This window comes from Lolium perenne, chromosome 7 (assembly GCF_019359855.2).
Source record: "Lolium perenne isolate Kyuss_39 chromosome 7, Kyuss_2.0, whole genome shotgun sequence".
NCBI lineage: Eukaryota > Viridiplantae > Streptophyta > Magnoliopsida > Poales > Poaceae > Lolium > Lolium perenne.
This window is the reverse complement of record NC_067250.2, coordinates 41438309-41510397: the sequence shown is the minus strand read 5'-3', so window position 1 is coordinate 41510397 and position 72089 is coordinate 41438309. Positions and strand designations below refer to the sequence as shown.

Sequence of the window (72089 nt, the reverse complement as noted above, 5' to 3'; positions counted from 1 at the left end):
GAGAAGCAACAATAAAATTCCATTCTAACCTATCAAAGGCCTTAGCAAGATCTATTTTAAGCATGAAGGCTTTATCTTTCCAAGCACTTAGGGCAAAAGAATGAGTAATCTCTTGGGCTATAATGATATTATTGCTTATCCTTCTCCCTTCAATAAAGGCTTGTTGAGTAGGATGAATGTAGTCTGGCAAATGAGGTTTTAACCTATTCGCAATGCACTTAGCAATAATTTTATAGATAACATTACAAAGACTAATAGGTCTGTAATCAGCAGGAACTAAAGGAACTAATTTTTTGGGAATCAGAGCAATATGTGTGTCATTTATGTGCGCTGGCATGATACCAGATTGGAAGAAGTTAATAATGAGTTGCATTACATCCTTACCAATCCAATTCCAGGTCGCAATGTAAAACTCCACGTTGAATCCATCCGGCCCAGGAGAGGCATTTCTTCTCATTTCTTTGAGGGTTTCTAACACTTCTTTTTCATCAGGTATGGAATAAGTGTAGTCAGAAGTGTCTTGTGGCAATTGAGTGCTTAGAAATGGCCTGCCATGGTTAGTATTCGAAGAGGCGAATATAGATCTAAAATAGTTAACAAAGGTATTACATATTTTATCAGGCATGTGCTGTAAAACATTATTTTCATCCATGATTGAAGCAATATTGTTTCTTCTTCTTCTTTTAATAATGGATCTTCTTGCATGTACACTTCCGAACATGCGTTAATCTAAGATACTGTAGTAAAAAAAAATACACTACGTTACTTTTAGAACATCCATAGGTGGATTTACGCGGGCTCCTGCTCGCAACCCTACCCAGGTCCATGCTCCATCTACTTTCTGGAGACCAGCCACGTTCACATGTTTCGCCGCTCGATCGATCGGGAGCGAGACGTGCCAAAATGCAGTAACGGCCACCGTTCTTGACTCTCTCTGCCAAACTGAAGGAGTCAACCGCCATGTAGTAGTACCCGGCCTCTCTCCGTCGGCGACTCGGCGTAGCCACCACTTGCTTCAGGGGCCAAACCTTGAAAGCTCGGAGCTGCCGGTCAACCACGCTCGTCTGTCCCCACACCAACCAAAGCTGTCGCCACGAGTGTTGTTGGTGGTGCTGTGTTTATTGCACGGATGAGGATGCAATCGCATTTAGGTTTTACCTTAGACTGGTCATAGTGGTAAGTATCATGTAGTAGTATCATGCATATGATACTTGTGTATGATACTATCTCTATAGTGGTTAGTATCATGAAGTAGTATCATAGTCATGCTATATTTATTGCTTTTTAGAATCTTAATACAAATTTGTGCACAAGATTTGTTTGGCATTAACTTTTCTCGTGACATGCGCTATGATACAGTATCTACCTATGTTACTCTAATCTCCTCTCTCCTCCTTAATTAGCTGCCACATCAGCATTTTTGTGGGACCAATATGCATGATACTATATGATACTAGCACTATGGCTAGCCTTAACACATACGAGCAGGGAAAAGTGAGGCGGTCCTAAAAACCCATCTAGATTTTCGTGTTACTCGTTTAGCGATAATGTTGGTCTGCTTCGTCTTGGCCTTTATCTCAGAGGGGTGGGGACCATGGTCCCTCATCGGCCGGAGGGCTCATTGTTTGTTTAAATTCATTTGTAGTGTCTTCATTGAGATGGTGAAACGACGGCTACATCTTATAGTCAGAGCAAGGTGCTCTCCGGCCTATCCTATCTTCGGTGGTGCGTTTACCGCCGGTGGAGGGCGCTAAGTTGTGCGTCCCACGAATCTCCTATGATACAGTTGGTTTTCGTGTTTGTTGGTGTGATTTCAGGTCTGTCTCTTCTGATCTACTGGTAAAGATGATGGTTCCTGCTCTGGTGTGTTTGTCCTTTGGAGTCTTAGCATGACAATTTTCCATTTATGTACTACGACAAGCTTTGTCCAGGTCCGGCGATGGAGGGGCAAGGACGGCGGCACACATTCGACTCGTGCTAGTGTATGTGCTCGTCCCTAGGTAGTCTAAAATCATATTTGTAACTTTTTTTATTTTTGAGATTCTTTGTACTGTAGATCGGTGGATTTTTTCAGAAAAATGTTTTGCCAAGTCCAGCTTAGGTTCGCAACACTTCATTTTTTTTTTCAAAGATGACCTAAAAACCTGGCAATGGAACAAGAAAATGTCATCAAAGCCAGCTCTAAAAACACGAAACAACGCTCCACAAGCTGGGTACCGGGGGAATCACCGAGTCACCCTATGGGGAAACAGGAGCACTCATCCGGACCATTAGATCCTCAACGAGCCTAACATGTCATCGCTTAGAAGTCGTCACCTCCATCGAATAGCTGAGCCAACTCTAGGATAGAGATCCGCATAGATCTTACTAGGTCTGCCATCGATGCCACCATGACGCTAGCCATTGCCTCCACCCTGTGCGAGTCCATCTTGGCACACTTGTCACCAAGACCATGCTGCACCATGCTACTAGGACTCTCCATCATCGCCGTGATAGATGAAACACCACTTCCACAATTAGACCCCTATATCTAGAGCTTGTTCCAAAACGACGCCTTCAAGAAAGAGGATGGCACCTAAAGTGTCGCTATCGTCTGATCCGGTTGACAAAGGTCTAGGGTTTCGTACGAAACATCTTGTGAGCGCGGGGGCCACAGGGGCGAGGAGATTTACAGCGAAGATGCCTTCAACAAGGTAACAATGCCCACGAACGTCGTCATTGCTAACCCCGACCGAATGGAGCTTCGCCTCGTAGATCCTCCATGAGCAGCACAAGAACGCAATAAAAGGCAAACCACCGGAGATTGGGACACATTAGCCATAGATTCACCACTGCCCTAGCCGGGACGCAGTCAAGGCGTAACCCAAATGCCAAGCCACGACAGGGGAGATGCCTCCGCACCTCGCCGCAACTCTACCTACAGGAATGTCGAACACATGAGTTTAGCCGGCGCCTCTGACAGATTGTGCTGCTCCCACTTTCCAGACGTGCGGCCCCTTCAAAAGCCCACCTCCTTGCGTAGGGGACCATCGGGGCAAAGCCCACCACATGTTTCGTCTTCATCACTAGCGCATGGCTTCCAACGTCACCGGCGGCGGCTATGATGACAGCGAGGCTCTTGCTAGATTAGAGCATCTCCAGTCGCGTCCCCCAAACCGTCTCCCAAAGGTATTTAGGGCGCGCCGGATAAAAAATGTTCCCAACCGCGCACCCCAAAGGCCTTTTTTGTCCGGCGCGGCCCAATACAATGTCCGGCGCCCCGAGCCCGTCCCCTCTACACAGGGGACGATCCCGGCACGCCGGACACAACGAAATGAGAGGCGAGGAGGCGCGGGCCCGACGCGTTAGCGGCTCGTACGCTCAACCGCCGCCTACGTAGCGATGGTGCAGTTGCCGGGAAGGGGAACCATCGCATTGGCAACCGCGTCAATCGACGCGCCAACCGCCAGAATGGAGCGCGAACTCCTCGGAAGAGCAACCGCCGCTCTCTTCGACTTCTGCGCCACCGTTCATCCGCGCTCAATAAGACCCGTACGTAGGCTCTTTCGGATCTTCAACCGGCCACCATTCATCCAAGCTTCTCACGATGAGCTACATCTCTGGCCTTCCATCTGACACCTCCAGCGAGGGCAAGCCTCCAGGATGACGCCATTGGTGGGACAGAGTCCGGACGCCCAACAACGGCGATGATTCCCCGCCGCCACTGGATAGCGCGGAGGAATGGCAGGCCGTGGAGGAGGAGGCGGAGGAGGAAGGGTCCGAGGAGGCGGCGGCCCGTGCGAAGGCGGAGGTGGACGCGAAAGCGAAGGCCAAGGCCAAGGCGCAGCCGGCGAGCACCGGTGACGACGAGGAGGACACAAGTTCCTCCGACGCGTCGACCGACACCGCCTCTTCGGAAGAGGTGACGAGCAGGAAGCGCCACCGTGATGAGGATGACGAGGCGGGGCCATCAAAGAAGAAGAAGTAGTAGTTTAAAAAAAATATATGTAATTTGATTATGTTTTTTCAAAGTTTTTATATATAATTTGTTTATGTTGCACCGATTTGAATATTAGTAAAAAGTTTTATTCTATCTATTAAAATTAATTTTTAAGTTTTGGGGGCGTGTTTGGGGGATGCGGCTAGGGAGCGACGTCCCTCAAACGTGATATGAGTGAAACACGTCCCCAAAATTCGACGTCGTTTAGAGGACGATTTGGAGGAAGCGACTGAATATACTCTTACATGGGGAGTCTCCGGAGTCGCCCTACGCTAGGCGACCCGTGAGCCCACATCATTTGTTTTGTTTGATAGAACATTCAGAAGTCGATCAGAACAATTCCCCTGTGCCATTAGGGAATCTCTAGCGGGCCGACAAAATAGAGACCCAAATTGACCGCATGCTTTCGTTTGCATCAGCCGCAGTGGTCGAATTCAACCGCGCATCCGTTTGCGTCCGGGGTGCCTCTAGCGGACCAACACAATTTTTATTTTTCGATTTTCTATTGAGAAAAACATAATTTACATAGAGAATAAAGAAAACTAAAAAAATCTGTAGTCCATGTCGCCGAGGAACCCCGCCTTCCTCCTCAGATCTGCCTTGACCCTACGCCAGTTGATCCATCGATCGGAGTCGATGGTGTAGGCGGGGTCGGCGCGGATGTCGGCCGGCAGGTATGACCGCATGCGCCAGATCTCCATGGCCCGCTCTGGGTCGCGCGCGGGCACGGGCTTGACAGGCACCCGACGGTGGCTGAGGCGCCAGCAGCCGCCCAGCAGGTGCATGTCCCGCCAGTTGCCGCATGACATCCAATTGTCGTGCATCATTCGCGCCGTGTCGAAACCGAGCAGCACCCTGTTCGACCGCGCCTCCTTGTTCACGCCGCTGTCGGACGCTTCGAAGTCTTCTTCTTCGTGTTCCCCATGGTAATGCGGCGGCACGCGGTGGTGGTTGTGGGAGTGGAGGTGGAAGTGGTGTGGGTGATGACAGAGACGATGCCGGTGGCCTTTTAAAGGCTGGGCGCGGCGGGACACGATGCCATTGATGACGGCGCAGAAGGCCAGCCACCACCCGCCAAGCCTGGTGCGCGTGTAGAAGACGAGGCGATTCCATTGTTGGCGAAGTTTGCGGCACAAACGCGGAAGCGAAGACGGCCAAAGGGATGGGTTCGAAACATGCCTCGAGCTAGGTCAGTGTGCTAGGTGGGCTGTGGGAGAAGCGAGCGTTCACACGACGTGAACGTAACGCATCCGAGATGCAAATTTAAGTCGGCGTTTGCGTCTCGACGAACAACCCTGTTTCTATGCGTCAGCATGAGTGCATGCATATTTCGACGCCCGGCGACAAATGTTAGGCTGTCCTTTGCGTCGGACAGTTGGAGATGCCGTCAGTCTATCACATACAGCCAAGATCGACTCGCCTGACCGGTAACACGCACCAACTCTACGACAGAGGAAGTTCACAAAAATCATGGCAGAGAACCAGAGACTGAATTCCTCCGTCGCCGGCAGGGATCCAGAGACTCAATTATAACTAAGAAAAAGAAAGTGTCATCTTCGATATGATGCTTGGCACGTTCGGAAGGGGGGTCGCACCGTCGGCCCTTCTTCGTCCTTTGTCTTTTTAAAATCGGGAGAATATCACACGAAGCAGCGAACGCATGTTTTGTTGGCACTCGTGTGGTGCCGTCACGTCGTGTTTGACCGCGCGGCACCGCCCGGGCTAGTCGTCCGGTCAAAACAAGCATGCGCCGGTCGGAGCCGCACCTACTACAGCACGCACGGCCCACCCGTCCCTCTCCTCCTGTCCTCTTGCAATCTTGCATCCTTGCCGCGTCAATCACTTTTCAACCAGCTCAATGACGTGCTCAATCCCATAATTTGGGTGCCACTAGCTAACACTACGGTCATCTCCAGCCGGCCAATTCATTTCCAACCTCAAAGACTTCCTCCCCGTTGATAAAAGGATGTTAAAAATGTATCTAAATTCAAATATATCTATATACTAAAAAGTGTTTAAATATATCTAATTTAGATAAATTTGTAACATCTTTTTATGGACACGAGTAATATATTTGTTTTGTTTCATTTCGAGTGGACCGTAGATATAAAATTGGCCCATGTTCTCCCCTGATTTTGGTACGGGGGTGAACCTAGCAGCATGACGTATTTTCGCATTCCCCTCGCCGCCATGGACGATGCTGCGATGTTAATGTTGACGCGTTGCCTTCACAAACGCCTAGACGCCACGCCTTCCCGCGCCTATAAGAAGGATGGCGCCACGAGGGTAGAAGAGCAACCCAAACCTAGTAGCCATGCCTCGCCGCAATATCACCACCTCGGCAAAGATCCCACACATGGCGCGTAAGCGCTTCTAGATGGAGTCCGAGGCGAAGAAGATCGACGCGAGGCAGCGTCAGGGTGAAGGTGGAGGCCGCAACCAAGGCAGCACGGTGCTTGCTGGCTACGTGGACGCCGAGGCGGCGATGGCGGAGGATCCCGTAGATGTGACAGATATGGACGAGGACGACGATCTAGAGGACTATAATGAGGAGGTTGATGTCCATGCAACTAGGAATCAGTAGGTGGCTATGCTTGAGTCCTTGAGACCACCCACCGCGACCGGTTTCCCCTGCCAACTCATGGTTGCCGAGCGGCGAACCCTAGTGGACATCCTCGACGATAGGGTGGCCACCAAATACAACTACATAGGCGTCTCATTAACGGAGGCGCACCGGTAGGCGGATGCGAACGCAGAGAGCAGGGAGATGGAAGTGGAGGCGCATGCGGCGAGGGACAGCTGGGACATGGACATGGAAGTGGCAAGGCAACGCTAGAGGAAGGCGAGCGTGCACTGTTGGATGGAGGATAGGTCGGGCATCCCCTCCATGGCTAGTCTCCATCGTCACCCATGTTAGGCAGCGCGGCAGTAGTAGGTGCTGAAAGGCGTGTAGGAGCGCCAAACCACGGGGAAGGGGCCAAACATTCACGAGGCCAACCCCTCCGGCCATGACGAGGCGAAGGACGATGAGGTGTAGATGCAACCGGCCTTGTTTAGTTTTATTTTGAACTCTATGTAATGAACTATCTATTTTTTGTGTGAATAACGTCTTGCGCTCTAGGCGAGGACATGTGTGGCAACCGAGCGATCCGTGATGCGTGCGCGCATGCCTCATTTTCAACCTAAATTTAGGCTAGAAATGCATCAGTTCGCGATTTTCGTTTCGTTTGCAGTCTCCCTGCTGCTGCTGGGTTGCAAAAACGGGGGACAACTTGCCTAAGATCTTGTTTTAGATAAAATCGATGAGATCAATCTTTTTGAAGATAAAAAACATGTTCAAATATGCTCAGAAAAATTGACAACATACATTTTTCTTATATATGCAACACCAAAAACGGCAACTTCAAATTTGAGTACATTTAGAGACAGAAAAAAGATATATTTATGTGTATTGAGTTTTGAGTTGAATTGTTTGGAGTTGAAGATATAGACATATAGTCCATAGGTATGTTGTACTCCCTCTGTCCATAAGAAGATATCGCATGTTTGACTAAATTGAGATTTGAATTACAGGCTGTCTCGGTCCGTTTGAATTACACTCTTAGAGATATCCTAAGCACCTACTAATTTGTTTTGGGTTTAAACCTCGATCGCCATCAACAATTTCTTTTGATGCGGCGGACAACATTAGTCTCCCTGCTAGTTTGGACATGTGGCCGCCGCGAGTAGAACATGACTAGCACTATCTATCAGAGTCTATATTAATCGCTAATTAAGCTACAAGCATACAAAATGCGTCCCCAAAAACATTGGTTACATCGTCCAACGTATGCCTGTGGCAGTACGTGACAACGGATCATCCCCTGTAGTTTAGTCTTCTGTGGGAGCCCAATGATTTGGCAAGAACGATCGACCGACGCCTGCTTCACTCTGGATCTGCAGGGGCGTTTGAAAACGATATCGTCGATATCATGCGATTTTGCCTGTTGCGATATTCGTACAATAAAAAACAAAGGGGTTAAAAAAAGGGACGTTCAGACGAGTACATAATCCAACTGATCATCTATCTATTCTTATTTTGCTCCACGCTTTTGTCTGGTGGGAGGGATTTCCTCTGATACCTTGAACATCAGTTGAAGCAACCGTCGCTTCAGGTTCAGGCTAAAACCATCTCAAACCGTATCTCCGTCTGTTTTTTCAAATATAAAGCCCTGCTTTATTGTAACCAGAGAGAGAAAAATGCAAGTAACAAAACTCAATTCACATAAATGAAGGGACAGAAAAGAATGTGCATAAAAGAAATATAAATAGACCCCTGGAGTTGCGATTATTGGTAGCAAGCAAAGCAAAGGTGGTCATACCAGTACATAATAGTAGGGCAGCGCTCAGCGTCGGTCGGCCGACGTGGCCTGCTGAAATCGGTTGTTGTCCCGGCCGTTGGATCGCGATCTACCGGCCAAAAATAGCAGCAGCAAACGTTTTTGCATTTTGCCCCCTGGTATTTGGAAAATCAACCCGCGGTCCTAAACCTATCAGTTTAAACCGAACACGTGTTTCCCTTTGCCCCCAAACTTTCAGATATTTACAACAAAACCCGCTGTTTAGTATAGCAACAAAAACCCGCCGCTTTGTGTACAAAAAATAAAAAGTATTACAACAAAATTTTCACAGTAAATCTTCACATGTATGTACAACAAATTATCAATATATTTACAATAATAATGAACAACAAAAACAATATTTTTTATTTGGGTGTTTACAATAATAGTCAGTTTCCATGCAATAATATCTTTACAACAAATCGGAAACATACTTACAACAATAATTAATAACAAAAACCAACATTATTTTATTTGGATGTTTACAATAAAAGTCTGCTTTCATTCCAGAAATATCTTTAGAACAAACCAGTAAAATATTTACAACAATAATTAGCAACACATGCCACAAATAATTTGGGTGTTTACAACAAAAGTCGCAAACATCATCCACAAAAACAACAGACAATTTAATTTGCTACAGATAGAATTATAACAAAAATCACCTACTATTTTATCCAAAGTCACAAATGGTTACAACAAAATAAAAAATCACTTTGTTATTAGCATAAAAAAAAAAGTTGTCTCTTTACAACAATTGTTAACAACAAATCCTACAAAAATTACGGATTGTTTACAACAAATAGTTCATCATCTCACTTATGTGTTTTGCAGCGAAACCAATGTTGGGCCGAAAAAAGAAGGCCCATTAAGCCGGCGCGGGAGCGAGGCCGGACGACCGATCGCTGGCGCGCGATCGGTCGCCGGATCCAAAGCATTTTCCATAATAGTATATTCTCTTATCTTATTGATTTCCTTTATGTCTTTTATAGATCCCACTCTCTTTTTTGAAGTAAGAAGAAAAAACAAACATTAAACAACATGATCATTTATTTCTAGTGCAAAAAAGCACATCTTGACATCTTTTCAAGATTTATATTTCAGAGGGTACGCTCTCATTTCCCCCATCCTCTCCTCTCACCTAGCTACAATTCCTGTTCTTCTCCTCGCTCTCACCGGGCCGCTCCTCCTCCCTCTCCGCCGGGCTAGCCGGCCGGAGTTGGATAGGAGATGGCGCCGAAGTAGATTGTAGTAGTAGTAGGTTTAGTTTATGGTCCCTAGTGGCGTCTGGCGAGTATGCCAGGAGAGAGGTGGCGGATCCCATCGGCTGGATCTGGCGCCGCGTCGTCTTCTTCCTCGACCTCATGGAGCTTCAGCGGTCGGAGCCAGAGGTGTGACGGCGGGAGGAGACGAGGATCTTCGTAAATAAAGCCGTCCCCCGCAGATCTGGTCTCTGCCGATGCAGCGGTGGCCTCTTCCTCTCTGCTCATCATGGTGGTGAGAGAGAAGAGGGTTGCCCAACAATTATGAGCTGGGGAATATCACAATTAAATTATTGCAATTTGGATGTTAAGCCACACACTTTGTTGTAAAAAGAATCTTTATCATCAAATAAGCACAAATCACACATGATATATTTTTGTTACCAAATTTTACATGGATCTTTCTAGGGTCTCTATTATTTTTTTCAGACTAGTAGGTAGCACGTGCTTTACACGTTGAAAGACACAATATAAGCATACATTTTTTTAATACAAATGTCATTTACTACATGTATATTTAAGCTAAATTTCATTTCCTTTAAGCTTTAAAGAAAACACTCCAACAATTGACATACTCATAGCGGTATAAAGTTACCTTGTTACATTTTTATCTTCACAATAGTCAACAGAAGAAGTAACTATTTCTCGATCGATTTATACATAGTTTTCTCTTGGTTATTGTCAATGGTATTCCATAAAATTCATGTGTGACATATACTACTTTTATTTGGTAGTAACATGACTTGATTTAGAAAAAAAAATGGAATGAAAAAATTAAAGCTCCATGAATACATTCATCTGTATGTAATAGAGTGGTTATTCCTCGGTCAACTTACTCTCAACCAACAGTTATAGCCGCATGAGATCTTATCATCTATTTGAAATTTCATAGATCCCAATATTTAGATCACATGGTTATTAACGGTTGACTTAAAACCAGTTTTTTTTTTGTTTTCAAGAGAATAGCGAAACCTAAAAAAATGCAAGATCAACAATGTATATGTTCATGAAATGTAGGATTTTAATAGCCAATTCACGCACTATTAATTTCCGCAAAAACACGTTCTATATCAAGCTAAATGGGAGTATATACAAATTAATTTTTGTAGGAATGGCTCAAAATAAGTTTGTGCTTCTTGAAATAAAAGTGTCAATAGTACTTTTTATATGTACATACCCGCATAGGTGTGGGTATTTCCGCCACCATCCGTTTTACCTTGAGATTTGGATATAAGGAGGAGAGAGATAGCGCTACTTTTTCATCTACCATAGTGAGGAATTTCGTGGAATTAATCGACGGTGATGGAAAACCCACACCCATGCCGTGTGTGCAAAATCAATTCTCACTTATATGTACAAACTCTTTATCAAGTAAAATGTTTACGATGAATTTTAAATAGGACATGCAAAATTATAATGAAAAATTCATAATAATATTAATAAATACAAAAAATACGCTCATCAACTAAGAAATGAAAATTGTTCCTTTGATGGAATAATTAGCCTCTTAAAGTTTGAAGTGCATTGGCTATTGCATGTCTCTTATTTATTTATTTTATGTGTAAGCTTCACTTGACAAGAAACACTCACCGTATAAGATCTGAGGTGATCAAGAGAACATGAAGCATCTATGTTGATTTTTTTTTAGGGATTTCTATTTTCGTGCCCCTGCTTCGTTAGTTGTACTCAGTTTTCCCCAGCTCGTTAGTTTTTCCTCAGTTTTCCCCTCCCTCTAGTTTGAAACCCCTCGAAGACGCGGGTTGCCGTCAGGTCAGAGGCCTTACCGTTACCGTGAGGTCAGTTCCTCGCTGACCGTCTCGTGCTGACGGGTGGATCTATCTACCGCTGACGCGTGGGCCGTTTTATTTCCTGATTGTATACGCGGTGCTGCCAATGACAAATGGGGCCGCTCTATGGGGCTGCCGCAGCCAATGACCAGTGGGTCGTCTATTTATTTATAGAAAATTATATATTGCCGCTCTGTGGGGCCTCCGCAGCCAATGACCGCTGTGGTCGTCTATTTTATTTAGAGAATATAATATAGAGCCGCTCTGTAGGGGTCGCCTCAGCCCATTTTCGCAGCTTAATCTAAAGTGACTCTTATGCTAAACATTGTGTATCCCGACGTTGACCTAGCAGTGGCGGCGAGCATAGCCGTTCTGACCATGCCGATATCGGCATCGGCATCGGCATCGTTTGGAGGATGTGGTGCTCGAATAATAGTGGAAATGCGATATTATTTTTTACATGCATAATATATAGAAAATAGCTAGATCTCTAAATCGATGCATATGAAGCTACATATATATTCTTGGTCATAATCCCCTTAATTATCTAAAGGGGATGGATGCATGGCTTCACGTCGTCGTCGCTTTCATCGTCAGTATCTTCGTCGTCTGAGTAGTAGTACCTCCTGCACATTGTTCCGTCGAACACCTTCACTGTGAGCACATCATCGCCTTCATATTTGAAGTGTACGAACCAGCCGAAATCCACACCGTGCGCGATGGCGAATTTCTCCCAGCCCTTGTCGAGGTACATCCGGCCTTGTCCGTCAAATAGGACCTCCACGGTCCAGAGACGAGGACCGCAGTCAGCTGCTCGCAGATACACCTTAGCTGGCTCCTTGCCGTCAAGATAGTCCGCAAATTTTTTTGGGAGTTCCTGCAAAGAGATCGAGCGCCGATCGTTTGAAATTAGGGAACCCTTGAAATTAAAGGGTTTTAGAACATGCCCATAATTAATCACATGCATCATATATGTGGGAACGCGTACGTACCTTCTTGACCAAAGGGTCTTCATAGACGACGATGAAGAACTCCTCTATGATCAATGGCAGTGTTGACGGTGGTGGTGGCAATGATGATGATCCACTTCCCCTTCCCCTTCCCCTTCCCCTTCCGGTCCGCGTCCGAGACGTGGAAGCCATGGCAATGGATAAAGTGTATGTGAACGAAAAGAAGAGAGAGGCAGAACCTATTGACACAAGGGATGGCCGTGTGGGTGTTTATAAGGGAGAGATGACCGTTGTAGGGTTTACACAATAAAATAAGGAGGAGATGACCGTTGTGGGGGTTTATACACAATAAATTAAGGAGGAGTCGACCGTTGTGGGGGTATAGTTTATCATTTTACCGTGAAAAGTAATGCCTAAAAGGAAAGTAATGGCTACAAGAAATCGGTGATGGTTTATCGTTTTTTGCGTGAAAAGTAATGGGTACAAGAAATGGGTGATGGTGTATCATTTTTTGCGTGAAAAGTAATGGCTACACGAAATGGGTGATGGTGTATCATTTTTGTGCGTGAAAAGTAATGGCTACAACAAATCGGTGATGGTTTATCATTTTTGTGCGTGAAAAGTAATGGCTACAACAAAATCGGTGATGGTTTATCATTTTTTTGCGTGAAAAGTAATGGGTACACGAAATGGGTGATGGTGTATCATTTTTGTGCGTGAAAAGTAATGGCTACAAGAAATCGGTGATGGTTTATCGTTTTTTGCGTGAAAAGTAATGGGTACAAGAAATGGGTGATGGTGTATCATTTTTTGCGTGAAAAGTAATGGCTACACGAAATGGGTGATGGTGTATCATTTTTGTGCGTGAAAAGTAATGGCTACAACAAATCGGTGATGGTTTATCATTTTTGTGCGTGAAAAGTAATGGCTACAACAAAATCGGTGATGGTTTATCATTTTTTGCGTGAAAAGTAATGGGTACACGAAATGGGTGATGGTGTATCATTTTTGTGCGTGAAAAGTAATGGCTACAACAAATCGGTGATGGTTTATCATTTTTTGCGTGAAAAGTAATGCCTAAAAAGAGTTTATAATTTAGCTCGTGAAAAATAATGCAGAAAACCAAACTTTGCGTGAAGCTAACCGACGACGAGAGAGAGAGAGAGGGTGGTGGCCCCGACCAGAGAGAGAGATAGGGGTTATCCTGCCCGTTAGATCATACGATCAACGGTCGTCGGGCACGATCCGCGTGACATGGGCTAGACCAATCAGGGCAATGTTGGGCGTCTGTGAGAGTTTGTGAAGGGAGAGGGCAAAACTGAGTAGTATCAAGAAACCAAGGGCAAGTGAGTAGTAAACAGACTAAGGGATTCAAATATGAGATTTAAAAAATGGAAAATGCGTGTTTTGTACAATGAAACCCATCTTGGCCTACCTCAAACTATTTGCAATACAAATCTACATGAGTGTGAAAATTATGGTCTCATTCGGACAAAGTATGTTTTGGGGAAAGCTGTTTTGGGTAGGGCTTATTATGGAAAACCATGCACCTTCATAGCTACTAGGTGATTTGAGAAGTGGCAATTTGTGGTGAAACTTGATTTATCTACGATTTATCTATGATTTGAGAAGTGGAAATTTGTGGTAAAGACTCCATGAGTAAGTGCCACTCCTTTTCGGAATTTTTGCACATTAAATAACTCATTTAACTAGTTAATCCCATTTGTTGACTCTCTGTTGACCAGCCACTTGAGGGTAAAACTGAGTATATTGCACTAGCCGGTATTAGCACTCAAGGTGAAAACTGAGCATACAAAAAATGCTAGTATATGACTCGAGGGTATACATGAGTATATCTAAATTTCCAGGGTTAGACTCGAGGACGCGTGTTGCGGTGCGAAGTGGAAGACGTGCCATTGTTGACGCGTGTCGCGGTGCGGACGTGGAAGACGTGCCATTGTTGACGCGGGTCGCATTTAGGACGCGTAAGCCCCTCTCTCCCTCCCTCTCGCACACGATCGTCTCATTATCGCTCACGCACGAAACCACCCCTTCACGTCCCATCAACTTCTCCAAAAACCCCACCCGCCGTACGAGCCCTCCCCTGCCGGCGATGGAGAAGAAGAATGCGACGGCGGCCATCGCCCCCGAGCCCGTCGCCTCCGAGCCCGTCGCCTCCGAGCCCATCACCTCCGAGCCCGTCGCCGCTGAGCCCGTCGCCGCCGAGCCCGTCGCCTCCGAGGGCGGCGCATCCGAGGGCGGCGCATCCAGCGCGGCGCCTCCGTGAACCGGGCCGGTCTCACGGCTGACGGACCACTTCACAAGATCGGCGAATGCTTATTGGCGAAAGAGGAGTACGTGGACAGCTACTCTGCTATGAGGCAAGTCTGTAGAAATTGGCGCTCAGGTTTACTCGATCCCGACGTGCACCTGCACGAATGGATCATGCTACACCACGCCCTTCCACGCGCCGCTGAGTTCACCTTCCTCCATCTCGGCACATCCCGCTACGTCACCATAGATCTATCTGCAGTTCGTGCAAGGTTCAAATTCCTCGGCTTTTCCCGTGGCGTCACCATAGATCTTATTTTCAATCTTAGTGCTGAATGTTATCTTTTCAATATATTTTAGATTCTACTTCGTCGGCTTTTCCCGTGGCGTCATCGTGCTTGCCCGGAAGAACCCGCCGCACAAGATACGGCTGCTGAACCCACTCACAAAGAAATCGAACACGATGTTTGAGGCGCAGATGCCATCTGCTTTTTCTGAAATCGCCGTCGTTATCAAATCCCCGACTATGGTCTTCGTTGCCACACATTACCCGCCGGAAATTGGTTGGGTCGATGAGAGCACTCCAACTAAGGATATAAATGAAGATGGGGATTGGGGAGAAGGAAGATTTTCGATCAAGAACCATGTTTTCCGTTGCATTACCCCGTTCAATGGTGAACCGTATGCGTAGCTTCGGACAATTTTGAGATCGGAAGAATAGTGTGCACCAATATACGATTGCAGCAGCCGCGCGAAACCGTCAAGATGGAGACACTAATTTCATTTCCGTAACTTGGACGTCGAAGTTCTACCTTGTGAAGTCGGATGGTGATCTGCTGCTTGTGTTGTTGGTCGGCGCGGCTTTGGCGGGCAAACCATTGGTGTACCGTGTGGACACTCAGAGCCGCTCTCTCCATCCGGTCACTAACATTGGCAGTAATGCCTTCTTCGTGAATTTTATCCGGTGTATCTCCGTCGACACCGAGTGTACCCGACACTTCAACCTCGCAGCATCTACTACACGGATTTGGGTTATATCGCAGCGTACTCTCATGATACAAATGCCTGGGATGAGTGGCCACTACGTGTGGATAGAATAGGACTCTACGGTTTGAGAAATGAACACAGGCCATACCGTTTGGAGGATGTATTGGCCTCACACTGCAGACGGAAGGAGTTCAATGAATATTTCCTTGGGGAATTGCACGAATGGAGCGACGGAGAAATATATGAGGAGGAATGAAGAACAAATTCATTCATCCTAATCTTCTTGTTGTCCATACATTGCGTGCGTGATCTTGTATATTTTTGCAGCTTAGTTTGTCGTGAACATTAACAATGTTATTGGCTGCTTTTGGCTGCTGTATGCAGTTTACCTATGTATTATACTTAGTTTTCTGATTATGCTGCTGTGAATTTATCATATAATAGCTTCTAGATTTGCTACTAGATTTGCTGCCATATTGGGCAAAAAACGAGGGCCAAAAGGCATAAATAACCCCAGAGATTTGCTACTAGATTTGCTGCCATATTGAAGAAAGACAGAAATAGAAGCTTCTCTAGATTTGATACTAATTTGGTGAAAAAGACAGAGAGAGAAAGAGGGGAAAAGGTGCTTTTAAAAATGCCAATTTGGGCCGAGAGAGACAAAACCCAGCTCCTGCTCACGTGCAACCAAACGCTTCTCGTCCTGTCCCACGCGGTCCCTTTCTACCAGCCCCACGCGACGCGGCCCCACACGACGCGGCCCCACAGACGACGCGGCGCAACACGTCGCCACGTAACGTCCAAATAAACGGATTCCTTCCGTCTGAGCTCCTTCTGCGGGTCTTCAGACAAAGGCTAGGGTAAAACTGAGGAAAAACTAAGGGGCTGGGGAAAACTGAGCACAACTAAGGAACCGAGGGCACGAAAATAGAAATCCCTTTTTTTTATTACGGGATGTGTTGCTACCTATCACACGACAGTCTAGCTCCTAGGTGTTTCACATGACCAGATCGGGGCATAGTACATGTTGAAAGGACACGGATGTCGCCTAGAGGGGGGGGGGGGTGAATAGGCGATTTAAAACTTTTACGAGATGGGCTTAACAAATGCGGAATAAAACTAGCGTTTACTTTGTCAAGCCCAAAGCCTATATACTATTGTTCACCTATGTGCACCAACAACTTATTCTAAGCAATGGTTCACCTATGTGCACCAACAACTTATGCTAAGCAATACAAGCAAGTATGTGATAGCAAGATATATATAACTTCAAGCACGATGGCTATCACAAGGTAAAGTGCATAAGTAAAGAGCTCGGGTATAGAGATAACCGAGGCACGCGGGAGACGATGATTTATCCCGGAGTTCACACTCTTGCGAGTGCTAATCTCCGGTGGAGAGGTGCGGTTGCTTAGTGCTCCCGAACGCCACAAGAGGCTCACCTTGAGGTGTGGTTGCTCGATGCACACCAACGCCACAAAGGCCTCACCCCAAGATGCGGTACTCACACCACACACCGAACGCCACGAAGGCGCCTCACCTAAATCTCCGGTGACCCTCGCCACAAAGGCCTAGGTCACGGTTCCACTAAGGGATTTCCTTCGAGGCGGAAACCGGGCCTTACACAAAGATTGGGGCACACATCCACAACTTAATTGGAGGCTCCCAACAAACCGCCACAAAGGCCTAGAATCCGTCTAGGGTTCCAAGAACCCAAGAGTAACAACCTTCTTGCTTTCACCACCACGAATCACCGTGGAGAACTCAAACCGATGCACCAAATGCAATGGCAAGAACACCACAAAGATGCTCAAGTCCTTCTCTCTCAAATTCCAACAACGCTACAAAAGCTATTGGGGGAATAAGAGAGGAAGAACAAAGAGGAGAACACAAAATTCTCCAAGATCTAGATCCCAAAGATTCACTCACAAAGAGGTGATTTGGTTTGGTCAAAGTGTGGATCTAGATCCCCTCAATCTTTCTCTCAAATAGATGCAAGAATCATGGGAAGGGGAGAAAGATCTCAAGCTTCAAAATGTCAACAACAATGGAGGAGAGAGGCTTAAGAGAGAGGAGGAAGAAGAAGGAGCAAGAGTTAATAAAACAAGAGAGAGAGGGGGCATAAAAGGAGGCTCCAAATTTCTGCCCGTTGGAGGCAGCAGCGCGCGCGGGAGGGGGAGGCCGGAGGTACCGGCCAGGTTGGGCCGGTACTACCGGCCATGGTCGAGCAGCGCGGCGAGTAGGGGCAGGCCACGTGGCCAGGGCGAGGCCTGGGGCGCGCGGGCCGGGAGGGGAGGCCGGAGCCTCCGGCCGGGGTACCGGCCAAGGTACCGCCGGGGCTCCAACCTCCCTGGCACATGTACTGAGCCACAAATGGCTCCCCGGTACCACGGGCGGTACCTAGCCCGGAGGCTCCGGCCATGGTGAGGCCGGTGGTACCGCCCGTGCCTCCGGCGGCAGCCCCTCCTCCCCTTTTTCCTTTCTTTTACTTTTCTTTCTTTTAAACCCAAATATGGAAATGCAAATATCTTGAGATTGGTGAATCCAAACGAGATGAAACCAATTTTGTTGGAAAGAGGACAACAAGAGCTACCCAACAGAAAGTGGAAATATGGAAATCAGTGGGGGGTGATTTTCTATGATTTTTAGAGGTGCAATACCTCAACATGAGAAACCGAGAAAATCACCAAACTCGAAAACACGACAAGCGATCTATGCAAAATCCGTTTTCGATGAACTAGAGCTTGTCATGAGAGTAGGCACAAGCTCTAAAACATCACATGGATAATATCCAAATAACAACCAAGAAAGATGATGCAAGGATGCAAAGGTTTGAGCTCTCTCCGAACGATACGATCGAGTTACTCACTCGAGAGCCCTCTTGATAGTACGGCAACTAAACTATAAACCGGTCTCCAACTACACCATGAGACCGGTGAGAAAGAAACCCTATCAAGAGCAAACCTTAACCTTGCGCATTCCACTTGAGCTCGATGATGACGATCTTGACCGCAACAAGATGGAACGCCTTTCTTGATTGTGCTTGCTTGATGAAGTCTTGTGGATTGCTCCCCCATAATCCACCATGGGAGAGCTTCTTCTTCGGCACATCTTCACAAATCCATGAACACCATATGGATGGCAAGCTTCAAGCATATGGTCTCTTCGAGTTGGCTCATCTTGAACTTGCACTTCATTTCTTCATTCTTCATCATGTTGATGTCTTGAGATAACAAGAGGGCTCACTTCATCTTCATCTTCATCTTCAAGACATACTTGACACTTGATATCCTTCATCAATTTCTTCTTATTGCAACCTTGAAGCCAACATATGGTTCAAGCATTGCCTATGGACAACTCCTACAAATATAACTCAATGCAAACATTAGTCCATAGGGATTGTCATTAATTACCAAAACCACACATGGGGGCTCCATGCACTTTCAATCTCCCCCATTTTGGTAATTGATGACAATCTCTTTGAGAGGGTTTACATAAGGAATTTAAGTAACAAACAAGTTGAATATATAGATCAAACTCCCCCATAATATATGCATGTGTGAATGATCTTGACTTTCATTGCATATATTGGCATTCAAAGCCTAGTGGAGTTTCCTCTAAATATTCAACTATGCAAAGCAACAAGATGCAATGCAATAAAGGCACATGCTTAAGCACAAAGCAAAGACATAACCAAATTCCCTTAAACCCTCCAAACTTCTCCCCCATTGGCACCAATTGCCGAAATGGGTGAAAAATTTAGAAGGCCAATATAGTGAGAGTTCCTCCATAGCGTGTGCATTTCTCATAATTTGAGTGGAATCAAATGCACGTATCCAATGACGAATATTCGGAAGGAATCACACTATAGATAGGATCAAAGATTGCAAAAAGATAACAAAGTCAAGAAGCTTCAACAAATGAAGCAAGCAACCAAATGAACCACAAAGAAGATACCAAAAGAAAGATAGATATTATGATAAGATCAAGAAGATTGCTCTAAATAATATGAGGAAGCTCCCCAAGGTTTGTGCACAAAACTAGACAATTTGCATTGGAGTATAAAGTGCACAAACATGGAATCATCACTCCCATAATATCATTCAAAAACAAAAGATACCAAGTGAATCAAACTCTAATGATCACCACAAGATAATGCTCTAAATCAAATGAGGAAGCTCCCCAAGGTACATGCATAAAATAAAATGTTGCATTTGAATACAATATGCATAACATGGAATCCTCACTTCCTCATTTAAAACACAACCATTTGTAATAGATCATAGATAGAAAAATAAGCTAAACACTTGCAACAAACAAATAGTTGAACAACAAGTAATAGGCACCATAATAAAAAAGGTTCAACCAAGAGAATATGTGAAAGGCATGATAAAGCATATTATAAGACTATTACAAGGATGAGCAAAAAGCATCATCATAGTCTTCAATGAATTATATTGCTTAGCATGACCAGTCAACACGCAATAAATAAATAAGATAGCAAAAGGAGATGTATCATCTCTTATGTGTATAAGTTTCTCTAAGTGGGCAATATCACAAAGATATTTATCCATAAAGAAACATGCACACACAAAATAGATACGCAAGAAAAATAGAATGATATCCAAGACGAAGTCATGCAATATACCAATAAGAATTTTTGCTTAATAGCATGGCCAAAGGCTCAATTTTATCTTATTGTACATTCATGAACTTCAACCACAAACAACTAAAATACATCACAAATATCAACAAGGGATAGAAGATAGTTGGGATACATTTGAGAAAGGCAACAAGTATCACAAACGAGGATACCAAAAGAAGTAACTAAATTTGCACTTTCATCTATATTGCACATGTGAGAGCCTTTAGGAATTGATATGCAATAAAATTGCTAGATAGGCATAGTTGGGATGGATGAATCATGAGCATGATTTAAAAAACTTCCCAACAAATGCACTCATCTCAAATTACTCACATTCACAATAAAGAGGTTTCATTAAGACTTTTGCAAGAAGCACAACATTTGCAAATCAAGAGATTCATGCCAAGATGCAACCATAAGGTTGGATACAAGAAAAGTATGCATGAGAAGATACTTGTTACCGAGATAACATTGGTGTGGATGTAGTAGATATGTGTTCGTTGACCATCCTAGCTTGCCTCAAGTTACCATTGAGTCACCACTTCTTTCCAAGAGTGAGACAAGCATCCAATGCATATCCATTGTACCTAACACAAAGGTAAGTACAAAATGGTCCCCAAACTAATTGGGTCCGAAGTAGTTAGACACACTACAACATATAGGACAAACTCCACAATACTATGTGCATATAGATATGAAATTGAATTTCATGCACATCTTAGCCAAATTAGGATTTGATGGAGTTTACCCTATATATTGGCTCAAAGGAAGTAACACATGCCATAAGATATACATATATTGAATATGCATGCACAATACTTTCAAGAACCAAAGGAAGATACAATTTGGACAAAACATCAAATAAATCAAGAGACAATGGTTGCCCAAATTATATCAAAGAATCAAATCAACACAAGATTGACTCCAAAGAATTATCTCATTATAAGAAGCTAATTAAACCTAAACACAAAGGAATGAGATAACCAACTCCCAAGAGAGCAAGGTTCCAACAAATAAACCAAAACCTCGAAACTTTTTATGATGGCACAAAGTACCAAAAAAGAAAATTTATGTCTCCCAAAACCAAATTCTTTTATAATGATCAAGAGAAGTTTAAGCATTATAACAAATATAGGAGAGCTCCCCCAAGATTAGTGCATTATCTAGGATTTAGAATATGGATACAAAATGCACAAAACTAGGATCATCACGCTACATATATCTACTAAAAATGCTAAGAAAGTTTGAATAGACAACTTAGACCCATAAGATGCAAGGAAGACACATGAGAGTCAAAGCACAACAAATTCATGGCAATAAATAAGGCAATATAAATACAAGAGCCAATGTAGATATGATCAATAAATATGTACCTCATAATTGATTACCAATTGTCCTAGGACAAGAGGTATTAGGAAATATTTCACGGTGGTAGTTTGTAAGTATACATAAGATCATATTTACAACGAACAAAGCATATGGTAAAAGATAAGAGTTAACCATCATGCAAAGATAGTTTCTTGATAGCTTCATTTAGTCATACCAACATGCAAGGCAATTAATAGTATTCATACCAACATGCAAAGCAATTAATAGTATTCATACCAACATGCAAAGCAATTAATAGTATGACTTGAAGCACATGGTTTTCCAAAAATGTATTGAGGGACACGCTGGGAAAAAACATGCCAAGAAAAACTTTCACAAATAAGATCCACAAAGATATTAGCAATGAAGCCATTTAAGCAAATTGGAGCTTGTTTGAGCAAACATGCCACATAGGAGAGAGATAATTTACGGTATCAATTCTATGTGACACAACCTCAAATGTTCACATTTTCTAGGCTTGTAATATGCACAAAGCTTATTACTCCCCCATAATGTGATAAGGAATTTATTTTCACAAGAGGTAAATAAGATCCAAGTAGAGATATTAATGGACATTAGAATTTGAATTTCTCATGAAGATGACATACCACATAGCGACTAGATAATCTCGCAATATCAATTCTAAGTGATATTCCTCATGTACACACATTGTTTAGGATAATGAAATTCCCAAAGGAATATCACTCCCCCAAAATGGGATTGTCCATTAATCGCTCATAAGAGCCATATAAGATACACCAAGATGCAAAGAGGCTCCAACACAAACACAAATACATGGTGTGCAACCCAACATGCATAGACTTGATTTCTCAAGAAAAAGCAAGTAGGAAGCACAACATATACAAACACATGTTAGGAACAAAACTAACACATGCAAAGGGGCGAGTAACTTTCAATATAAATGAGTTGAGCACATGTTACCGCAAGGAGGAACATTGAATATATGATAGAAGCAAGATAACCAAGACTTGGCTTGAGATAATATAAATGATGAAGATCCCTTAATTCTTCATGATGTAGCCAAGTCTCCAATGCCCTCCAAAAAGCACCTATTGATCAAGTTTTGGATTGTTGGTCCCCAACTAAGTTGGGTCCTAAGAGGTTAGTCACAATAGGCTTGGCAACCCAAATGGTTCTTTTCTTGACACCACTTTGAGCACCAACATATTTGGCAAACACATTGCCACCCTCATCCTTACAAAGAGAATAAACATCATCAATGGAGATAGAGTTGGATGAGGTACCAATAGTGCAAAAAGAGGAGATGTGGCCCTTCTCACGGCATATGTAGCAAGTTCTTTTCTTCTCCTTCTTCTCACTAGATTTCTCCACAATGGGAGCATTGGCTTGATTCTTCTTGGGAAGTGGAATTTCTTCAACTTGAGGTTGAATATGAGTTTGAGCTTGAGGCCGCTTCCCTTTTTGCTTCTTCTTCAAAGGGCAAGATCTAACATGGTGCCCTTCAATTTTGCACTTGAAGCAAACAATCTTGGCCGGGTCTTTGACTTGTACTTGGCCCTTCTTGTTTTTGTTGTTCTTGGACTTGTTCTTGTTGTTGGATTTGAATCCAAGTCCACTCTTGTCATTGGGGGATTGTTGCACACTTAACATCGTGTCAAGTTTGCATTTCCCTTCATGACTCTTTACCAAGTCAGTCTTCAAAGAAGTGACTTGGGCCTTGAGCTCTTTGATTTCCTCTACATGGTTAGTAACAACACAAGTACTAGAGGAAGTAGAGCCTTCATTGTTAGAGCAACAAGGCAAGGAAGATAATTCATCACAAGATTTAGCAATACTATGAGTGGATGAATTACTAGGACTAGCACATGGCAATATAGCATTTTGGGTAGTAGTGCTAGTATCCACATGAGGCTCACAAGGTGTTGCCTTCGATATGATAGCCTCATGAGCTAACTTTAGCCTATCATGGGAGGCTAGAAGATCCTCATGGGAGCTAGAAAGCTTTCCATGATTTTCTTCCAATTTCCCATAATTGCTAGTTAGCAATTCAAGTTGAGCCCTTAGCTCAACATTCTCCTTCAAGATAGATGCTTCACAAGAAGTAGAGTTAGTAGCACAAGCATCATCACAAGACATATTAAGAAGAGAAGGTAACATAGCATGCTCTTTTAAATAGGAAGCTTGAAGTTGCTCATGGGACTTGGTGAGGATAGGGTGTTCGCTCTCCAAGACCTTGTGGGCCTTGTCTAGATCATCTAGATCCTTAACAAGTTTATTATGACCAACACCAACTTTGGGATTTTCCTTTTTAAGCATTTTTACTTGAGCTTTAGCATGGTCTCTTTCCTTAGTGAGTTTATAAACTATTTCATTTTGAGACACTTCAAGGGTTTCAAGTTGCTCTTCAAGAGAGGCTACGGTCTCTTGTTCTTCTTCAAGATAATTCTTTAGGGATGCTACATCATTGGCATACTCTCGTTCAAGAGCACCCTTTTTATCAATGGTGTTCTCATGCATCCAAATAAGTTTTTGGCTCTCAATAGCGGTAGTCAAGATTTCAAAGAAGTGAGTGCTAGCAATTTTATCTTTGCAAATAACCTTGAATACGCTCTTACCCTTATCGCGTAGAGAGACAACCCAATCCTCTTCTTCATATTCATCCTCATCCTTATCACCACGAGACATATTAGGTTCCATGGTAGGAGGTACCGTGGAACCCTTGGCCATAAGGCATATATGAGGACCGTGAGATAAAGATGAGGAGTTACTTGAGGCTCCTTTCAAGATCTTGTCTTGACCAATAGAATCTTTGGTTTGCTCTACAATGTTAGTCACACAACAACTAGAGGAAATAGAAGCATTTTTATCATGGCCACAAGACAAAGCAAGCATATCATCATTAGATTTATTCAAGCAACTTACACATGATATGCAAGGACTATCAACACAAGCATGTAAATCATTTCTAGTGCTAGATGTGTTTAAGTCCAAAGATGAACCATTGCAATGAGATATAGATGAAGGATCATCAATAGTAAGCTCAATACCAACATTGCAATTTCCATCACCACTCACCATATCATTACCTTGTGTCTTGAAACACTTTGGTGAAGTGGATGAAGATGAGAACTCATCACGGCCGGAAGTGGAAGCAATAAAATCATCCTCAATGATATTGGACACATCATATTTATCTCGAAGCTTTGTCCATAATTCATGAGCGCTCCCAAAAGGCATGATTGAAGAAGTAACTACATTGCTCACAACAATGGAAAACACATGAGAAGCAAGAGCATCGAGACAAGAGTTTTTCTTCTCCTCATAAGATAAATTTTGGGGATCCTTAGGAGAAGAAAAACCCATGTCAAGAAATCGCTCCATGTTCGGTGAAATACCCCGCAAAATATTAAGCACATAAATTTTCCATAGATCATAATTTGTGCCATCAAATATAAACAAGTTATTGTGATCTAATCCCCTAACCGACATCTTTACTCTCAAGGCGGTGAAGCCTAAGAATGAGAGACCTAGCTCTGATACCAATTGAAAGGACACGGATGTCGCCTAGAGGGGGGGTGAATAGGCGATTTAAAACTTTTACGAGATGGGCTTAACAAATGCGGAATAAAACTAGCGTTTACTTTGTCAAGCCCAAAGCCTATATACTATTGTTCACCTATGTGCACCAACAACTTATTCTAAGCAATGGTTCACCTATGTGCACCAACAACTTATGCTAAGCAATACAAGCAAGTATGTGATAGCAAGATATATATAACTTCAAGCACGATGGCTATCACAAGGTAAAGTGCATAAGTAAAGAGCTCGGGTATAGAGATAACCGAGGCACGCGGGAGACGATGATTTATCCCGGAGTTCACACTCTTGCGAGTGCTAATCTCCGGTGGAGAGGTGCGGTTGCTTAGTGCTCCCGAACGCCACAAGAGGCTCACCTTGAGGTGTGGTTGCTCGATGCACACCAACGCCACAAAGGCCTCACCCCAAGATGCGGTACTCACACCACACACCGGACGCCACGAAGGCGCCTCACCTAAATCTCCGGTGACCCTCGCCACAAAGGCCTAGGTCACGGTTCCACTAAGGGATTTCCTTCGAGGCGGAAACCGGGCCTTACACAAAGATTGGGGCACACATCCACAACTTAATTGGAGGCTCCCAACAAACCGCCACAAAGGCCTAGAATCCGTCTAGGGTTCCAAGAACCCAAGAGTAACAACCTTCTTGCTTTCACCACCACGAATCACCGTGGAGAACTCAAACCGATGCACCAAATGCAATGGCAAGAACACCACAAAGATGCTCAAGTCCTTCTCTCTCAAATTCCAACAATGCTACAAAAGCTATTGGGGGAATAAGAGAGGAAGAACAAAGAGGAGAACACAAAATTCTCCAAGATCTAGATCCCAAAGATTCACTCACAAAGAGGTGATTTGGTTTGGTCAAAGTGTGGATCTAGATCCCCTCAATAGATGCAAGAATCATGGGAAGGGGAGAAAGATCTCAAGCTTCAAAATGTAAACAACAATGGAGGAGAGAGGCTTAAGAGAGAGGAGGAAGAAGAAGGAGCAAGAGTTAATAAAACAAGAGAGAGAGGGGGCATAAAAGGAGGCTCCAAATTTCTGCCCGTTGGAGGCAGCAGCGCGCGCGGGAGGGGGAGGCCGGAGGTACCGGCCAGGTTGGGCCGGTACTACCGGCCATGGTCGAGCAGCGCGGCGAGTAGGGGCAGGCCACGTGGCCAGGGCGAGGCCTGGGGCGCGCGGGCCGGGAGGGGAGGCCGGAGCCTCCGGCCGGGGTACCGGCCAAGGTACCGCCGGGGCTCCAACCTCCCTGGCACATGTACTGAGCCACAAATGGCTCCCCGGTACCACGGGCGGTACCTAGCCCGGAGGCTCCGGCCATGGTGAGGCCGGTGGTACCGCCCGTGCCTCCGGCGGCAGCCCCTCCTCCCCTTTTTCCTTTCTTTTACTTTTCTTTCTTTTAAACCCAAATATGGAAATGCAAATATCTTGAGATTGGTGAATCCAAACGAGATGAAACCAATTTTGTTGGAAAGAGGACAACAAGAGCTACCCAACAGAAAGTGGAAATATGGAAATCAGTGGGGGGTGATTTTCTATGATTTTTAGAGGTGCAATACCTCAACATGAGAAACCGAGAAAATCACCAAACTCGAAAACACGACAAGCGATCTATGCAAAATCCGTTTTCGATGAACTAGAGCTTGTCATGAGAGTAGGCACAAGCTCTAAAACATCACATGGATAATATCCAAATAACAACCAAGAAAGATGATGCAAGGATGCAAAGGTTTGAGCTCTCTCCGAACGATACGATCGAGTTACTCACTCGAGAGCCCTCTTGATAGTACGGCAACTAAACTATAAACCGGTCTCCAACTACACCATGAGACCGGTGAGAAAGAAACCCTATCAAGAGCAAACCTTAACCTTGCGCATTCCACTTGAGCTCGATGATGACGATCTTGACCGCAACAAGATGGAACGCCTTTCTTGATTGTGCTTGCTTGATGAAGTCTTGTGGATTGCTCCCCCATAATCCACCATGGGAGAGCTTCTTCTTCGGCACATCTTCACAAATCCATGAACACCATATGGATGGCAAGCTTCAAGCATATGGTCTCTTCGAGTTGGCTCATCTTGAACTTGCACTTCATTTCTTCATTCTTCATCATGTTGATGTCTTGAGATAACAAGAGGGCTCACTTCATCTTCATCTTCATCTTCAAGACATACTTGACACTTGATATCCTTCATCAATTTCTTCTTATTGCAACCTTGAAGCCAACATATGGTTCAAGCATTGCCTATGGATAACTCCTACAAATATAACTCAATGCAAACATTAGTCCATAGGGATTGTCATTAATTACCAAAACCACACATGGGGGCTCCATGCACTTTCACATGTTTCTAGAAAAATCGTTTTGATCCTAGATGGTTCACAGGACAGGACTGGAGCATACCGGCAGGAGAGACGAATCCAGCCCATGCTAGCCGTTGGATTTTGAGCGTCGGTGTTTGATGAACGGTAGATTTCAGTTCATCGGGACAAATCAACGGCAGATAGACCGCCTGGTTGTCTTGGCAGGAAAATGGGATGGAAGTGGTACTCCAAATTCAAAACTGCTACATTATAGTAGTAGAGAAACTTCATACTAAATTGTTTTCATATAAATCCAAGATCATACTAAAATTTTCTCTAGATTCCACCACTATTAAATACCACTAGACACAGGGGCAGACCCAACAGAAAAGATAAGTGGGGGCCTCTAGTCAGTGGAGGCCTTGCGGTGAGTTGACTGGGGGCCTTTATAGTAAATTATTGGTCTCCAAATCTTAAAAGCTTTAGATAGAATGCAAGTGAAGAAAATTTATCATAATTTTGATTCTCATTATCACTTTTGTATCGATGATGGTACTAGTATCAATACTGTAAAAATGAATCAAAAAACATGTTCCCCTCTGTTCTATTAGGTATTAGAATATATTTTCCCTAGCAAACAATCTTATTTCCCAAGGTATCATGTCTTTTATTGGAAGATGGTATCATGTGGAACTTGAATGTAGAATAATTTGATAATAAAAAGGCGAGAATGTAACCCGACAACAAAATGGATAACATCATCTTGGATTCAAAGAATTTTTATATGAATGTTTGAGGGCTAGATCATCAAGATTTTTTTTCTAAGTTGTAGAGTTTGATTTGTAGAATTGAATTAGAAGGGTACTTTTCTAAACTTTTCTTTGCATAATATTTTGTCGATTTTTTCTCCACTCAAGGCCTCTTTATTTGATTTGTAGGATTCCACATAGGAATGTAAAAAGTGGGCAACTATGGTGACATGCCCACTTGATTCCTACATGATCGTGATTGCACCATGAAAAAGGCAAAAATATCTTTCAGTTAATAGGTATCTAGTTTCTAAGTTTTTATCATTCATGCATTTTTGAAATCATACGAACCAAAGATGCCCTTAACAATTTCTCGCTTTTACAATCTCTTCTTTATTTGTATGTCCCATTGGTTAAGAGGGACAAAACTAGTGGGCTTAAAAGAATAAAAGTAGTGGTTTCCAACATAATATACACTGAAAACCTTGTTGTCATATCACAAACACAGGCCAGATGCCACTACACCACTTCCATATATACAATATAAATTTCACCTCTTAATTAGTACCACTAGACATCAGCCCTTTCTTGGGATGCAGGGAGGGAATTTTGGTGCAAGTAGCTTTAGAAAGAACGGAAGTGAATAAAAGAGCACATTATTCTGATTCTTATACACACTTCAACATCAATATTCCCTCAAAAGAAAGAAAGAGACCCAGGCCGTGTGTCCAAATGTCCATTTTATTTGCATTGTGAAGTACGAAGTACTTTTCAGCGGAACGCTCTTTCCCAAGATAAATGTAATGCAAAGAAAAACAATCCAGAGGAAGATTAGAATAAGCAATACTCTCTGTCCATTCCAATGAATAAAGCCCATATTCTTCTCTAAAACCAAGTAAGTTTTCACCAAACTTTAAAAAAAAAACTATAAGAAACAATTCTATTGATAGATATCACACACACATATATTGTATGATGTATTTAAATGTGTTGATTTTGGTTTGAACATGTCAATGAGTTTTTCAAAGAACTTGATCAAACTTTAGGTAGTTCGAATTTTGGAAATAAATAAATATCTTATTCATTGGAACCAAGGTAGTAAAAACAAAAGAAAAAAATTGAACCCAAGAACCACACTCATTCCTATTTTTGTAGCTACGATAATTGCCCTTGTGTGGCAAAAAAAAAGTAGATCCATGTCAATTAGAGAGCAGAGGTAATGTTGTCTCCACATACCACAGATATCTAAAAAAGGAAAAAAATCCAACTCATCACCTTCTGCAAAGAAAAATTTGCATGCTAGTAGAGTACAATAATTATGTATTTCAGATTTGTGCCGAGACAGAATCTAGCTGAAGAACGAAATCAAGAACAAGCTTGACCGTATACAATGATCAAGAGCTGCTTTGCAAAGGTATTAACAAATTCTCACTTTTATGATCTCTTCTATTATGTGTACGCATGACCACATATACAAATATAGCACAATCAAGCTCAACAAAGAGGAGAAAATCAACACCAAGACATTGTTTGATTTTTTTCAGAAAAGAAGGAAAAGGAAAACCATCACCTCTTCTATGAACAAAGCGAGGGATGACGGCTACAGGCTAGAGCAGAGGATTCTTCTCTACCCTTTGATCCCCGGCGACGCCACGCCGCGGCCGTGGTGCCACGAGTGCCCGCCGAGCCCTCTGGCCAGTCGCTGCAGCGGGCTCAGCCTTGCGCACCCGACGATGCCCTCTGCCGCCGCTGCGGCGCTCTTGTCGCCGCCCTGCTTCTTGGACAGCTTGTCCATGGTACCGACTTTGATCATCGCCGGCGGCGGGCTCACCTTCTCGGTCGGCGAGCACTTGAATAGCGGGTCTTTGTTGACGCGACCGCCTTCAGAGGAGCTCCGGAACAGGAGCAGGTCGCTGAGTCGCCACTTCCTCCACCCGGCGCTCTTGGATGCCGGACGGGTGGTGAACGGGTCGGCTTGATGGGGCGGCGAACCTGACGCGACGCTGCTGCTCTTGTGTTTCCCGCCGAGCGGGGAGGGCGCCTTGGTTGCCTCCAGCAGCGCCGCCGCGAACGGGTCGAAGTCGGTGCCGGAGCCGACCCTGCTCCGTCGCCGGGGAGACCTCATCGTCATCGGCGATCGCGGCGACGACCCGACGCTCCCGCCGTCGAGCAGGCCAGGCGGCGGCTTCAGCGGCCTGATCTTTCCCTTGTCAGAGAGGTCGGAGCCCGTCTTGAGCAGGGGCAGAGGCTTGAGCGGCCGAATTCTACCCTTCTCGAACAGCTTGTCGGCCGTCGTCAGGCTCTCCGCCGGTGCGGTCTTGTCGGCGACGGTGCCGAACTCGAAGTCCGCGTCATCCCACGCAGCCGCCCCGCCGCCCAGCCCGGCCTTGGGCGTCCCGGGCCTCTCCTCCCAGTCGAACGGCACGGCCGAGGCGCCGGTGGTGGAGTAGGACGAGCGCGGCTGGAACCCCTCGTCGTCGTCGTCGTCCTCATCTTCGTCGCCGTCGCGGTTGCGGTCCGCGAAGTGGGCGTATATGGCCGCGGCGCGCCTGGGGCTTGCGGGCGCGCTGGAGAAGTGCTGGAAAAGGTCGAAGGGGTTGGCGCCGGTGAGGCGCGGCGTGACCGGTGGCAGTTGGTCGAACGGAGTCGGCGAAGGAGGCGCCGTCAGGAACGGGCTGCCCGCGGCCGCTGCCTCGACGGAGCCGAACGGGCTATCGGACCCGGCGGCGGCGAGGCGGCCGTGCGGGCTGGACGGCGCCGTGGCGTACGGGCTCGTGGCCGCGCTGTCGAGCCGGAAGTCCTGCCGCGGCAGCGGGGGTGAGGCGGGACGCATCATGACCTCCATTTTTGACTTGGCTTCTACTTGGAGCTGGAGAGCTTGTGGAGTTCGTGGTGGTGGCGGGTTTATAGGCTCGTGGAGATGGAGGAACCCGGAGGGAAGGAGGGAACAGGGGAGAGAAATGGGAGGCGCACTTCAAATTAAATCTTCAACGCTGTGGACTCGTCTGAGTTGTCCCATTTCATTTCAAATAATAATATGCGGGCTGCTTCAAAAATAGAAATTTATTGTCTGAAAATGATATTGAAATAAGTCAAATGGATACAATATTGTCAGAGTTACAATGAAGATAATTCATAATAATAAATGTTTTTTGTTATTTTGACTAACTATCAAAGTTTCACTTTAGAGGCTGTCTTAATTTCTAAAACACGGTACTCTAGTATATTTCGGAACAAAGACAATATCAACAAAGTTTCCTCTATAGATATGAATACAGAAAAACATTCTAAGAACTAACAATGTTTTATAGACATATGCATAGGACACGAAACGTATGCTCTATATATCCACAGTGCGAAACGCCGACACATACAAGAGCTAAGAGATAAAGAGATGAAACCATCAACATCTTTTGCAAATTTGGTATTCTAAAATGTTGTAATTCCTGATACACAAATATTTCTGATATGTATCCACGACAACTTTATTTCAACAATATCTTCGAAAATATACCAAATGTGTATGCCTCGATATACGGCTTCACAATTGTCATCAAGAGGTTTATAAAGTTGGAACCATATTGGTATTAAAATTACCACGCCACCTTTTTACAAAATAGCATTGACAACGTCTGTTTATTGCCTGGTAACAAAAGAGCTCGAAATAATTTGTCGAAACATATACAGATGGAAATGGATTTGAAGCCAACAATAAGAACGGTTTGCCACTCGAGCAAACTAGTTTGGGCTGCGAAACAATTCTACTATTCAAGATGTAGTATTTTGTTTAATTTACTCGCATCCACGTTTGCACAAACATACCTTGTGTATCCCTTCGCCCCGTCAGAGATCTACTCAAATTTATTACACACTTGGAAATTAATCTGCTTGCAAAGGGACTACAAACTTAACTTCCACTGATTTATAATTTCTGATTATTTTTACTGAAAATATAGAAATAACTATCACTTAAAAAATCAAATTTATGTTACTAGAACTGTCGCGAGATGTTTTTATAATCCAAAATTACTTTGTTCACAAATATAAATTTTAAATAAATTATACTAAACTGTGTTTTGAAGATCATGGTAGCGTCCAAAATTACCTATAGTGTGAGTGAGACATGGTATTTATTGATCCAAAGAAAAAACGAAACACGATACTAGTTGATTCCGATTTCCAATTGAGTGTGTGTTTCTTTATGACTTGATCTCGAACTTTGTATGGTTATATTTGCTTTACTTGTAAAACTGGGCGAAGGGCTGTTTCAAGGAGTATTCAAAATCAACTATACTGTGAGTGAGACGGGGAATTTATTGATCCGAAAAAAAGAGGAACACGGGCTAGTTGATTCCAATTGAGTGCGTGTTTCTTGCGCTTGGTCAGGACTCGGGACTCCTCCGGATATGTTAAGATAAATAAAAGTTTGCTGATAGGGATTGGTTCTCGCGAGCAATAAGAATGGTTTCGCTAATGTGATTTCCGTGGACCAATCCGTGCTTCCTTTTTAAAGGGCATCCATTGATGATGACACGCACGCACGTAGGCTGGAGATAAACTAAGATCCGCAAGGAAACAGATGGCCACTTTCTGAATTCTCGTCAAACCGAACTCAAACTCAGATTGCTCATGTAGATTTCACGTGGCTGCTTACGCTGATGCGTGTTTGATTTCACACGTTATCAACATTAGGTTCAAGGTGATCTCGATTCTTACATGCTAAAATCTCGGTGACATGTTGCGTCTCCTTTTGTAACGTTCCGTTGAAACGGCAGGTGTGGAGGGTCAAGCCTTTGGCTTATGAGCTCAGGTCAGGGGTAAACTTTCCTGACAGTACCAAATCACGAAATTCAGAGGCAGGGATTAGATCATTGACATCTCAGGATTGAAACATTCAGATGTTATTTTGGTAAATAGAGGGTCCATCCTGCGTGGCAGTGCATTATCCACTTTCTCTCCCCTCCGTCAGCCGCCCCGGCGGCGGGAGGGTAGGGGAACCTAGGATCTTCGATTCCGACATGTAGATAGGCGTGAGATAGGTGTGCGTGCCGCCGGCATGTCGGCGACGACGAATAAAGTATCCGCGGCTGGGATCCGGCATCCTGGCGGGCGGATCTGCTTCCCTCATGGCGACGGCGAGGCAGATTCGGCGTCGTTGAGGTGGGCTTTCGTTCTCTCTGATTTGCTGCTCCCGGGGTGGATTATCTCCAGATCCGGCCGGGAATCGGGTGAGATGCGTCTTGGAGATGGTCGGCGTCGTGTGCTGGCTTCGTCCAGAGGGTTGCTGCACTGGAGTGGGTGGCGAGGTTTGAAGGTTGTGGCCCTGGCGTTCTTCTTCGATGTGTTCGACGGGAAGCGGCGGAGCTTCGCTCTGAGGAGTGACGGGGTTCCTCCCCGGCCGACGAGCCCTAGAGACGATGGTGCTACTGTTTGCAGCGGACGACTATTGAGGTCCACAAAGGAGCAAGTCTCCGATGGTATCTCCTTTGAGCTAGAGCGTGGTTAGTCCGTCTTTTTCTTCTCCGGTGGCCGCGGGGATTGCGACTGGACACGATCTGGATGTGCTCAAGGACCTGGAGGGCTATCATTGTATTTTTTTCCTTTTCTAGGGGTCTTTGTGCAAATTCCTGTGTCTGCTATCATCTGGATGTTTCCAGATATGGCCACGATTGTTGTAATCTTCCAGGGTTAAGCTAATGATATTTCGTGGTCTGCTAAAAAAAAGTTCACCAAAAATGCATCTTGCATGCTTTGTGTCCATGTTGACACCCATCTTTATTTAAGTTGGTGATTTTTAGAATTAATTTTAGTTATAAAATTCATTGAACTTCTTTGTAGCTTTTTTGTTTGGCTAGGCTTTAATCCGAAGATACATGGCCATTTGCACAAGTTAAGGCCAATTGCATACTGATTAAGCGACTAATAAGTGTGACACTTTCTTAAAGAAAATTTCTCTTATATAAAAGTGCACATTTTAGGAGATTAGTAGGGGGATGTCTCTATTTATATTCAGATTATGTGAGCACAGAACATTCCCCCGGATCCAGGCCTTCTGGCTATCTCATTTACGTTTGTCTCCTATAAAACAATTCATAAGAAAAAAAAAATCTTTGAACTTCTTTGAAGCTTTTTGTTTGTTTAGGCTTTAATCTGAAGATACATGGCCACTTGGACAATGTTAAGGCCAATTGCATACTGATTAAGCGCCTCAGTGTCTGACGCTTTCTTGAAGACAAAGGCTGTTGGCCCTGGACGGCCTAAATAGCAAGGCAATGGATTTGAGAGCTTCAAACATGGACCCTCGCTGATTATACTTTCTGAAGGGCCACGTTGCTGAGTAAATATATTGACACAAAAGAGAAAGGAATGTTCTAGTGACTAATGCTCATTGCCAGTTTCTGTGAAAGTTGTAACCTGAAATACCAATTCAATAGCCTTTTTTCATCCACATAAGAAGTACTGGACTAATCGTCAAGTGAGGCTATTTTATGAAAAAGAAAAGGACAAGGTAAAACAAAGAAAAGGCCATTGCCGTGTGCTTACTTTTCACAATAGCTCCTTGCTTGCCGTGAGCCGTTTGCTTCTTCTCTGTGGCCGTCTTTTGCCGACAGATGGAGACATGCTCCTAATAATCTCCTCAAATGTGTGGGTATCTCCGAAGCGGTGCAGAATTGATACGCCGGCTGCCGGCATATGCCTCCGCCTGCCTTAGTCTCCGGCACGTAGACTCTGTGTGTGTGGTCATCCTGGAGAAGCTCTCTCTTCCGCTTATGATCAAATAATTGTCAACGCCCCACTTCGTCTCGCCATCATTCTTGCTCCCTCTCAAGTTGTCTCGCACGCTGCATTGACACGTCTACGTTGACCAGAAATGCGTTTTATACAGGGCACGGTGGGATAAATCAGCCAGTCGATTTCAGGGCCCTGAATACTATGCTTCTAGACGTTTTCCATATGTTGATGTCGTTTACTTCTCACAAACGCGAAGACTCAAAGCCAGCCACTATTCAGGTCGAGATGAACAGTGAAAAGGATCATGGGGCGTGTTGGGCCAAGACTGCTCCCATTGGTTGCTGGAGTGCAGCAATGAAGCCCATCCTACTAAGCACAGGCCTCCGCTTTCACTTTCAACGGCAGGATCACTATAATAACTAGATAATTTCTCGCGCGTTGCTGCGAAATATTTAGTGAACAATGATGAAAAGAAGTCAAATTTAGACATGCTCATAGAAAATAGATATGTAACCATTTTTACCACATCATGTATAAAATAATGACTACCTAGCTCATTCAAAAACATTCCACATGTATCATCATTTCGATCTTTTTAACTTTGCAGTGGTTACATACTTGCATACATGAAAAAGAAGAAAAAAATTATAAGTGCTATTTTCTCTGTCCAAAGAAGCGATTATCTCTCCTGGGAAGCAAGATATTGATGACATGACGATCATACTTTGACAATTCTGCACTTATGTGCCCTCTGTACTTCTAGAACAAATGCTCCGAAGGAAGAAGCCATTATGTATATTTGAGCTCATCTATCTGTAACATATTCATTGAGGCAACTATATGTCTAAGAATACAATACTACAGAAATAAGAGTTAATGTTTATTCATCAAATCCATTAAATTAATTGCAGAATGGATGAGCCTGAAATGAATCCTTATAGCAAAATTGTCCAGTGGTCCAACAATTAGGGAATATGCTATAGCAAAATACCTCATAATTAAAGATGCAAGAAACATGATTGTGGAATGGATCACGTGCTCGAAGTCAATAGATCAACGTAGATGTAGGACTGTCAAATTATCTTCTAACTGTATATCAGTGTTCATCAATATAGTAGAAAACTAAAACATTAATATTTGAGCTTCCATAGGTACATGGAAAGTTGCTAAAAATAATGAATGCACATCTAAAAAGTTGTACTATTAGATACTATTTTCAGCAGATCTGCCACTACAAAAAAGGCTGATCAGAGTTCTTCCATCAAGTTTTTTTTCGGTAAGATGTGGCTGACTTACCTAGACGCTGAAATATGGGAAAATTCTATGAAAGGAAGATTTCAAGGTCAAGATGGCAACTTAAAGTCTCTTCCAGGCAAGACCCTTCTCATTCATCCTCCTCACAAAAGAAGGACGTCGTGGTATTAGCTTTCAGATTTTATATGCAAACTTGAATCATAGGTGGCACAGTCCAGGGAGAGTAAGCGCAAGTGTGAGAATCAGGATGAACGTATGCTTAGTAACTCAGTTGAATAGAAACATTGAAGCTGACCAGCAGATACACCTCCCGCAGAACCATTAATTACATTGGAGGATAACTTAAAGTGTAAAAGCCAGATCAATCCAATCGGATTATAACCAAAGTCGGCAGCTGGGAGCTCACCTTGTATGGGGGGGGATAGAGTTCCTCCCGTGGGAACTTCAGCAAAAAGCTCGAATCAATTCCAATACAGCAGGGCTCTGGGATCTGCAGCGTGGTCGTCCTGGAGAGCTATTTTCCCTTACGTATGCCACACAGTGCAGTTTGCCATGGCGGCGGTGGGATTATTTGTTGCGCGCGGCTGCGAGTCATGATCTGTCGACCACAAATGGGTAAAGTAAGTTCGACCACGGCCAGTGGAACAATATGGTGGTGACTGGCGAGCATGGAGAAGGTGGCAGCGATGCAAGCCGCAATGAAGTTGATGGGCTTTAAAGGGAGAGAAATCTGCACTGACTCGTCGTATCTCGACATCAGTTTCACTTTCTTGCGGAGATTGTGCAGGAGAGGAAGAGAGCGCAGCGTCGTGGAGTTAATACTGAAGAGGGAGAGCCAGGCGTCAATGGTCATAGGCGATTCGTTCGGTGTGTGCGTAGAGGTGGATGCAGAAGACAAAAAATCTTGGGCCGGTACATCATGTGATCATCAATGAAGATGGAGGAGCCGGATGCAAATGGGCTGAAGCAATGGGATGGGCGTTCTGGACTTCTTTTGCTAAATACTTTGTTGTGTGTGTTTTATCGAAGACCAGGCTGAACTGAAATGGAAAATCGAAAAAATGTGACAGAACCAAATGGGAGATTGCTGATGTGGCAAATGTGACGAAATGACATGGACCTAAAACTGATGAAATGATGTGACATGTTTGCATGTTGAGAGAAATCAACTTAGTGGTTTGCTCCTATCTATAATATCTAAATAGGAGCAACCCACTAAATTGGAAAGAAGTCTAGATAACCCCCTAAGTTTCAGGTTTGGGCCAGTAAACCCCCTTAAGTTTCAAGTGGAGCACTTGACCCCTCTAAGTATCACTTACCGGTTAAATTACCCCCTCAGGCCTAGCGATGGTTGTTTTAGCTGAGTTGGACACTGGTTTTGCCCACGTAGGTTGGGGAAAAGTCCACTCCTGTCGCTGTTAGGTAAGGAAAAAATCCACTCCCGGTTGAGCCCGCACTCTCCCCAGGCCCTCCCGTACTCGTGACCGCCGCATCGCCGGCGACTCGCTCGGTGGCGTTACCCCGGATCCTCGGACTCGACGGCCATATTTGTTTGATCACGCGAGAAGGAGCTTGCCACCGAATCCGCGAGTCGAGTCCCCAAAGAGATCAATCGGCGCTCGCTGTCGCCGTCGCCGGAAGCGATATGCCCTTTGAAGGCGCCGATGTGATCTTCCATGGCCTATCAAGGTATTTGGCCGCCACCACGCAGATCCTACTCTCGCAGGTCCCTAACAGCGAGGCCGTCGACGTTCGCACACTCCGCTCATCAGCACTGACGCCCTACTCCTGGCGATACCCGCCTGCTAGAGACTCGCGTGACACTGGCTTGTTACATACTTTGAATTTTCCTTGGAGTCTATTGTATATAGTACCTGCAGTTTGGCCGATTGGCTTCCTGAATAGCTAATCGATTCATGTAGTTGTTGGCCTCCTGAATATGATTTGGAGTTCAGAATGTGAATATACATCTTTGCAGAACATTGTATTTTTTTCAGAAACAAGTGAGTATAAGTTATTATGAATGGAATTTTGAGAAATAAACAATCTCTTATTCCCTTGTTCGTATGTGCAATCTGAGATGTTCTTGGGTGAATTAATGACTGAATAGTGGAGCCGGTTTTCCAAGTGGGGCTTGATCGAAAATGGTAGTCTGAACTCTGAACTAAACCTATCCAGTGTCGGCGAAGGAACATGCTATCACTAAAGCAGCTCTCCAACACACGATATGGCCATCATAACGTCGTATTCTGTTGCCATTCTGGAGGCGAGTCTTAAGAATGAATGGAAATGCTGCGTGACATTTTTGGTGCAGAACGCCAAGATGCTGGACCATGCCTTGTAGTTGCAGTTCTACACACGACGATGCAGCCATGTGTGCTGTCTCAGCACACTTGGTTCTGAAGTAGGAACGCAGTAGAACTCTGAAGCTGAGTTCGACCACTTGTTGGCGTTGATAGATAGCACATGGATGACAGATGAACGATCGAAGAAGGGCATCCATCCAGGGACAAGGAGACGAATGGAGCAACGACGAGAGAAACGAGCGGAGCGGCGCGGGGGAGCAGAGAGAAGCAGAGCACAGCGACTCAGGCCAGAAACAGGCTTAACGAGGAAGCGGCTCGACCAGGTGCCACCTCCCCAACAAGCTTCCTCCACGTGGATTAATACCACCCTCAAAAACAGCCATCAGCCTCTGAAACCACCTGGAGGGGGTAATTTGGCCGGTAAGTGATACTTGAGGGGGGGGGGTTAAGTGCTCCACTTGAAACTTGGGGGGGTTTACCACCCTAAACCTGAAACTTAGGGGGGTCATCTAGACTTCTTTCCACTAAATTGAATTCTCTCAACAAGCAAGCATGCCACCTCATCGGTCCCACAATATCACACAACTCATGTCCACGTCATCCCATACATGTATCAATCAGATGGTGCCATTTATTATGTTTTCTTTAATTTTCCAAAGCCGGGGTTGCAGCGTTCAGCGGCCATATATCTTCTTCGGCAACACTTTCCTTTTCGTCTCCCGACTCCCTGCATTGAAATTTGGAAACGAGCCGTCAAGAATTAATCAGTGATGCAGTCTATGGGGCGGAAAATCACTGAGGCAGGCATCAGGTGGCCGCATCTTCCCCTCTGCCCTACTTCCTTGCTTAAATACTGGGCTTTTCCCTATGCAAAGTTTCGTCCTCCATCCGTGACCTCAATCAGCCCTCTCTGATATCACATCCTCCTCCCATTCAACACAACTCCACTCGCGCTTATGCCCTGCTGTCAGTGCGGCTGTCATACCTGAATTCTACGAGACGACGACTCTCCAGTTCAGGGACAGGAATACAGGATAGTCCTCAAAGATGAGGCGGTTGCAAATTCCACGCGTTTATGGCTTTCTTTGGAGAAGCAAGCGCCGGCACGGCAGCATGCTTTGCCTTCCGGTCTTCAGCTGGGCTGGTAAGATCATGACTTGCCACCAATTTGCAGTAGCAGCGTCGCTAATTTCCTTCAATGTAAGAAAGCAAGATTTGCTAAACTACCTAGCTGCAAGCAGAGCCACCCCTACCAAGTCAGTTTTTGTCAATTCTATTTCGTATACATTAGTATATGGTGTTCGTCATTTTACTGTAGAAAGAGCGCTGGTCAATTCAACCGTATGGTGCAGGTGTGCGCGCAGCATTTGGTCAAATGGTTACCTTCAGCTTATCTATTGTGGGGCGATGAGGCTGGTACGAAATTCGCGGTTTTCTTTTCTAGAATATGTAATAGAAGTACACACTTTTTCATCTATCTTTTATCATGACAAATTTGTCTGTTATTGTATGTTTCCGAAGTACCTTTTCAACTCATAAAAATAATATATACACCTATTTTGCACAGCTGATGCATGGGCATTCGCCATAATTTTTTATCATTTATTGTGCACAATAGTTTACATCATTCAATAAATTATTCATGCTATTTCAAAGTATGTTGAATAGTACAAAACATTTATGCATTATTTAATGTGTTGGGATATTGTCATTACGAAAATTTTAATGTGTCTTCTGTCAAACTTAGACCATTTTTGAACCATAAAGTTCAGTTTAATTCCCGCAGCAATGTCGCGGGGAATCATCTAGTTTAGATATTATAGATCACTCCTAGTAAGTATGTAAAATGTTCACGATCGCGACAAAAACAATTCCTCTCACTTTTTCCAGGTTATCCATATGGTGGCACATTGGATTCAGTTTTGGATCCTTCTTTCGCCGGAGGGACAGCGGGATGCCATGGTTTCTGGATGCATATCGTTTTCGTTTTCGGTACCAATTTGCAGGTCTATCTTTTTTCTCGCGAAAATCGACGAGGTAATATGATCCATTGTGTAGCACTTTGCTGATGACAAAGGGTCCTTCCCATGGATATTGCAACTTATGTGTTTTCACCTGTCGAAGGCGGAGGACCAGGTCCCCTTCCCTGAACGAGCGGTTCCGAACTCGACGGCTATGATAGCGTCTGAGTTTCTACTGGTAGATGGTGGAACGCTGGTCAGCTAAGTTCCGAGCTTCTTCGATCAGGTCCACAGATAACTGTCTGGCCTCGTCAGCTGTATCTTCGCTGTAGGCGGAAACTCGCGGTGAATCGTGTATGATGTCGGAAGGAAGCACTGCTTCAGATCCGTATACTAGGAAGAAAGGGGTGACCCTGTGGATCTGTTAGGGGTAGTTCGTAAACTCCACAAAACAGCATCTAGCTCTTCTGCCCAAGCTCCGGATGCGCGACGCAGTGGTTCTTCAAGGTGAGGCTTGACTCCGGCTAGTATAAGGCCATTGGCTCGCTCCACCTGTCCATTGGACTGTGGATGCGCCACAGATGCTAGGTCAAGTCAGATCCCTACATCATAACAATAATCTTTCAATTCTCCTTGAGCAAAGTTTGTGCCATTGTCTGTGATTATGCTGTGTGGGATGCCGTATCTCACTACGAGGCTGCAGATGAATTTTAGTGTTGTAGCATCATCGGCTTTTCTCACTGGCTTTGCCTCGATCCATTTACTGAACTTGTCAATAGCGACCAAGAGGTATTCAAAACCGCCATGAGACGATTTTTTAACTTCCCCACCATATCAAGTCCCCAGACCGCGAACGGCCATGTGATAGGGATGGTCTTGAGCTCCTGAGCTGGAGCACTAGGTTGAGTAGCATAATATTTACAGCCTCGGTAAGTTTTCACTAGTTTTTCAGCATCTTCTTTAGCTGAGAGCCAGTAAAAACCTTGTCGAAAGGCTTTAGCAATGAGGGATCTGTGAGCAGCGTGATGCCCGCAGTCGCCAACATGAATCTCTCTGAGGATTTCTATGCCATCCTGATTTGATATCAAGACAAACGACCAGTGTCCTCCGGTAAGCGCTTGTACCTTTGTCATTCTTAACTTCTCAAATTTTTGACGTGTTCTAACTTACTCTGAACTTCTTCTCCAGCTCGATACTTTGGCGGAGGAAGACTTCCGCAACGTACTCCGAGTGACAAGGTATTAACTTGTCAATGCCTACAAGTAGTAGACTAGGGTTTCGTTGGATGTAGAGGGCAAGTAGATCTCGAAGGTTTCAGCCGAAAAGTACTCGACGAAATACAAACTAGGGTTTACTCAACAATGATTCGATGATCTCCTCGTCCCTCGACTCCCCTTTATATATGAGGTGGAGCCGAGGGATTCGTATTGCACAAGTTACAGAGTCCGGGGAGGTTTCTAACTCATCCCGCAAGATTACACACAACACTTCCTATTACAACTCTAGCTTTCCTTAATAATATCTTTGGGCTTCCGAGTCTTCTTATTCTTCGGGTAGTGGGCCTTCAGTAAACCCCGGGTACTATCTTCGGCAGGCCCATTGGGGATGCCTATGTCAGTAGCCCCCGAGATTTTGCTTGAATCGTAGAGTCAGGAAAAATCTCCACGTTTTATTTTTACTTGACAACTTTAACTTTTCTATATTTCTTCTCACGAATTTCTATATTGTACAGGGATAATGGTAGTTGGGGCTAGTTCATCTGACGGATCAGGTACTAGTTAACTGCTCTAGTGGCAATCCGCAAAAACCTACTTCAAGATCACGTCCCTGGACATGATCTCGGGATACTGGTGTAAACTTCGACAGGTGCCGCTTAAGGTCTTACCATTCTGTCGAGTCCCAGTCATATTTATCGGGTACCTAACGCGTCCGTTAGGATTTTTCTTCGTATCTGTTGATACGGATAAAAGTAGCAAACCGCCGTCAGAGACGGTGCCACGCCGCACAGAACGGATCTGGGGTCTTACCTTCGCAGTGTTTTGCGGCATTCAGAATTTATTCGCAACTTTTGGCGTTCTGAGAATATATTGTCGAGTGCTTATTCGGCTGTTGGAATAGCACATTTCATCGAGTCAATTTTTGACTTATATTGCTTTCCCGATGGGAGTATATGTAGAGTTATCTTCATAACTCGAAATATGCTCCTTCTTTTTTTACTTTCCTTCTTTCTCTTCTTCTTTTTCTCTTTGATAATTTTCATCGGGCACGCGAACAGCGTTCCCGATGGGAGTAGCCCCCGAGGCTACAGCCAAGGACTTGTGCTTGGTTGTAGGCTCAACATTGTAGTGCACCATGTCGCTATATTGTTATTCCTCCTCCATACTTTATTTTTTTATATCTCGGGAGCGCGAACAGCTCTCCCGATGGGAGTAGCCCCCGAGGCTATGATCAGATGCTTGCATTTGATCATAGGCTCCCTCAATTTCTATATTTTCACACTCGAGACTTCCTATTTTTTTTTAAAGTAGCCCCCGAGCATTTGGGCAAAAACTTGTATTTGATCAAAGGCTCCCGAAGTATTCAATAAGTTCTTCTGTCGCCAATCCTCTTTTTTTTTTCTTGTCGACATTTTCTCCCTTGGTCGAAGTTACTTCATTGCCGTTAATAGTCGCAATTTTTCTGCCTTGTGGGTCCATTGTCTCCACCACGTTGACACGTCGTGCAAGTAGGGGACACACGTCCTCCGCTTTTTCTGGCGCACGTACCGTAACTCCTCCACTGTAAAATACTGTTTTAACCTTGCTCCTACGTGGCTATCATCTGCTGCACACTTTTTCCATCCAACGGTCCGCCGTTTCGCCACACCTCTATATAAGATCTCCTTCTTCTTCCTTGAGCACTTCCGCTCGCGCCGTTGCTGTGCTCCCCTCTGCAAATCCTCTTGCGTTCCATAATTCTCCAAGCTCTGCACTACTGCGCCATTGTTGATGCCTCCGCGCCGCTTGACCAGACACAGCACGCCGGAATCTTCAATGGCTGCCACGGATCTGGGAACCGCGGAGTGGGAAAGATCCAAGCTTTCCGCTCAAGACATCAATCTGCTGAAGAAGCTGGGGCTCAATAAGAAACCCAACGCACTGCGCTTTCCTAGTGAGGAGAGCTACCCAACCCCTCCAATGGGGTACCGGGTAAGTTTCATCGACCACCTCATCCGCGGCCTTTCTGCCCCCATTCATCCTTTTCTCCGCGGACTGCTTTTTGTTTATGGTCTGCAACTTCATCACTTGACCCCCAATTCTATCCTCCATATTTCTATCTTCATCACCCTCTGCGAAGCCTTCCTTGGCGTCCAGCCTAACTGGGCGCTATGGAAGCGCATTTTCTTCTGTCGCCGCAATGGCTCTCCAAACGTCGCCTATAATATAGGTGGCGTTGTAATTTCTGTTTGCCCCACTGTCGACTACTTCGATGTCAAGCTCCCTGACTCAGTTCAAGGGTGGCGCAAGAAGTGGTTGTACATTCAAGAGGAGAACCATGGATGTGCTGAAGACAACATCCCCCCTTTTGACGGTGCCGAAAGAATTCTTCACCGCCGCTCCTGGGACGCGGAGGCTACCGAAGAAGGAAGAACAGCGACTGAAGCCCTGATGGCTTGTATCCACGAGTTGCAAAATACTCGCGGCAAAGAATTATCAGGCATCCAAATCACAGCCTATTTTCTAAGGACCAGAGTGCAGCCTCTTCAGGCTCGCAAACACCCTCTCTGGAAGTATTCTGGCGCCACGGACGTTGATCGGTTGTCGACGGATTTAGAGGTCAAGGATTTAGAAAAACTTGTCCGAAAAATCTCGTCTCTCAGCAAAAAAGACCCTGTCCCTTCTTCTTGTCACGTGAAACCATTCAGCTCCACCAATCCACTTCCCAAGGTAAGCTTTTTCGCTTGGTTTGCTATTGCTTTTCTATCTTTATTTTTTCCTTTCCTACTTTTTAACATCCTCCTCTATTTTTTATAGAACCATCCAAATCTCGTCTCGCTCCCTCCCCTTCCTGAAGGTGGAGAAGTCGAGGAAAGGGCTATCATCGCCGACGACAACCAAGATGCCCCCTCGTTTGTAAATGAACCCGTAGATTCTCGAAAATCTGTGGGTTCCTCCGAAAAGGAAGCTGCCTCCGAGGGCACTATGTCGGCACAATCTCCTCCTTCTGCTGTGTCTCCAAGGCACAAAAGGAAAAGGGATAGTGTCGAAGATTCCGGCACCTCCAAAGCCGAAGAAGTTGGTCCTTCACGTCAGAAGGCGGCTTATGATTCATACCTTGAATCCCTCATCAGCTCGTAAGTTGTCTTTACTTCTTCTTATCTTTGTACTCGAAGTTTTTTGTCTATCTTGCTTTTTATGCTGTCGTCTTTTATTCACAGTGATGATGAGGAAGAACTACCAACTCTTGACGTGGCTGCTCGAACGAGCTCATCACGTACCTTAGTTGTTTCGGAGACGCCAGCTGAAGGAGAGAAATCCTCGCCTCCTCAACTGAATGTTGGTGCCCCCACTCCACCTTCGAGCCCTCTTGCCCCTTCACCAAAAAGGACAAGGGTAGAAACGATCGTGGAGCCTACCCTTGAATTGGGTAGCTCCTCTAATTCTTTCTTGGATGACGTAAGTGCTGAATTTGCTCCTCTAATTCCTTCTTTTATGCATTCATATTTTTCCCATACCGACGTTTTCTTTCTTTGTCTTTCTTTGACAGCCTATGGTCAAAGAACTTCTTCGTATCGGTGCCCAATTTGTTGGGTACCGTGAATATGCTAGCAAGACTGAAGGTAATAATTTTTCTATGACACCTGCCTTCTGATTTCCTGCTCCTGCTTTGTTTGTATTTTTGACGACTTCTTGATTATTGTGGCAGAAAAACTTGCAGAAGCCAACAAGCTTGTCGACACTCTTGCTCAGAAACTAGAGCAGAGTGAAATGGCTTGCAAGAAGGCTGATCTTGATGCTAGCCAAGCTAAAGCAGAGGCTGAAGAGGCCACGGCCAAAGCTGCTGGTGTCGAAGATCTGCAGAAGAGGCTGGCTGACGCCGAAACTGCTTTGAATGAACACAAGGCCTCCCAAGCTGCTCGTGAAAAGGCGATCACCAGGCGCTTGAACGCGCAGAATCGGCGCTTTGTCGGTAATTTTGTCGTACCCTTCTATATTTCCCCCCCTTTTTTTAGGGTTAATTTTTCCTTCTTGTTGTCGACCAACACATATTTTCCTCGGCAGCCAAAACAAACCAAGAATTTGAGCTTGAAGATCCCGACGATGATCCTCTTCTGGACGCACTCTCTTTCCTGGAGTTTCATGGAACTGAAGTTCGCGAGGGCATAGAACATGCTGACGCGGGTTTATCAAAGCTGTTCCCCTACTTCTTCCCCAGGAAAGAGGAGCCCAAAACTTTCCTTACCCTTGCCAAGGAATTTGATTTGCCAGAAGATCTTGGACTGAAGATGCGCCAGGAGAACATGAAGGTTGATGTCGAGAGCACTGTTGCCTTGGTCGCGGATGTTCCCGTTAGCGGCGAAGCGGCGGAGGAGGATCCGGAGGATGACGAAGAGGAAGAGGAGCAAGCACCTCGAAAGGCTGCCCCTCGACCTACTAAGCGGCCCCACGCCAAAGCTTCCGGCTCAGAAGCTGGAGCTAGCGGCGAGGCCTCCGCCAAGAAGGCCAAAGTTGCGAAGCCACCCCCACTGGATTCCAGGAAGGCGGAGCGCGAGCGCATCAAACTGCTATCAACAGCAGGAAAGCGATCGCACCCTATCATTCCCGGCGCCACGTAAGTCTCTGAGTACGGCCCACCTTTGTTTTGATAGAGCTTGGTTACTTAGTTATTTTCTCGCTTGTTTGTATGAATCCGACTACCGCCACCACGCGGACCAATGTCCAGGAGCCCATCACTAAATATATGAAGAAATCTCCGGCCGTCGGTCCTCCAACACCAGCTCCACCAATCGCTTCCCACGCCACTCCCCAGCCATCTCCGCCTCAAGCTGAGCGATCTCCCCCTCCTGCTACCGAAACTCCCGTGGAGATAATTCCAGTAAGTAGCGAAAAGGTGGGCGGAGAAAGCTCCGGGGAAAAACAACACGCCCATGAAGAAGCTGAAGTACAAGGCCGAGAGAAGGCGGAAGTCAACTCTTCGGGAAAAGCTGAAGTTGCGAGCAGTGACATTGTCGTTTTTCCGAAGAACTTCGGAGATCCGACTGATCTTACCTCCACCCCTAAGGCTTATGCCACCAAGTTTTTTAACAAGCTTACGGAGACGGAAAAGTGGGATCTTGAACAAGATCTGCTTAACGCCATGTTGAACAACGCCTGGGGAAAGCCTGATGCCGAGTCGTCGGAGATTCAGGACTTCAAGAAGGAGGTTGGTCAGTTCCTCGACAAGCTCCTCTGCAAGCAGAAGGTACTTCCCAGTAGCCCCCAAGTATATAGGCGGAAACTAGTCACTAGTTAGTGATAACCCACAAGTATAGGGGATCGCAGCGGTCTTCGAGGGTAGTATAACCCAATTTATTGATTCGACACAAGGGCAGACAAAGAATACTTGGAAACCTTAACAGCGGAGTTGTCAATTCAGCTGCACCTGGAAACAGACTTGCTCGCAAGAGTTTATCAGTAGTAACAGTTTTATAAACGATGTGATAGTAAAATAACAGCAGCAGAGTAGCAGAAACAACAATAGTAATTATAGTAAACATCAGGATTAAAATACTGTAGGCACAGGGATGGATAACGGGCGTTGCATGGATGAGAGAAACTCATGTAACAATCTTAGCAGGGCATTTGCAGATAATAATAAAACAGTGTCGAAGTACAAAGCAATCAATAGGCATGTGTTCCAATAATAGTCGTACGTGCTCGCAATGAGAAACTTGCACAACATCTTTTGTCCTACCAGCCGGTGGCAGCCGGGCCTCAAGGGAAACTACTGGATATTAAGGTACTCCTTTTAATAGAGTACCGGAGCAAAGCATTAACACTCCGTGAACACATGTGATCCTCACATCACTACCATCCCCTCCGGTTGTCCCGATTTCTGTCACTTCGGGGCCATTGGTTCCGGACAGCGACATGTGTATACAACTTGCAGGTAAGATCATAAACAATGAATATCATGATGAAACAATAACATGTTCAGATCTGAGATCATGGCACTCGGGCCCTAGTGACAAGCATTAAGCATAACAAGTTGCAACAATATCTTCAAAGTACCAATTACGGACACTAGGCACTATGCCCTAACAATCTAATGCTATTACATGACCAATCTCATCCAATCCCTACCATCCCCTTCAGCCTACAGCGGGGGAATTACTCACACATGGATGGGGGAAACATTGCTGGTTGATGGAGAGGCGTCGGTGGTGATGGCGGTGATGATCTCCTCCAATTCCCCGTCCCGGCGGAGTGCCAGAACGGAGACTTCTGGCTCCTGCGACGGAGTTTCGCGATGTGGCGGCGTTCTGGAGGGTTTCTGGCGACTTCGACTTCTCTCCGTGCGTTTTTAGGTCGAGGCCGATAAATAGTCCGAAGGAGGGCGTCGGAGGCCGGCCGAGGGGGCCACACCACATGGCCGCGTGGGCCCCCCTGGGCCGCGCCGCCAGGTGGTGTGGGGCCCTCGGGCCTCCCCCCAACTTGTCCTTCTGGCTCCGTCAGTATTCTGGGAAAATAGGGCCTTCTGCATAAATTCCGAGGATTTTCCCGAAAGTTGGATTTCTGCACAAAAACGAGACACCAGAACAGTTCTGCTGAAAACAGCGTTAGTCCGTGTTAGTTGCATCCAAAATACACAAATTAGAGGCAAAACAATAGCAAAAGTGTTCGGGAAAGTAGATACGTTTTGGACGTATCAACTCCCCCAAGCTTAGCTTATTGCTTGTCCTCAAGCAATTCAGTTAACAACTGAGCGATAAAAGAACTTTCACGAACACATTTGCTCATATGATGTATATATTCTCATGCTATAGCTAATACTTAAGTAGTTCATAATGAAATACATGCAAATAAGATCATCTAACAGCTATATCAATCATGGAGAGGTACCAACAATTAATAATAAGCATCATGAATCATGTATATAAGCAGGATTGCAATGTTCATAAGAGAATATGATAAAGTGGTATCTCGCTTGCCTGTATTTGAATAGCAAAACATAAATGCCCAGGCACCTCTGAGGTTCATAGAAAGACTAGAAATAGAGATTGTCAAAGATAAAAGTATCAAAGTTATACCACAATCAATAATATTTTGAGACAAGCATATTGTACTAAGAATGACAGTTGTGCTCTCAAGATAGTGCTCAAACAAAGGATGGAGACACAACATAAAAATAAAAGATTGACCCTTCGCAGAGGGAAGCAGGGATTAACATGCGCTAGAGCTTTTCATTTTTAAAGCAGGAGTAAAATTATTTTGAGAGGTGTTTGTTGTTGTCAACGAATGGTAATGGGTACACTAACTACCTCGCCAACCGGACTCCCAAGAGCGGCTCCCATGAATTATTTGCATGTTTATGTGGCACTCCTTCCAGCCTTTCTTACACAAACCATGGCTAACCGAATCCTCGGGTGCCTGCCAACAATCACATACCATGAAGGAGTGCCTTTTTATTTTAGTTTTATTATGATGATGACACTCCCCCCAACCTTTGCTTACGCAAGCCATGGATAACCGAATCCTTCGGGTGCCGTCCATCAATCACAAACCATGGAGGAGTGTCTATTTAAGTTAATTAATTCGGGACTGGGAATCCCATTGCCAGCTCTTTTTGCAAAATTATTGGATAAGCGGATGTGCCACTAGTCCATATGAGAGTCCGTCAAAAGTAAATGACAAGGTTGAAAGATAAACACCACATACTTCCTCATGAGCTATGAAACATAAACACAAATTGAGAAGCATTTTGAAAGTTTTAAAGGTAGCGCATGAGAATTTACTTGGAATGGTTTGAAATGCCATGCATAGGTATTTATGGTGGACACTTTGGAACAACTTGGTTTCAGGTGTTTGGAAGCACGAGCAGCGTTCCCGCTCAGTACAAGTGAATGCTAGCAATAGACTGGGGAGCGACAAATCAAGAGAGCAGTAACTGTCATAATCATGCTTGCGGCAAAATAAATTAACAGAGGCATAAAAGTGATACAAGAACTCTGAAGCAAATTAAATCATCGAGGCTTAGTTGACTTTTGTTCAGTCATATGCATGCGTGAGCATGTGCCAAGTCGATATAAATGAATTATTCAGAGGAGGATACCACAATGCCATACTTACTTATGAATAAAACAATGCAAGCAAACATCCATGACATGCTACTCATATTAATAAATTGGAGCTAAACATGAGAGATCATGAACTACTAGACTTTCTCAAATGACATATACCTCACATGAACCAACTAAGCATGCTCACATGGATGAGTATATGTACAAAAATGAAAACAAATAGAGTTCATACCAGCCTCTCACCACAATCCAATTGTCGTAGATCGTCATTATTTCCTTTCACTTGTGTAGCTTGGATAATATAAGATGAAAACCACGCTCCAGCCACCGAAGAACATTGAACTCAAAATGAACTTTACAAACCAAAGAAGAACAGCAAATATTTTTGGTGTTTTCGAATTGGAAACGAGAACAAAGAAAACAAACAAACAAAGCAAAATCTTTTTGGGTTTTCTTGTAGCAAACCAGTAATAGCAAATAAAGCAAAATAAATGCAAGAAACCAAAGCAAACAAATGGTGAAGAGAAACAACAGAAATATTTTTGGTCTTTTTGTGTTTTAGGAAAGAAACAAAGCAAAAACAAGAAAATGAAAACTAAAAGAAACACAGAAAAGCAAGATGGCAGAAATCTGCCAAAACTTGACAGCAGTACAGAAATCGATTTTTACAAAAACCTTCCGTTGCTCAGCTCGAAAAGTGTTCAACTAATGAAAGTTAGATAACAACCTGGGGAACATGCACAAAAATTGGCTTCGCAAAATACTGTTCTGGCTGTTTTTGAGAATTTTTATGGTGACAGCCCAGAATCTGTTTTCAATCAGCACTTCCCCAAATATCATCTTCCTCTCATTAGAAAATCACTCAAAGAAACAAAACAAGTATATGCAAGTATCCAGCAACCATAATATGCAAAGAATGAGTGATGCCGGTATACCTCCCCCCAAGCTTAGGTTTTTGGCCTAAGTGGAGATCAACCCCAGCGAGGGTCAAGGTTCCTTGCCGGTGGATCGTACATGGCGTAGTCATAGTAGGGCCACTGTGCAGAAGAAGAACATGGAGGCTCCACATGTCCAAAATGTTGATGCGAAGAACTTGCTGCATCGGATGAGTCGAGGGGTTCCTCGGCCTCCTCCGTGTTGTCTCTTGCATGATGGCCTCCTCCCTCTATGTGTGCATTCAGTGCACTTTCTGTGACTGACCAATCATTCCTGGAATCAAGGTTAAATAGAACAGGCGCAGGCAATTTTACTAGTTTTTCAATTTTCTTAGTTAACCTCCAAGTTTTCTTATAAAAAGTCATCTTGTACAACAGGTTACCCAAGTTAGATGAATTAGAAACAAATTCATGATTAATCATGGAGGCTATATCAAGTTTCTCTACGGTGAACGGAATATCAAGATGGTGAGGTTCTACACCATGCATAGCTAATAAACGAGAGGCGATGAGACCTCCACAAATTCCTCCCTTCTCACGGTTAGTAGCAAGTCTATAGGCTATCAAATCACCCAAGTTATAAGTCCTATCACCTTGTAATGCAGCAGCTAAGAAGGCTAAATCCGGGATAGATAACTTACTTCCATTCCTTCTAGCAAGAACGCACTTGGTGATGAAATAAGCAAAGTAGCGAATGGCTGGGAGTTGAATACTACTAATTTTACCACTATCCTCTGAGAAGCTCCTTCCATGACAAATCATCTTGTAGAGATTCGAGAGCTCTTGCGGCGATCCCCTCATCTTCTCGCACGATCCCCATTGCGGTACCCTGATTGCTGCACAAAAATCACTAAATGGCAAGTTGACAGCTTTATTATAAATGTTATACTGAACCGTGGGGTTAGATCGCGACCAATTGAACTTAAAGTCCTGCACAAAAGACATAGTTAATTTTGCATATTGGCTTGGTTCTCCATCAACAAAATTGCTCAACCCTGCACGAAGAATTAGACTTTGAACATCTTCCAATATTCCTGCGCTTCTCATGAAATCTGCGCACAGGTAGTAAGAGGGGTATACTCCCTCTTCGCGATTCACTCTCATGACTTGTTGTACCTCCAATTCTTGTTGATCCAATTGATATCTATTCCACTCCATTTTCTGAAATTTTTCAACAATCATTATAAAATTTGATTTGGTGACATATAATCAAGGGAAACTACTATAAGAACTTGCTAGAGTACTAATCATGCATCAAAACTAGTTTATTCAACTTAGAACAAGCATGCAAGCTCACCATACATGTTACCTACAGCAGCAAAATAATCAAGATATACTCAACCAAACGAAATTCTACTTGGATCATTAGAGGAGTCACATACCAAGGAGCAAATGTGCCAAATTTCGGCAGGAAATCTGGGCTGAGCAAAGAGATCCAAAAATCCTGAGCTCTTGAGCAAAAACGCGAGTGAGAGAAAGCTGGTTCGAGTTTTTTCGGGAGAGAGAGGATTCTGGGAGGAAGAGATGACAAAGTGGAGCAAGGAGGGGCCCACACCACAGGGTGGCGCACCCCCCTCCTTGGCCGCGCCGGCTGGTGGGGTGGCCCCCTGTGGTGCCCCACTGGTCATCCTCTGGTGCTCCCAGGTGCCTCGTCGAAAAATAGGACCAACGGTATAATTTTTGTGAATTTTTGAAAACTTTGAAAAATGCACTTTTCTGGGTATTAAGTTTATTATTACTGGCCAGGAATTTTTTTGAAATCTCTAATTAACTAAGGAAATTTTGCAAATCAAAAGTGCTACAGCAAATAGAACAAGTGGAGGAAGAAAGAGATGTTGTTTACCCCTCTATGCATATAAAAAGTATTTGTTAACAAGGTTGATCAAGTCTTGCCACCAAATAAATTTTACATAACATATGAAGAAATAAACCTCAAATCAATCATGTTACCTTGTATTGGATTGATATGGATCCAATTACGAGAGTTTGATATTCTTCTTTAGGCTCATATATAGGACAATCGATAGTTCCAATTTTGATAGTTCTCACATTAGAGATAGTATTAACTCCACATGCTTTATCAATCCTCTTGGGGAAATAGACGGTATGCTCCTTATCATCAACATTGAAAGTAACCTTCCCTTTGTTGCAATCAATAACAGCCCCTGCGGTGTTAAGAAAAGGTCTCCCAAGAATAATAGACATATTATCATCTTCAGGCATTTCCAACACAACAAAATCAGTTAATATCAAGCAGTTAGTAGTAACTTGAACATGAACATCCTCACATATACCAACAGGAATAGCAGTAGATTTATCAGCCATTTGCAAAGATATATCAGTAGGTATCAACTTATCTAAATAAAGTCTCTTATAAAGAGAAAAAGTCATAACACTAACACCGGCTCCCAAGTCACATAGAGCAGTTTTAACATAATTATTCTTAATAGAACAAGCAATAGTAGGTATACCTGGGTCGCCCAACTTCTTTGGAACTTTGCCATTGAAAGAGTAATTAGCAAGCATGGTGGAAATTTCCTCATTGGGGATTTTCCTTTTGTTAGTGACAATATCTTTCATATACTTTGAATAAGGAGGCAATTTAATAGCATCAGTCAAAGGTATTTGCAAGAATAAAGGTTTCATCCAATCACAGAATTTATTATAGTGTTCTTCTTCCTTTGATTTTAGTTTCTTAGCAGGAAAATGCATTGGCTTTTGCACCCAAGGTTCTCTTTCATTACCATGTTTCTTAGCAATAAAATCTTCTTTAGTATACTTTTTATTTTTAGCATGCTTTTCAGGTTCAGCTTCAACTTCTTCTTTATCAGAAGCGTCATTCTTATCATTATCATTACCATTATCATGTTCGTTACCACTTTCAGTTTCAGCATCAGAAATAGAAATACTATTAGGATCATTAACAGGTTCAGAGGATTCTACAACATTTTTATGTTTCTTCTTCTTTTTCTTAGAAAGAGCACTAGGTTCAATTCGTTGAGAATCTTGTTCAATTCTTTTGGGATGCCCTTCAGGATATAGAGGATCCTGGGTAGAGACACTGCCTCTAGTTGTTACTTCATAAGCATGTTTCTCTTTAGAATTATTTTTTAACAAGTCATTTTGCACTTTAGTGAGTTGATCAATTTGAGTTTGAACCATTTGAAAATGTTTAACAAGCATCTTAACATCATTAGAGGTTCTCTCCACAATATCATGCAAATTGCTAATAGCTTGAGAATTTTCCATTAGATGATTCTCTACTCTCATATTAAAATTTTCTTGCTTAACAATATAATTATCAAACTCATCTAAGTATTGAGCAGGAGGTTTTGAATACGGAATATCTTCCCTAGTAAAGCGTTGAAGGGAGTTTACCTCAATCATGGTTGAAGGGGAATTGTCTCACATATATCTTCTATGGGAGGTAGATTCTTCACATCTTCGGATTTAATACCTTTCTCCTTGAGAGACTTCTTAGCTTCCCTCATATCTTCATCATTTAATTTAATTAAACCCCTCTTCTTCAATATTGGCGTTGGAGTTGGTTCAGGTGTAGTCCAATCATCATAATTCCGGCTTATTCTAGCCAATAATTCTTGACTTCAAATGCGGAGTTCTTTTCCTGAAAACACAACCAGCACAACTATCCAAATATGCTCTAGACGCAACGGTTAGTCCACTATAAAATATATCAAGTAGATCATTCTTTTCTAAATCATGTCCAGGTCGAGCTCTGATAAGAGAACAAAATCTTGTCCAAGCCTCAGGCAATTTCTCTTCATCTCCCTGGTCAAACCTATAAATTTTCTATAAAGCAATATGTTGAGCACTAGCAGGAAAGTATTTTCGAAAGAAAACATCACGCAAATCAGTTGGATTTTTAATAGAACCAGGAGGCAAATTATTATACCAAGTTTTAGCATCATCCTTTAATGAGAAAGGAAAATTTTTAATGACAAAGTAAGTACGCATCTTGACATCATCAGAAAATAAGCTACTCATAGAAGAAAGCTCAATCATGTGTTCTACAGCACTTTCTTTTTCAGTACCACAAAAGGGTGTTTTCTCTACAATAGCTATGTGAGATAGATCAAGAGAAAAATCATAATCTTTATCCTTAATGCATATAGGAGATGTGGCAAATTCAGGATCAGGAGATAACTTATGTCTAACAGTATATTGTGCGAGAAATTTTTTAATTTTTCTTGCATCAGTAGTAGCATTGCATCTATTAATAAAATCATCATTAAGCTCCACATAATCCTCATCAGGATCATCACTAGAATAATCAAGTTCAGGTGAACTAACAGGTGTAGTAGCATTAGGAGTTTCAGCATTTTCAATTTGTCTAGACCTAGCAATTGTAGCATCTAGAAAGGATCCCAATGAACCACTATCATCAAGCACAGCAGAAACATTATCAATATTATAAGAGTTTTCAGATTCAGCAGAAGTACCAGCAAGTGAAGCTTGCGGCGGTGAAACAAGTTGACTTATCACAGATGGTGAATCAAGAGCAGCAGAGGTACTCAGAGTTGTACCTTTTCTTGTAGTGGATGGTAATATGGCGACTTTAGGATCGCGAGATTTACCCATGATGGAGAATTTGCAGCGAACAATATCAATCCAAGTGAACTTCCAAATAAAGCTATGCTCCCCGGCAACGGCGCCAGAAAACAGTCTTGATAACCCACAAGTATAGGGGATCGCAGCGGTCTTCGAGGGTAGTATAACCCAATTTATTGATTCGACACAAGGGGAGACAAAGAATACTTGGAAGCCTTAACAGCGGAGTTGTCAATTCAGCTGCACCTGGAAACAGACTTGCTCGCAAGAGTTTATCAGTAGTAACAGTTTTATAGCAGTAGCAGTAGTAAAATAACAGCAGCAGAGTAGCAGAAACAACAGTAGTAATTATAGTAAACAGCAGGATTAAAATACTGTAGGCACAGGGATGGATAACGGGCGTTGCATGGATGAGAGAAACTCATGTAACAATCTTAGCAGGGCATTTGCAGATAATAATAAAACAGTGTCGAAGTACAAAGCAATCAATAGGCATGTGTTCCAATAATAGTCGTACGTGCTCGCAATGAGAAACTTGCACAACATCTTTTGTCCTACCAGCCGGTGGCAGCCGGGCCTCAAGGGAAACTACTGGATATTAAGGTACTCCTTTTAATAGAGTACCGGAGCAAAGCATTAACACTCCGTGAACACATGTGATCCTCACATCACTACCATCCCCTCCGGTTGTCCCGATTTCTGTCACTTCTGGGCCATTGGTTCCGGACAGCGACATGTGTATACAACTTGCAGGTAAGATCATAAACAATGAATATCATGATGAAACAATAACATGTTCAGATCTGAGATCATGGCACTCGGGCCCTAGTGACAAGCATTAAGCATAACAAGTTGCAACAATATCATCAAAGTACCAATTACGGACACTAGGCACTATGCCCTAACAATCTAATGCTATTACATGACCAATCTCATCCAATCCCTACCATCCCCTTCAGCCTACAGCGGGGGAATTACTCACACATGGATGGGGGAAACATTGCTGGTTGATGGAGAGGCGTCGGTGGTGATGGCGGTGATGATCTCCTCCAATTCCCCGTCCCGGCGGAGTGCCAGAACGGAGACTTCTGGCTCCTGCGACGGAGTTTCGCGATGTGGCGGCGTTCTGGAGGGTTTCTGGCGACTTCGACTTCTCTCCGTGCGTTTTTAGGTCGAGGCCGATAAATAGTCCGAAGGAGGGCGTCGGAGGCCGGCCGAGGGGTCCACACCACATGGCCACGCGGGCCCCCCTGGGCCGCGCCGCCAGGTGGTGTGGGGCCCTCGGGCCTCCCCCCAACTTGTCCTTCTGGCTCCGTCAGTATTCTGGGAAAATAGGGCCTTCTGCATAAATTCCGAGGATTTTCCCGAAAGTTGGATTTCTGCACAAAAACGAGACACCAGAACAGTTCTGCTGAAAACAGCGTTAGTCCGTGTTAGTTCCATCCAAAATACACAAATTAGAGGCAAAACAATAGCAAAAGTTTTCGGGAAAGTAGATACGTTTTGGACGTATCAGTTAGCACCTAAATACTTAGAGAAAACTCAAACTGAAGAAGATTTTTAAAATGTCTTAGTAGCCCCCAAGCATTATGGCGGAAAAATTTCCGGCAATAATGCTTCAGAAGGACCTACTTGTAGAATAACCGGAATTTACTCCTGCTCTGTTTCTACTTACAAGAACAGCATGCTCTGCATTATGAGCTACATAAAAACATTGCCCTGCAGCACCGCGTTACCCTGAGTCAGGCGGAAAAAATTCAAACTTTTAAGCAGGAGAACGCGGATCTGAAGAGGCAGCTCACAGATGCCCAAGGTTGGTTTCCGTCTTACTTTGCTAATAATACATGATCCAAATTCCAAATTGATTTTGACTTATCTCTGGATAGGTGCATCCTCTTCCCTTGCCACCGCATCTTCCGAGCTCGAGACTCTGCGCTCGTCCTACAAAGATCTAGAAGCGAAACTCGCAGAGGCGGAGAAGAAGCTGGCGGAAAAGAGCTCAGAACTCATCCGGAAAGAGGGTGAGTTTGAACTGAAAAGGAAAAATGATAGCGAAACCATCCAGAAGCAGCAGAAAGAGATCAGCGGGCTCCAGAATTATATGGAGACGTCGGAGAAGCACTGGGACTTGCTCAACGACGACGTCATGGGTACAAATCCGGAGCTCACGCAATAATTTATACGTTGAACTCAATATTTATGCTTATCTCCAATTGTGTCGTGCAGAGCCTCTCGAATACACTGAAGAACGTCAGAGCCAATTCCCCCGAGATGATCTTCTCCAGCTCGCCGGAGATGATTGCAAGGACCTCATTTCAGCTTCCTGGAAGATTTGCCACAACTTGGCAATCAAGAAGAGCCGCACTTGCGAAGTTCGCAAGCTTATCCAAAGGATGGACATTCTTCCGGAGCTGGTCGTGGATCAGCAAGCGTCATTGGCCCGAGGTGTTGCCGCCATGTCCTTGGCCATGTGCCTAGCACATATCCCAGGTCTTGATATTGACAGGGTGACTTCCGGTGTTCCTCCGGTGACGTGGGCATTACCCTTCGGGTAACTAACATTGCCCTATCGTGTGCGGCCCAACTGGAGGCCCATGAAGATACCTGATGGCAAGGCGACCCACTAGGACGATGCTGGAGAAGATTACTTGAAGAACAAGACAGATAGGAGCCGAACAAGGAAAGTTTAGAGCTAGGTCTTTTGTAAACCTAGTCGTACCCGGACTGATCTCTTGAGACCTGGCCTCCTATATAGAGGCCTGGAGAGGGGCTGCCGAGGGACACACGATCAATCTTAGAAACGTTAGCCACCATAAATCTAGAGCTAGGTCGCCGTAGCACTTAGCCTCTCGACGAGATCACAACCGAAACCTTCGGCACCCCATTGTAACCCGATATTTTCATAATCAAGATCAGACAGGCAGGACGTAAGGGTTTTACCTCATCGAGGGCCCCGAACCTGGGTAAATCGCTCTCCCCGCTTGTCTGTTAACCGATGTCTCGTGTCAGCCTACATGATTCCATCAACCCTAAGCCCCAATCGGAGGGCATTGCCGAGGAGTACCCTCGACAATTGGCGCCGTCTGTGGGAACCCTGTTGGCACAAGATCCGTCATCGGCAGATCCAGCTATGTCGTCGGTAGCTTCGTCGACGCCATCATCTTCACCAGTCTTAGGAAGTCCGATTCGATTCGGCTCCTACGAGTTCACCCCGCACAGCAGCTCCTCCCGCTCAACTTTCTCAGATATGCAAGGGAACATGGAGATGACGTTCGGGAGCTTCCACTACAACATCAACGCGGAAGGAATCTTACACCTGCTAGAACCGCTTGCCTCCAGATCGGCAAGAAAATCACTTCCATCGGCTGCAGGGCCGATCATGTCATCAGCAATCGAACTTTCGGCAGGTCTGACGGACTCGATGAACTCTACCCCATCGTCGACCCCTCGGTCGACGTCTTCAATGTCGGTCGGATCCGATAACCCTGCGCCATCAGAGATGACCTCGTACTACTGCCTGAACTGCGACACCAGGCACGGGTTGGGGTCGAGTGACACACCGTTCATCTGCAGCGCCCAGTACTCATCGGGAGAGGACAGTGTTGGCAGCATCGTTAAGGAGGTCACCTGGAAAGCGGCGCACCACCAAGTTTATGCCGCTAATAACACAGGAAAAGCAAGGAATAGGGAAGATGGAGATCGCACCCCTCGCTCCAGCAGGCGGCTGAGCTTTGAAAACAGCGCCAGTAACAACAACAACGATTACACCATCGTGGAGGAAGAGTGGGCAGCAGCCAGAGCAGCCATGCTTAATAACACATCACTCCCTGCTGGAACTTCGGTTGGAACCCTCAATGCCTATCGCTCTATATTGGAGAAAAATCGGGAGTGTCTATCAAAAGAGCAAGCCACCCTCAAGAAACGTCTATTCGCCGCAGAGCAATCTAGCGAGCAACGAAGGGGCTCGCGAGGAAGCGCCTCCCGAAGCAGTCAAGGCGTAGGGAAGCACCGATCGAGGCTATCCAGGTTTTCGGAAGATGATGCTAGGGAAATCACGTCGAACCTGTCCAAGTCCTTCATGACAACAGACACCGCGGGTATGCTACGGCATAAAACCGTCGAGAGAGCAACTGCCAATCTCGCGGCGTACCTTATCAATCAACGACCCGAAGTGTTGGGGGGATGATCCCCGGTATGCCAAAGGCATGCCAAACCGGATGGTTTGAGCCCTCAAGATACCGATTTAATATTGATACCGGAGGAAAGAACCAAGGATTTGGCTAAGTTAATCTAAGCCGGAATCCCCAAGAGGGGTGTACCGGAACCAGGTAAAGAAGATACCGGAGGGAGAGCATAACGGCACAGCTGGTCAAAGATTCTCTCTGGAGCAAGAAGACGAAAGATGAGCGAAGCAAAAGTAACTTTAAGCAGAGCCCTGACATCAAAAGTGGAGGATGACGCCAAAAGCGACCAGGGGCGTCAGCCTCTGTGGTTAAAGGAGCCGGCGCCGCCCTTTTTGACTAAAGAGACGTTGTAAAAGTAGTTTGCCTAGTCAAAGATGCTGTAAGATGCCATTAGATGCTGGAATATTCTTTTGGATGCTATCTAGATGCCATTAGGGTTTTTTGTTCTCCAAGCCATTAGGGTTTCTTGTTCTGCAAGCCACCTCTCCATCATATAAGGAGAGGGGGTAGCTCCATTACGGGCACGATATACAATCTAGGAGAACATATAGAGATCACGTGTAAGCCGTTACGCTGCAGCTACAAACCTGTAATTCGCAAAGAGCAATAAAGAGAAAGATCTAGAGCGGAGTTCATCCTTGTGTTCCTCTTCTTGTTTCACTACCCTAGGTTGTGTTCTTGAGGAAAGCATCCGGAAGTTCGTCCAATCTCATCACAAACCCTCCCCCGAATCCTCTAGCGCACATTCGGCCCCAACTGTCGGGGGGAAGACCCCGGATAGGGCAATGGACGTGGAGCAGCCGGCTGGCCACCGGCCGGCTCGCGGCAAAGGCCGGCTGAGGAGCAGCCGGCTGGCGCCGTGGCCGGCTGGTCCGGAAGCCGGTTGGCTCTAGGTCCTAGTCGGCCTGGCTGCGGCCACCAATGCTGTAGCTGGGCCGGCTTCTACAAGCCATATCCGACTGGGGTTTGTACCTCAGACCGACTCGAGGCTGGCGAGTCTTGCACTGGAAGGAACCGGGTTGGTGATCCGGGTTCCCAAAGTCCACGCTGACTCCATCTTCCGTAAAGCGCGGGGCACTGTGGAGCAATAGTGCCACGCGCCGGACAGGCCGTCAGGGCTTACGACGATCCGTACTGGCTACAGTGGCTGACGGAGACAGGGACACCTCCTCTCCATACCGCTGACCGTGGCAGTCGGATGGGACAGGCCACGATGCCTCAACCACTCCTGACGTCACCGCCTCGGGAAGGAGCGGAAGCCGGAGCCGGCCAAGCCGGCCAGTAAACTATAGGGTCTTATATGTAAAGTGCCGGTGCCTATATAAGCCGCACTACCCCCTCTCGTGCAGGGGATCGATCATTTATTACTTTCACCCACCTACAGAGCTGCCCTGTGAGAGAGACCATCGTCTCCCTTAGCCTCTCAGGAGCAGCCGGACATAGCTCTAGGAGCACCATTGTATCGTGTGATCATCATATACACTCATAGCAGGAGTAGAGGTTTTACCTCCATCGGAGGGCCTCGAACCTGGGTACGTCGCCGTGTCGCTCGTGCCCATACCCGCATCCGGATACCGCCGTGAGATCCCTCAGGAACCACTTCGATTAGCCACCCTATGGCATATGCCGTGACGATACCACGACATTTGGCGCCCACCGTGGGGCCTTCAGCATCCTCGGCCGGTGTCTTCATCCGGACGGGCCTCACCATCACCACCGGCGAGCGAGTCGCTTCAGGCTTGATCTGGAGATTCGGCTCCCTCAACTGCGTCAGCGACAACGCTGGCTGCTTCGCTGACCGCCCTTTCCCAGCCGGCGGCAGCGTCATCTCCTTCGGCGGCTTCGACGTCTACGTCGCCACCGTCGCACCGCCGCGTTACCCGCGGTAGGTGCTGCGCTGCGCTAGCCCTCCTCCGCGAGCCGGCAGCAGCGCTCCCGCCGGCCCCGCCGTCGTGCAAGTCATGATGGCTGGCGATGAGCTCCCCACCAAGAACCCGCGCATGCGCGGCCCCAACTTGGAGCGCAACATCGACCCCAACGCCTCCGGCTCAGGCCCGAAAGCGCCACCACCACCGTCCCGGCTGGATACAGTCCGGGCAAACTGAGCACCCCGCTCACGCCCGGTGTGACCCCACCGCCATCGAGGCGGACTTGGAGGCGCACCGCCAGCTCCTCCTCAAGCAAACCGAAGAACTGGCTGCTGCTAAGCGCCGATGGAGATCACCCAGCGCGAATACAACCGCGCCCACGGCCTCACCTCCGTGCGGCGACGAGCCAAGCCGAGCCGGCCATATCCGCCGCAGGGGCCGCGACCTTGGCGCTGAGATCGCCCGCGACGGCGCTCCTTCGCCGGCTCCGTCCGCGGAGCTCCCCGTCTACAACACCCCCGGCAAGAACGTGCGCGCGGCAGAAGCCGCCGCGGAAGAGCTGAACCGCCTCGAAGGCGAAGAGTTACGCCGCCAGACCAGGCGGGTGACTGAGCTGCTCAATGCAGCCAACAGGCAGATCGCCGACCCCAGGTATGTCAATGCCACCAGAGCTTCTCACGCTCGTGGAGCTGCAGGCAACGACAGGGAAGGCGCCAGGGACACGGCCGAGTCCGCCTCCCCAACACCAAGCCGGCACCGTGACTCCCGGGCCGCGCATGCAAGCTCGGGCCGGCCAAGCTACCAGCCGAGCGGCAGCAGCCGCAGCCGGCCCCCTCCGAGCCGGAACCAGGAGCAAGACTCCGGGCCCCGCCGTCATCACCGGCCGGCTCCAGAAGCAAGCGGCGCGCGCCAGCCGGCACACTCCCGGCTGGGCCCGCGCATCGAGCCCACCGACGCCCGGGACCGCCTCGACCGGCTGGTTCAATCCCGCATCACGGAAGAAGAGGGGCCAGCCGGCCCAAAATGCTTCGGGCCGCGGATCCTCAACGAGCCCATGGTCGACGGCTTTCAGCTCCCGCGCGACACCCCCAAGTACGACGGCACCGCCAAGCCGGAAGACTGGCTGCTGGACTACTCCACGGCAGTCGGCATCGCCAAGGGCAACAAGCGCTGGGCTGTGCGCTACTCCCCCCTCATGCTACTCGGCTCCGCCCGCACGTGGCTCAACAACCTGCCAGCCGGCAGCATAAACGGCTGGCTGGACTTCGAAGCCGCCTTCATCAGCAACTTCACCGGCACTTATCGCCGGCCGGGTCGCCCTCAACAGCTTGAGATGTGCAAGCAGGGCCCGGACGAGACGGATCGCGCGTACCTGACGCGCTGGTGCGAGATGCGCAACTCTTGCGAGGGCGTGCACGAGATGCAGGCCATCAGCTTCTTCATGGGAGGCTGTCGGCCCAACACCATGCTGTGGCACAAGTTGCGCCGCAGTGACCGCAAGTCGATGGCCGCCTTGATGGCCATCGCCGACAAGTACGCGCTGGCTGAGGAAGCCGGCAAGGCGCCGGCTGACGTTTCGCCGGCCCCCACCAGAAGGGACAACAACAAGCCGGCTGAGGGCGCCTCGCACGGCAGCCGGCGGGACAACTACCGCGGCAAGCGTCACAGCGACCAGCCGGACCGCCGTGCACGGCTCCGCCCACGTAGCCGCCGTGGCAGACAACGCGGCAGGCGGCAGCCGCCGCCAGAAGCAAGACCGGCAGTGGAAGCCGAAGTATACCTTCGAGCAGATGCTCGACTCGCCGTGCAAGTACCACAGCGGCAAGAACCCCTCCAACCACACCACCCGCGACTGCCACTTCATGAAGCGGCTGACAAGCGGTGAACCTCTACCGCCTCCCCCCCCGCCCCCACCAGCCGGCGGGCCGGGTGGCCAAGCCGGCGCAGAGAACGCCAACCTCGAGCACCACGAGGCTAACCAAGTGCACCATGGCGGCCGATATCTGGCCGAAGACGCCACCTACATCATCTTCACCTCCGAGCCCGAGGACAGGACGAGCCAAGAGCGCCGTTCCCTCGAGGTCAACGCGGTCATACCGCCGGTCCCCCAGTACCTAAACTGGTCAGAGCAGGCCATCACCTTTGATCGCCGCGACACACCGGCTGTCCTGCCGAAGCCGGGCAGCTACGCCATGGTCCTCGACCCCACCATCGGCACAACCCGGCGCAGCGTGCGTTTTTCGCGCGTCCTCATCGACGGCGGCAGCAGCATCAACATCCTCTACCGCGACACCGCCCGCAAGCTGGGCATCCAGAGGCCGAGTTGCGCCCCACCCCCACCGTCTTCCATGGCATCGTGCCAGGCCATTGCTGCCAGCCGATCGGCCGGATCACGCTGGAGGTGATGTTCGGGAAGCCGGATCACTTCCGCACCGAGAGAATCGAGTTCGAGGTGGTGGACCTCGTGAGTCCCTACCACGCGCTCCTGGGCAGGCCGGCCCTGACCAAGTTCATGGCGGTGCCCCACTATGGGTACCTGAAGATGAAGCTGCCTGGCCCCAAGGGGGTCATCACCGTAGCCGGCGACTATCGCCGCTCCATGGACTGCGCCACGCAGAGCTCCAAGATGGCCCAGACGCTGGTCATCGCCACCGAGAAGCAGCTCATCCACGACGCCGTCGCCGTCGCCAAAGCCGCGCAGACAGACATGCCGGCTGCGGGCAACCCGGCTGGGACGACTCACTTCCAGCCGGCCGACAACACCAAGAAGATCCTGCTGGACCCGGCGCAGCCGGACAAGTTCGTCACCATCGGTGCCGGCTTGAACAAGAAATAGGAAAGCGAGCTCACCAGCTTCCTCCGTGAGAATCGGGACATCTTCGCATGGACTCCAAGAGACATGCCGGGTGTGCCGAGGGAGTTGGCTGAGCACCACCTCCACGTCCGGCCTGAAGCCAAGCCGGTGAAGCAGCCTCTCAGGCGCTTCGCCGAAGAACGAAGGAAGGCCATCGGTGAAGAAATCGCCCGGCTCCTAGCTGCCGGCTTCATCATGGAAGTGCTGCACCCGGACTGGTTGGCGAACCCGGTCCTGGTTTTGAAGAAGAACGGCTCCTGGCGCATGTGTATCGACTACACCAGCCTGAACAAGGCGTGCCCAAAGGATCCCTTTCCCCTGCCGCGCATAGATCAAGTCATAGACTCGACTGCCGGCTGCGAACTGTTGTCTTTCCTAGATGCCTATTCAGGCTACCACCAGATTCCTTTGAATCCGGATGATCAAATAAAGACTTCGTTCATTACCCCGTATGGGGCTTACTGCTACACGACTATGCCGTTCGGCTTGAAAAATGCAGGCGCCACCTACCAAAGGTGCATGCAAAAATGCTTGCAGGATCAAATCGGCAGAAACGTTCACGCATATGTGGATGATGTCGTTGTAAAGACCAAGGAGACGACTACCCTCCTTGATGACCTGAGAGAAACCTTCACCAATCTGAGAAGATTCCGGATGAAGCTCAACCCGGCCAAGTGCACATTCGGCGTGCCGTCTGGCCAGCTCCTTGGCTACCTCGTCTCTCAGCGAGGGATCGAAGCCAACCCGGACAAGATCAGTGCCCTGGAGAAGATGGAACTGCCGCAGTGCCTCAAGGACGTCCGTAAGTTTGCTGGCTGCCCTGGCTTCCTTGAGCCGCTCACGCTGGCTGGGGGAGAAGGCACTGCCCCTGTATCAATTGATGAGGAAGGCGGACAAATTCGTCTGGTCACCGCAGGCGGATGAAGCTTTCCGTGACTTGAAGCGCGTGCTCTCAACCGCGCCAATCCTTGCAACGCCGGGTTCAATGGAGCCGATGCTGTTGTACATCGCAGCCACCAACCGAGTGGTTAGCGTTGTCCTGGTGGTGGAGCGCAAAGAAGCTGACAACAGGGAGCAGCTGGTTCAGCGCCCAGTGTATTACCTTAGCGAAGTGCTCTCCCAGTCGAAACAAAATTACCCCCACTACCAGAAGGTCACCTACGGCGTCTACATGGCGGCCAAGAAGCTCAAGCACTACTTCCAAGAGCACCCCATCAGGGTGGTTGCCACAGCGCCCTTGGCGGAAATCATCGGCAGCAAGGATGCCAACGGCCGGGTTGCCAAGTGGGCCCTGGAGCTAGCCGCCCACACCATCCTCTACGAGCCACGCACAGCCATCAAGTCGCAGATCCTAGCCGACTTCTTCGTCGACTGGGCTGAGATGCAGTACCTGCCGCCTGTGCCGGATTCCACACACTGGAAGATGCACTTCGACGGCTCGAAGATGCGCAATGGTTTGGGAGCCGGCATCGTCATCACCTCTCCTAAGGGAGACCGGCTGGACTACGTCCTGCAGATCCACTTCGCCGCATCCAACAATGTGGCGGAATATGAAGCGCTCATTCATGGGCTGAAGCTGGCCAAGGAGATTGGCGTGCGTCGCATACTCTGCTTCGGCGACTCCGACTTGGTCATACAGCAAGCATCTGGCGACTGGGACGCGAAGGACGCCAACATGGCCTCATACCGCTTCCACGTCCAGCAGTTATCCGGCTTCTTCGACGGCTGCGAATTCCACCACGTGCCACGAGCAAACAACGAGGCGGCTGATGCCTTGTCCAAGATTGGCTCAACCCGGCAAGCTATTCCGCCGGGTGTCGCCTTGGTGGTTCTCAAGAAGCCGTCCATCATACCGTCACTGGACTCGGATTCAATATTCGTGCCGGCTGACTCGGGGGCTGCTCAGCCGAACACGGGGGCTTCATCGCCCAAGTCGGGGGCTAACAAGCCAAACCCGCCGGCTACCATGCCGAACCCGGGGACTTCTCAGTCCAACCCGGGGGCTTCATCGCCAAACTCGGGGGCTAGCAAGCCGAACCCGCCGGCTAGCAAGCCGAACCCGGCGACCATGCAGTCGAACCCGGAAGCTCCCACGCAGGAGGCCCTGTTGGTTAGCGTATTCGAGATAAGATGCGTACCTTCATGGGCACAAGAATTCCTCTCCTACCTCACCGACGGTGTGCTGCCTGATGATAGAGTCCAGGCCAGGCAGATTGAGAGAAGGGCCAAGGCCTATACCATCATCAACCACCAGCTGTACAAACGCAGCGTAAGTGGGGTGTTCCAGCGGTGCGTCGAGCCGGCTGAAGGGATTGAACTCCTACGAGAAATCCATCAAGGAGAGTGCGGACATCACGCCTCATCCAGAGCCATAGTGGCCAAAGCCTTCCGGCACGGTTTTTACTGGCCGACTACGCTCAGAGACGCAGAGGATTTGGTGAAGAAGTGCAACGGCTGTCAGCGCTTCGCAAAGCAAAGACACCAGCCGGCTTCCACCTTGAAAACCATCCCCATCACATGGCCATTTGCCGTATGGGGCTTGGATATGGTAGGCCCATTCAGAACAGCGCGAGGCGGCATGACACATCTCTTGGTGATGATTGACAAATTCACCAAGTGGATCGAAGCCAAGCCAATCAAGAAACTGGACGGGTCCACAGCCGTCACATTCCTCAAGGAAATCATTGTGAGATTCGGCTACCCCCACACCATCATCACCGACAACGGCACCAACTTCTCCCAAGGCATCTTCTCTCGCTATTGCGGGGAAATGGGGATCCGGATGGCCCTATCTTCTGTGGCACACCCAGAGTCCAACGGACAAGTGGAGAAGGCTAACGGCTTAGTCCTAGCCGGCATCCGGCCCCGACTGGTGGAGCCGCTCGAGCGAGCAACCGGCTGCTGGATCGAAGAACTGCCCAATGTGCTGTGGAGCCTGCGCACAACGACAAACCGCTCAGTCGGTTTCACACCATTTTTCCTCGTATACGGAGCCGAAGCCGTCCTGCCGACTGATATCGAGCATGATGCGCCAAGGATCAAGCTCTACACAGAAGCCGAAGCCAAAGAAGCTCGCGAAGATGGAGTTGACCTGGTCGAAGAGGCCCGGCTGCTGGCTGAGTCTAGATCTACTATCTACCAGCAAAGCCTCCGACGCTATCACAGCCGGAAGGTCCAGCCCTTGGCATTCCGAGAAGGAGACCTAGTGCTCCGACTGATCCAGCGGACAGCCGGACAGCATAAACTGTCATCCCCATGGGAGGGTCCCTTCATCGTGAGCAAGGCAGTAGGCAATGATTCCTACTATCTCATAGATGCCCAAGAGGCTAAGAAAAACAAGCCGGACAAGGCTGACGAGGAGACTAAACGTCCCTGGAATGTCAGGTTACTCCGCCCATTTTACACATGAGAGCAGGAATGTAAGTATCCCTTGTATCCCTTTTGTAAGTTATGAAAAAGCTTGCGCCGAGAGCGCCGTTTCCGACAAGTTTTTCGCGTACTTTACCTTGTTTCGCCAATTGGCTTGAACCCTCTCACGCGGTCGGCTCAGTAACGTGATCCGGTTTCCGACAGCCGGCTTCCGATCCAGCTACAGACCGCAACCCGGCTGTCCGGCTGGCGGGAGTAAGGCCTAGGGAGCCGGCACGCGAAAAACGACTAAGGGAAAGAGTAAAAGCGAATTGACTTGCAACTTTTCATAAAAGTGCCGGATTGCCGAATTCAGCTCGGTCGACTGAAATACTGTCGCCCTCACCCAGCGGCCCGCTCTTGATCCGGCGACGGATCGCAAGTCGGACGTACGACCGGCAAGGGCACAGCCAAAGAGTGGGGCGGATGGGAAAAAGCGAACGAGTCGAAAGAAAGCAACTCGGCACGCAAAATGATTAACAAACACATTAAAGTGTGACATAATTAAAGGGCGATAATATTGTCTTACATATGCACCCGGCATCCCGGGGATTTAACGAATTGTCTTGCAAAAGCAACAATCGAAAGACAGGTAGAAGCTAAGCACCGGCTGGACCAGGACTAGCCGGAGGAGCATCAGCAGAGCCGGCTGCCGGATCATCCACGGGCACGTCGTCCGCCTCCTCGTCCTCAGCCTCCTCCTCCTCGTCGTCAGACGGCGGATTCGGGTCCGCGATGAAGATGGACTTGTCGACGAAGTCGGCAATGGCGCAGGCGCGGGCAAGCCGAGCAGTCTTGTTCTCCGCCGGGAGCTTGTCCTCCACGTCGGCGCGCCGGAACTCCAACTGGTCGAGGCTAACCTCGTTATACCAGGAGAGCACAAAAGATAGCGCCATATCGGCTCCGGCGCGCGTGGCCGACTCCTTCCAGTCCAAGAAGCGGTCGGGAGCCCTGTCCAGCCAAGCGATGAGATTGGAGAGATCTTCCGGCAGCGTCTCCGTCGGCCACAGCAGTCGGACCAGCTCCTCCGCCGCCTTCCGCAGCTCCCAGCCAAGCTTGGTGACCGGCTCCACGCGGGCGGCGATGGACGCCAGATAGTCGTCCATGGTGAAGCAGTCGGAGCTCTGCTCCCCAGTGGCCTGCCGGCGATCCTCCCGCGCCCTGCCAACAGCCGCTAACGCCTCCTCCTGCGCCTCAGGGAAGGCCGCTGCATAGAAGAAAAGCATGTCAGAAGCCATCAAAGCCGAAATAAGCTGAAAAATGCAAATTTTCGAAGTCGTAAAGTAAGCCTGGCGGCAGCCGGCAAGATCCGACTGCCCCCAGCCTGAAGATGGAGATTCCGAAGTTCCAAAGTAAGCCTGGCGGCAGCCGGCAAGAACCGACTGCCCCCAGCCCGAAGATGGAGATTTCGAAAAAGTCAAGTTTCTGCCGCCGGCTGCCAACCTAAGCCGGCAGCCGACGGCCGAAAGCCGGCAAAAGGGAAGGCATAAGACAAAAGACTCACCCGCCAAGCCGCGGTCGAGCGCGCTAAGTTCCCCCAACCACCGCTTGGCGGTGGCCGACAGCTCGTTGGACTTGGTGGTCACCTCTTGCTGGAGCGAAAGCCGTTGCCGCTCCACCTCCTCCAACCGCTTGCTCAGACCCTCCAGCTTTTCCTCCTGTTCCTTCTTGAGGGCGGCAAGTTCCTTGAGATGGTTAGCCTCAAGAAGGCGCAGCCGTTTCAGCTCCCCGTCAGCCACCTTCAGCTTGGCGGCAGCAGCCCGGTTCGCTTCCTCACTTGTGGCGCATTGAGCGCGGGCAACTCGGAGGTCCGACTCAAGCTGCGGGATCCGGGCGGCCTCAGCTGCAAGCCGGCAAAAATGGGCCGTCAGTAAAAAAGAAACTCACAGGAAAAGCAAGTCAAAAGAGAGAAGGCCTCACCCTTGACAGCCTCCAGCTCGCGAGCCAAGCCGGCTCGCTCGATCTTGGCCTTGTGGTAGCTAGTCACCACCTTGTTGTACAAGACGGTGCATCGCTCCGTAACCGCCTGAAAGAAACAATCAGATATCCAGACGAAACCCGGACCGGCTCCAAGCAGCCGGACCATGCCTCGGAGGGCTACCAGGATAATAACAAAATTGCAAAAACAAGAAGACACCTACCTTGTCAGCATCCTCCAGTGTTGCTAGCTGGGCAAGGGCCTCGGCGGCCTTGTTCTTAAGGCTGGCCCGGTAGCCGGAGAAGACCATCTTCATGGGCGCCGCACCAGGCTGTCCCTCCCGGTTGAACACCTCGCAAGAATCCGCCTTGTGCCACGCAGCCTCCATGGTGCCAGCCGAGCCAAGGCTGGAGTCAGAGGCAGACGGCACATGCAGCAGCCGGGCCCCCTTGGCCACATGAAGGCCCTCAGTTGGGCCCGGCGGGCCCTTCGTCCTTACCAGCGCCCGGGAGTCGGCGTCCTTCGAGCGCGCTGGCTCCTCCCTCGCCGGCTCCTTCCCGGTCGGCTCCCTCCTCGTCGGCTCCGAAGCTGGAGGCGGCGCGGTCGAAGCAGTCGGCCCGGTGGGAGCCGTCGCATCCGGCGCTTGAGGCGCTCCTTCCGGGGAGCTCTCCAGCACCATGACGTTGGGCGCGGGCCTGCCGACTCCGGTCGAAGGCGGCGCAGCCCCACCAGCTCCAGCTCCAGCTCCAGCCGCAGATGGCATGCCCCTGCCAGCTCCGGCTGCCTGCTCCACAAACGGGGCGCGGCGCGGGAACATGTCGTCTAGGGTCGGCCGGCGCGCCGACTGACCCTGGTCTCCGCCGCCAGGCGCCGCAGAAGGCGCGGCAGAAGAAGACGCCCCCGCAGAAGGTGGCGTGGCCACAGGCGGCACGTTAGCAGCCGGCGGCGTGCGCGCGCGTGCTGAAGGTTGCGGGGTTGGCTCCCTCCTTTGCCGCTGAAGCGGCGACGTGACGGGAGGAGCCTGCCGAGAGCCGCCTCCCTGGGTAAACTTAATCGCGGCCCTAGTTGAACAAGCAAGAAAAGATAAGTACAGAGAGGAAGGAAAGAAAAGGAATCAAACAACAAAGGAAAAAGAACTCACCCGGCTTTCTCCGGGACCTTCTTGGGCGCCAGCCGGCGCTGTTTCTTGGCCCTCGCCTCCGAAGCGGCCGTAGACCCGACGCCGGCCCGCTTCCTCCCCTTCGGCGCAGAAGTCGCCGTGCTCGTAGGCGGCACCGCGCGCAGAGGCACCGCCGGGATGGGCCCCGTGCCGGATTGGGCCGGCTCCGCCTGCTCCTGCTCCTGCTCCTGCTCCTGCTCCTGCTCATGCTCAGGCGAGGGCGGCGGGTTATGCTCCCCCTGGCCGCCCTGATCCTGCACCACCGGCAGATCGTCGTCGCCGGCTTGGTCGCCGGCTAGGTCAGCCGGGTCGATGTGATCCGGCGTCCAGACCTTCGTCGCCAAGTCGCCATCCTCGATGCCTTGGCGGGTGAAAAGCTGAAAACAACAAGATAAATATCAAGTCGGCCACGCAGCCGCAAGCCGGAAGACGGCAAAAACGTTAAACTTACCAGTTCAGGCGGCTGCTCCCGGCTGTAAGGCGGCAGCCCCCAATTCCAGTTGTCCGGCATGTTGGCCTTGGTGATGTTGTTCACCCGGTGAGCCACCTGGGACTTGGAGAGCTCCACCTTCGACGTCCGTGTCGGGTCGAGCCGGCCGGACATATGGCCGATCTTGTGGACGCGCCACTGGAGCGGTATGACCCGGCGCGAGATGTAGGTGCAGAGGAGGTCCTCGGCACTCAGCCGGCCCTCCGCGACGCACTCGCCCAGAAGTCCCACAGAGGTTCACCTCCGCGTCCGGGTCCGAGGACTTGGGGTTGTAGCCCCAGTTGATCCGGCCGACTGGCGGGGCCGGGTTGTATTCCGGCAGGTTGAGCCGGTCGAAGGCCGGGCTCTCGTTCCGCACATAAAAGAAAGACATCTGCCAATTCTTTACAGAATCGACAGTCGGAATCCGCGGGAAGGACGTACCCGTGCGAGGATAGATGGAGGCGGCGCCGCAGGTCCTCAGGCGGCCTTCGGTCGTCTGCGCCTTGATGTAGAAGAGCCGGCTCCAAAACTCCACGTCCGACCACAAGCCGGCGTAGCCTTCCATGAAGGCCACGTAGCAGCTGAGGAGGATCATGGCGTTGGCCGGCAGGTGGTGCGGCTGCAGGCCGAAGTGGTCGAGGAACCGGCGAAAGAAGTTGGAAGCCGGCAGACCCAATCCGCGGTCAAGATGCGCGCCGAAGACCACGCGTTCGCCGGGCTCCGGCCGAGGCTCCTTCTCCGCGCCCGGCGCCCTGGTAATCACCCCCGCCGGGATGCGGCGGAGGCGCACGAGCCGGGCAATGTCGTCCTCCTGCATATAGGAACCCTTCCAGGAGCCGCTCGGCTGGGCCATCGAGGACGAAGAAGAAGAGGAGGTCCAGGAGAGGCGGAAGGGCGAAGAAGAGCCGCTCCTCGCCGGAGGAGATCGCGGTGGAGAAGGGCGCGCC

The 72089-nt window shown here is 47.4% G+C and overlaps 2 protein-coding genes across 2 annotated transcripts; both read right to left on the bottom strand.

Moving 5' to 3' along the window:
- Positions 1-29680: 29680 nt before the first annotated feature.
- Positions 29681-31180, bottom strand: LOC127317729 (uncharacterized). The gene has a single exon (XM_051348325.2). The coding sequence runs from the start codon at positions 31106-31108 to the stop codon at positions 29891-29893; it is 1218 nt and encodes a 405-aa protein (XP_051204285.1). The 5' UTR covers positions 31109-31180; the 3' UTR covers positions 29681-29890.
- Positions 31181-68192: 37012 nt separating this feature from the next.
- LOC127316095 (uncharacterized) lies at positions 68193-71181 on the bottom strand. Its single transcript, XM_071823874.1, has 3 exons — positions 71118-71181; positions 69098-69436; positions 68193-68800 (listed from the first exon to the last, which is right to left on the bottom strand). Exons 1-3 carry the CDS (start codon positions 71179-71181, stop codon positions 68193-68195), a joined length of 1011 nt encoding a protein of 336 aa, XP_071679975.1.
- Positions 71182-72089: the final 908 nt, after the last annotated feature.

Coding starts and splice junctions, on each gene's coding strand:
- LOC127317729 (XM_051348325.2), bottom strand. CDS start 31,108: ATGGAGGTCATGATGCGTCCCGCCTCACCCCCGCTGCCGCGGCAGGAC.
- LOC127316095 (XM_071823874.1), bottom strand. CDS start 71,181: ATGCCGGACAACTGGAATTGGGGGCTGCCGCCTTACAGCCGGGAGCAG. Junction 69,437..71,117: donor GCAGCCGCCTGAACTGGTAA/GTTTAACGTTTT, acceptor GCCGGCTTGCAG/CTGAGGCCGCCCGGATCCCG. Junction 68,801..69,097: donor GCTCGACCGCGGCTTGGCGG/GTGAGTCTTTTG, acceptor TCTTCTATGCAG/CGGCCTTCCCTGAGGCGCAG.